Here is a 69,451-nt window from a genome sequence, read left to right as displayed (position 1 = left end):
CCACCTATTCTGTTCTTCACTACTCTGCTGGGCTCAGATGTTTAAATGCAAGCACTCCTCTCTGTCATATTTAGGCTCCAACCAAGGTTCCAAGGTTTATCTTCCGCAATTTCTACTGAGTCACTCATGTGCAAAGTGAACCAAAGAAGGAATGAATGGAAAGATGGGAATGTGTGCAAATGAGCAGAGAGAGAGAGAAAAAGAGATAATGTGGGGAGGGTCGGTGATTTGAAGTTTAACGTTGCAGCTCAATATGGATCAATGTTCCCCCTTTTCCAACCACCCTCATCACACCACAATGTCATTTGCAATCTTATAAACGTCACTGCCCATTGCCAATCGATCAATACCTCATTTATTGGACTGAATATCCTTAGTGGGCTACTGGGCTCCGTGCTCCTCAAATCCATATTCTTCATGCATGTCTTTGCTCTGGTTTATTATCTCGCACTTTAGAAGACCTGAAAAGACGAAGCAACAGAATTGGCCTGCAGGCGAATGGACGGTGATGTGCGCAGTTGTGGCAGGAGGGATGGAGAATCGGGTCTGGGCAATACCAGCTTGCATATTTGGAAGAATACAATTCTGAAAAACAATTCACAATTCAAAATTTACATACTGTAATGAATTCAATAACTTATTTTTTGCTACCTGAAGATTGACAAAAATCAAGATATGAATTACTAACAGAGTATTTGACTGTTCTACTGTACTTGGTGCTTTGGTATAACAGGGAAACAATCAGCACAATTCGGGAAATTTTCTCCCGATCCTTGACGATTTTTTTTTTTTTATGTCTTTATCTTTAGCTTGTGTTGTCATGTGCAAAATATTTGAGCTGAAAAGGGTTACTATCAATCGAGCCCTCATGGAGGGACATGGTTCTTTGGACGGGAATGACGCAGAGTCTGACGAGGGAGCTCCGCCGCCGAAGCTCGGCTAACGGCCTCCGCCGGAGCTCGGCTTGCGGCCAGTCGCCGGAGCTTGCTCATCAGAGTCCGCGCTATTCCCGTCTGAAGGACCATCCGTGGCTGCTGGGGGCCTTTGTTTACGCATTTATGCCCAACCCGTAGGCCTCCGAGGAGTCCGACTCCGCATCATTCCCGTCCGAATAACTATCTGAATATTCCATATTATTTACAGCTACAGGTTCAAATATGTATGGATATATTCCTCCGTCTTCCCGATTAACCGATACTTCTATTTCTTCATCAGATGAGGATAAATCTGAGAAATCAGCCCTGACATTAACTGTGTAGGAACGTAACCAAGCTTTGGGTTGAGCACATGACATGTCACATATGCTCACGTTTCTCCCAAAATGGCAGTGACCGGGAACATTCAAAATTGCCGATATAAACAACCTTAAATGATATCTGATGAAAATCTTTATTTTAAAGTTACAGTACCAATGACATCACCTATCTGATACATTGTTATTTTCAATGAGTCCCCTTCCCCTACTGTGGGATGTGTCCACACAAACAAGTATTTTTCCTTATTTTCTTACCAGAACTTGGTTCTCAGCTTTTGTGGACAAACGTGATGATTTTGGCTTGCCCACTTCAAATGATCTAATAAGTCTACTAACTGAACATTTTTTTCCATTCCCGGTGCAATAACAATATTAAAGACCCCCAAAACGTACATCCCTACTTTGTTTTGACAATACATTCAATGGGTTTGATGATAAGAGCTGAAAATCTAGGCAAAGACTGAGAATAATACAGTCTTGAATTGTTGAGCTATGTGTATGCAGGTGATGTAATGCAATTTTGGTGAATTTGATGACTTCACATGCAGACAGACAGAAACGTGGGCTGCAGTTCTTTGAGAACATACTTTATAGATCTCGGACTTCCACCATGTCAAGGACTATCAACGGGCCACTGCCACACCACATTTTGAGAGAATGAGAGAAATCGCTTCATTTGGACAGAATTGAAGCTAGATGTGATGACAACCAACCCAACACAGATGCCCTGGTTTTACATGCACTTTACTACGCTGATCCACGAAATGAAGACCCAGTCTAAACCACCTCCTCACAGGCGCAGTGCTGGATTTGCAGCAATCAAGAAAGACACCAAATGTGGTTCCTCGTTGGACAATGCATGCAATATGTCTGAATTCCTCTGGTAGATTACTTTTACATGTGACTACATGACTGCGTGACGTCTACAAAGTGATGAGAAATAGGTGTAATGTGTTTGGAATGACTAAGCACTGATATTTTGAGAGAAAGAGCAAGAGAGAGAGAGAGAGAGAGAGAGAGAGAGAGAGAGAGAGAGAGAGAGAGAGAGAGAGAGAGAGGGAGAGGTAGAGAAGGAGAGAAAAGGGGGGAGCAGGCAGATTTTATAGAGCTGAGTCACTGCAAGGCTGTTACTTCTGCAGCCCCCTCCCCCACGTAAACTCATGGAGCTTGGCTCCATCTATTAATTCTCTTTTCTTTTTAAGCCGCTCTGTTTTTTTGTTTGTTTTTTTATATTATTTTTTGTGCTCTTATGTTTTCCACCATCGTTCACTACCCTTGTTAAGGATTTATTAATACGCATGGATTTTTTTCAGTTACATTACACGCATGTTATAGAACCACAATGAACTGCTACACAATTTTAGATTAGATCAGATTTTGAAGTGATTGTGATTTTTATAGTATATAGGCAAGTCCGATTTTAAAATCGCACAGCTTCAGTGTAGTACCTCCATGTACCAGAATATATGGGGCAGCACTGAGCTGTAAAAGATGCAAATGTAGGGTATTTAAGAGCAGGAAGAAGAGGCAGAGAAGGTCCTCAACTAAGCTCCACTAAAAGTCATCGTTCCCATAAAATTGAGAAAATTTCGTGACTGTGAATATTGTTGTGTGCTATATTAGAATGTTTATATAAATTCAAATAAGTAGCGGTTGTTGGGTTTTTATAATTACTATAATATGGATGCTAACAGTCACTGATGGTGTAGCATCCACACCCATGGGCAATTTAGAGTCTTCAATCAACTTACCATGCATGTTTTGGGGATGTGGGAGGAAACTGGAGTGCCCGGAGAAAACCCACACAGGCACGGGCAGAACATGCAAATCCCACACAGGTCAGGCTGGTATTTGAACCCCACTCCTCAGAACTGTGAGGCAGAGGCGCTAACTAATCGTCACCGTGCCACCACATCTACCTACTAAACCTAACCCTAGTGAACAAAGTTATATGTTTTGGGTGAATAATTTGGTTATAAAATGCACATTTGATTCTGTTTTGTTTTATGATCAATTTATTGGTCAACCTCAACTGATAGTTCATTTGTTCTGCTCTTCATACTCAACATGTATGTCATACTTGGGCGTCACCAACTCCCGGAGAGAAATTCCTTGTTTTTTATTAGATACTTGGCCAATAAAGCTGATGCTTGTTTTATAAGTAAACAACATGAAGCAAGCACTCTTTGCACCTCATTTGGCCAACTGGGCCAGCGAGTATAAGAGCAAGGATTACCTTAAAAAATGTTTTAATAAGATTAAGTGTGTTTAAGTGTGGGATTAAAAAAGATTCAAAGTGGTTCTCAGAGTGTATGTACACCATGTCATGTTCCTGCCGCTCCAGCCCGGGCTGTGCGGGTGACAGTGCGGTTGAGCTGATTGGGTGGCGCACACCTGCGCCTCATGTGGGCTGATTATCCGGCATATTTATATGACCCCGATAACGACTGGTCCGGGCCAGTTCATGAGCTTCATGTCCTGTTCGAGTACTCCCGTATCCCAGATTGACAACCCGTGTGTACCGACCTTCGCCTGTTCTCCGACCAACCCCGTAAGCCTGACTCCTTTGATACTTCTGCCTGCTTTGATCGTTCTCCCGTGTACCGACTCCTGCCTGCCCGCTCACCTGCTCTCTTCGCCCGACGTCCCAACTACCGCTGCTGCACCTGACTGCCTGCCCGATCCCCGACCACGAAATAATAAATGTTTCTCCCCGAACTACCTTGCATCATCCGAGTCCTGCATTTGGGTCCTACTCCCGTTCCGATGGGACGCGACACACCACAGTATTAAAATGCATCGTAACTTTAGCATTACTTAGCTGGTAACAGGTAGTCAATATTACCAATATATTATCACTACTCCTGAGTTATAGCTTATTTATTTATTAGCGTTATAGCTTATTTATTTATCTTTTTTTGTAACCTTCCTGACATTGACCAATGAATGAGCGGTGGTCCTTTGTGTCAGTCATAGTGTATTAGCTCTGCATTCTTGGAATTTTGGCTGTACAAGTAGGATAGAATAGTAGCTGGTTGTACAAGGTTTTATGGAAGGAAAAAAACAGTTGAGAGAAAGCAATGGAAAAAGGACATTTGTAAGTTTGGGCTAGACTGGTGTTAGAAGCATTTCAGAATTGTGGTATTAGACCAGTACTTCTCAAAGTCTGGACCACTAGTTGTCTCACTTATCTACTGTAAATGCATCTGTGCATCCATCCATCCATCCATCCATCCATCCATCCATCCATCCATCCATCCATCCATCCATCCTCCATCCATCCATCCATCCATTTTCTCAGCTGCTTGTTACAGTGAATAAAATACCTCAACCAATTACAAAAAATGAGGTGTGATACAAATCAATACTTTGTAAAGGTTTCCAAGTGCCTTTTGCAAGCCGTGCGTAGCATTAAACACCAAACACACAGTGGCGAGCTCAATGAAGGTGACAAAACTAAACTAGGACATCCTCGATCCAGCTGCAGTGGATCTGATGTTAATGAATGACTATTCAGAAAAAAAAAATCAGTTGACCAATAACATTTCTCATAAAGGTACATACACAATCTTTTCTGTTTTTCACCCACAGCAAGGCTACCTTAGAAGTGAAATGTGCACATGGTAGTGCTATTAGGAAGGCGAGGCAGTACACCGTTGTCTATCCCTCCGTGCTGGAGCTGGTGAAGAATGTTAGACTGGACAATGTTAGCAGGGCATTTGGTTTAGTCTGAAGCATTATTATTATCAACAAACGCTCAGCCCTACTACTTGACTGTGTCTTAATGTTGGTCCGTGTTGCATGTCGAGGTAATTGCTTTTATAGCTGGTACTTGGTGTAAAAAGTTCAAGAACCAACATATTAGACTATAAGAGTGGCAGAAAGGCCATACTTATGGCTTGAAACCATTTTTTTTTTTACTTTTTTGCTCAGTCACGCTTTCACAGTTCAGTGCCATTCTATTCTCCTACAGCCTCCCACCTTCCCTGTGAAGTCTAATTCCGAATGAAATACAGCGACTCAGCAAAGAGAGGGAGAGGGAGAACAGAGTCTGCTGCAGGCTCGATAATGCTGCCGCTAAGCTTCTCCTCCGCTTGCTTGCGTTTTGCCCGTTGACCGGTGTGGAAGCATCGCCAAAGTCTAGCTTTCCATCCTCTCACTTCCCCCTGACACCTTTCTCACACATATACGCCCCCCTGCTTCCCTCTGGTGCAAATACCTTTGGAACTTCAAAGGCCTCCCATAATAATTTAGACAGTCTCCTCAATCTCTACAAAATGGGAAGATGCAGCCAAAAGTTCTGTTGGCTGTAAAGTCAAGGGAATTGTGAAGAAACTTTTAACATTATGAACAGAAATGTTTGAGTGATTAATGTAATGTAATTGCCTCAGTTCTGCTGTAATGTGTAATGGTGAGTTTGCAGGTCTGGCTCACAGACAGCAAATCTGGGTTCAAATACTTTCTTTGTCAAACCTTGATCATTTGTACTTTTACTGTTCATGAGTTTCTCACCCACCCTCTTGAAGTTTTTTCTTTTTTGATGAGATTACAATTCTTTACGACTCTTTCAATATTTCTTTTGTCTAATGTTCATGTTTTATTTCATTTACTCGTTTGGCGTATATTATTTACTATACCAGGTATTTCGTTCTTCCTGAGGAAATTCCAAATGGTTACTTGTTACTTATGCTTTTTACACTGAATCTTTTTTGTGTTTTCAAAATTGCTCGTTGTCACACATAGGGGGCTCTGTGGTTTTAATGTGTGTTGCACATGCAGTATAACTAATATAAAAGCTATTCTGCACAGCCAAATGAAACAAATCATAGATATTGAGTACTATCTTCATTTTTTGTTGTTGTTGTTTGTTGTTTTTGTTAATCAATGTACTTGCACAAATGTGGCCAACAAACACACCTCTATAGTGTCACGGACGAGACTCGGGGGTGGACCCAAATGCACGACTCAGATGAGAGGTATATAGAAGTAAATATGTGCCACCAGGATTTGAATTAAAAATGCCACTGAAAATTTTCTGTTGTAAAATCACATTGTTATTTCAAGGTGATCACATTTTCAATAGCTGTATTTCAGTCGAACTTTTCAATGTTAACTAATTTGCCAGATAAAAAAAAATTCAACCTTTAAAATTCAAACGGGATATTTTCAGTCTCCTGAGATTCAACTGGCGAAAATTCGCTGTCTGAAATTCTCTAAATCTAATATATAAGTCTAAATTCAGTGTTAAGAAGGCAGAGTTACTTCAGGTCAGAGCCCAACACCCACCCGATACTTTCTTAGTCACGTGACACCACATACTAAGAAAGTGTAACTTTACGTCAGTCATAGTGTATTAGCTCTGCATTCTTGGAATTTTATTATATATATATTATACATGACAGTTTCCTGTAAAATAAAAGATTGACTTTAGCTGTTACAAAACTGCCATTTTAATCATAAAGCCTATAAAGTAAGGAATTTTGTGTTTGGTAAATTATTTCTTTGTTGTCACTTCTTCTTGGTACTACAGCTTATGTTGTTGGAATTCCTGTTTATGATCCTTTTAAGTTGTGCCGCATTTATAAGGATCATGTATTAATTTAGGAAAATGTCGCAAATGAAAGTTTTGAAGAATTATTTGAGTACAGTTTGCCAAAGCTTCTCTGGGTACACCAAATATCTTATTCTGCTGTTGCTATTGATTCTTGTATGGATTCTAGTAGACTGGACAATAGAAATTTGATGAAACCAGACTTTTATTTAACAATCAGGTGACTCAATCACGTGCGACCGAACCACCCCGAGTCGCAATTACCTGCTCTTCATGCTGGTCAACAGCCTGGTCGCATGCTGCTGTGGGACGGCATCCAATTGTTCAACCAGGACTTGTCACAAGTCAGCTAACTGCTGTTTGTTGGGGTTGAATTCATGACAATCCAATTCTCCCCACTCCCAAATTCTATAACGGTGATCTTCAAAGTGCGATGCAAGTACCACAAATGGTTATGCGGGGTCTCTCTCTTGGTATGTGAAAGAACCACTGTCTATATACAGTTCAGTTGTACTTACCTTTTTTGGTAACTTTGCATTTAATCAAACTTTAAAACCCCACTGACATCCCTATATACATTGTAAAATAGATATTTTAATGAAAAATACATATATTATTCACTTCACTGTCTATACGAAAAAATAAATATGAGCGGAGAGCGTGTCATCCATGAGAAAATTGCGAAAGTCTCATTCGACACCCAAGTGGTAGCCATATTGCCTGCAACGTCATCAGCAGATGATACACTGGGACATTCACCACTGAAAACACAGTGGCACCTGCTATGGGACATGAAAGCTCTTTTCGAAGAAGAGAACATCTCATGATCGATTGAAGTGACTGGGGTAATATTACCCTATTGTTTTGAGCCATATTTAGATGATATGTGAATCACTTGTAACTAACAACAGACTCCCCAACAATATGGCCGGGATGTCTCATCGTGGTGCCACCGTGCGCAGTGGATGATGCGCTGCCGAAGCCGTGCTCGGCGGATACAGTGCCAACGGGCACATCGACACATTTAGATCCCCTGACTTACGTACGCGGATTTTTTGTCGCATTCTGGGAGGATTATGTCACCCCCCCCAATTATTGTTTTTTTTTTTTAGTGGCTCTATTCTATATCTACCTGTCATTTGGAACCCACAAAGCTCTCGTCCTTTGTACCTGTGCAATCCATTTTCAATGATGAACCAGGTGTTTTGGAAAAGTATGAATAGTAAATCCATCCTCCCGATCGTTCGAACAATATCCAGCAATACAACGAGCCAGCATTTTGGCTAACACAAAGGAACGAAGGAAAGGTAGCTCACCTTTCAGCAGGTAAAACTAGTTTAAACACACGAGACCACCTGAGTGTGCTCCTGCTGACAACGTCACTTTCTGCTCCTGCTCCAAAACTTACTCGAGAGGATTTTCATGGCGGGAGTTACAAAAAGCCATATACGTCAAAATCATGTTGTGTGGGGGAAAAGCGGATAGGTCCATTCCGGCTGACTTTTTTTAAAATTAAAAACGTACTAAAAATCGTGCTTTTCGTTTCAGTGAGGCTTTAAGCACGGTGCTATTGTTCAAATTGTGCATCTTGAAGTCTATCCGAGCTGTCAACGGGCAGGAGGCAGGGTACTGCTCACCAGCCAATCGTAGGGCACAAGGAAACAGACAACAGTCGCACTCACAATCACACGTTGGGGCAATTTAGAGTCTTCAATTAATGCATGTTTTTGGGATGTGGGAAGAAACCAGAGTGCCTGGAGAAAACCCACGCAGGCGCAGGGAGAACATGTAAACTCCACACAGGCGGGACCAGGATTTGAACCCCGGTCCTCAGAACTGTGAGGTCAATGGTTGACAGCTACGCCACCGTGCCGCGGTTGCAGAATCTCATTTCGATATTGCTGCTTAGAGATTGCCTCCAATGATGACAAAGCTCATTTTTCCAGTTAGGGAGATATGATTTTCAGCATGGCATCTTCTGTGACTATGCAGAATCTGGACTCATCACTGAGTCATTACATTTGCAGGAGCTTGAATGCAATTGAAATTATTTAATACTTGGATTAGAGGCCATAAATTATATTAGCTCTTGGTTTCTCATTATTGCTCATTCTAATTTTTGTCATTCTATGTGCTTTATCCTTTACTTTTGTCATTTTGAACTACTTTAAGTTTAAAATTAACCTGAACAAAACCAAATTGGAGTTTTTATTTCACTGACGATGTTATAGTCCATTCTATCAAACATAAGGCCCGAGGGCCAAAACTGTCCTACTAGGGTGTACAATAGTCAGCTTTCCTGCTTATTACAGAAATGCATGTTCCTTACAATTATGGCACCTTTAAAAAGTCTTTACAGGGGTGTAACATATTTTTGCCAAGATGTATTGTGACAACAAATAAAAAAATCTACCAAACACAAATCTTTGTTCTTTATGTGTTATGTTTATCTGGGATTCAATCACCAAAAAAGCATGAAGCTCAGGTCGCACAACTATCGGTACATCTTTAGTTCTCTGTTCGAAGCTACATTTCTCAACAAATTGATTGTTTGTCCTTGTCAGCACGAGACCCCTATTGATTCTGATTGATTGTGGATGCTCTTCTGGGTTAACATAATAAAATAGATTTATACTCTACAGTCTTGACTTCTCTCTCGTGGGCCATATTTGTTGAATGAATGAAATGAGAAGGTACTGGTGGCAGATTCACTGAAGCTAACTTAGACATGGCTCGCTGACCAAAAGGCTCATTTTCTCTTAAGTGATGGAAGTAGACACTGTCATCTCATCACATCAGGATCTTACTTACGTTTGAGGGCTTAGATTACAATTTTGGCAACCACACTTCGTAATTCATCAAACGTCTTGGGCTTAACTCATTTTTGTGTAAGAAGATATCACTATCTTGATTTTGGACAGTGAAACCTCCTCGTCATTCCAGTCAGAAGAAGAATTCAAACAGGACTTTCTGGTATTGTCATGAGGAACATGTTTGGGCGAGGTCCGCATTAATGCGCCATTCCTTAACAAGTAAGAAGTGCCTGCAAATGTGACAGGTTAAAGAATTTTGGCCGCATGTGTTCACATCAATAAAAATGATTCTTATTTTATTACTCTGCAAAGAAATTGTAACATACTGACAAGTACTGAAAAAGTACCACCACACATCGATAACTTATGGTAACTTACTGAAATACAACAGACATACAAAACACAATAATATACATTTAGAATATATTACCAAAAGTCACTGTTTAATTAGGGTACCCATGTAATCCATAACGTGGTACTTTAATGATAAACTAAATGACAGAAGTATTGTGACATTGCAGTGACATACTGTAATCCATTATGAAAGATGGTGTTACATTTAGGTGGCAATGCCATAATCCAAAATATTGTACTATAACAATAAATAAATTCACAAGAATTTGATAATAATAATTTATAAAGATAATAAATTATCGTTCAGGGACAATGTTCAATCTATCAAGCACACATAAGGCATTTTGCTCTCTGCTTTTACTTGACATGTTTAAAAATAACAGAAAATCATGCTTGATTGTGCTACGAAAAGTTGCTGGATAGTTTAAATAATATCTTCTTTTACTTTTGACTTGTCCAGTTAGGGGTCGCCACGGTGTGTCAGCTCTTTCCATCTAAGCCATGGGTGTCAAACATACGGCCCGCGGGCCGGATCCGGCCCACCTGGTGGTTTGGTATGGCCCGGGGAAGAAAGCTGCATTGTATAAAAAAAATATGAATTTTCTTTAAAATTTGTAGCTCTTGTATTATCCGCTTGGGGGCGCAGTGTTTTAGTACGTGCAGACAACATGAAAGCAACACTGCGGCGGAAGTAGGACCACCTTGACCTGGTAAAATTGAACGTCTGTACAGCGTTTATTGGCGACAATTGTATTATCTACTTTTCCGTTTGCCTCGCACCCTCATCAGCAAAATGTCTTTGTCAAAAAGGAGAAAAGTAGACACAGAGTGTCGGACTTTTCAAGAAAAATGGACATGTTCTTATATGTTCACGGAGGTGAATGGGAAACCCGTGTGCCTGGTGTGCCAGCAGCAAGTTTCGGTGCTTAAAGAATACAATATTCGGCGCCATTACGAAACTCAGCATGTTGAAAAATACAACAGTTTGCATGGAGAATTGAGAAAACAGAAGGTAAATGAAATGATGGCGCGTCTGAAGAAACAGCAATCTGTTTTCACCCGGAGCCGAGAAGCCAGTGATGGTGCGGTGAAAGCCAGCTACCTAATTGCGAGCCAAATAGCAATGATGGAGAGTTCATCAAAAACTGCTTGCTGACGGCTGCTGAAATTGTGTGTCCTGAGAAGCGACATGTTTTCGCCAATATAAGCTTGACAAGAAATACCGTGGCAGACAGGATTTTGGAACTCTCTGCAGATTTGGACCACCAACTAAAACGCAAAGTGGGGTCATTTGTGGCATTTTCTGTTGCGATTGATGAGAGTACTGATATCACGGACGTCGCTCAACTGGCCATATTCATTCGTGGAGTTGACAAGACTTTGAATGTCACAGAGGAGTTTCTCGAGCTGGTGCCGATGATCGACACCACAACAGCTGAGGACATTTGCAGCTCCGTCGTCGGAGCGCTGGACAGAGCCGGAGCGGACTGGTCACGCGCCGTAAGCCTGGCTACTGATGGTGCGCCGTCAATGATCGGTAAAAAGGCAGTTGTTGTGACAAAGTTCAGAGATAAAGTACAAGCCGCAAATGGGGGAGGTAATTTTTGGACATTTCATTGCATTTTGCATCAGGAGGCATTATGCAGCAAATCGCTAAGAATGGATCACGTCATGGAGGTGGTTGTCCGAACTGTTAATTTCATCCGAGCCGGAGGTCTCAATCATCGTCAATTTGACAGCTTTCTCAGTGACTGTAACATTATCCATGGTGTGCCTTATCACACGAACGTACGATGGTTAAGCAGAGGTGCTGTGCTAAAGCGCTTCTTTGATTTACGTGATGAAATCGGAAAATTAATGGAGAAAAAAGGTAAACCTGTTAAGGAATTACAATGCCATCTGTGGCTGCAGGACCTTGCGTTTATGGTTGACATCACTGAGCACTTGAATATTCTTAACAAAATGTTGCAGGGACGCAAAAAAATCGTAACACAGTATTATGACAGCATACGTGCATTCAAGTTAAAGCTCGGGTTATGGGAGACGCAGGTGGCAAGCGGTGACCCTGCTCATTTTCCCTGTTTAAAAGATATGTGCGCAGCAAGCGTTAATTCTGACGTGAAACGGTACAAAGAGAAGATTTCAGGGCTGTTGATGGAGTTTGAGAAAAGATTTCAGGTTTTTAGCGAACTCCAAACAGATTTTGCAGTTTTTCGCTCACCATTCACAGTCAAAGCTTCTGATTTGCCCGTTGCCATGCAACTTGAAATCATTGATTTGCAGTGTGATGTAGAACTGAAGGACAGATTTGCCTCTGTAAGCTCGGATACATTTTACAAGTACCTCCTACCAGGCTATCCCGCATTGACAGCACTAGCTGCTAAAACATTGTCCATGTTTGGGACAACCTACCTTTGTGAGCAAGTTTTCTCACTAATGAACATTAATAAAACAAAGCTGCGCTCAAAGCTCACACATAAGCATTTGAATGAGATTCTGAAATTGGCTGCTTCTCAGGACATGATGCCTCATATTGATGCACTTGTGCAGGATAAACGATGTCAAGTTTCAAGGGCAAATTCCAAGCAAGACGAATAATTGCTGTGAAAGTTATTCATTTGTTCAAATTGCTTTCCAGATGTTGAAAAACAGTGTTTTTAACTTCCACAAGGCTGGTACTAAATGTTTTTGGAACATTGTTACTATTTCTGTGATCGGTTTTATGTACAACACACTTAAATATATGTTTAACTGTGTAAAAGTGTTGTTAAAATTGCACATACTTTATTTATGTTCTTGTGTTATTCTCTTGTTCATAATATATTGTTCATAATGTAAAAGGAAAATTCTGTTAATAAACATTTTGATAATTTACTCATTCTTTGCACTAATTATTAGTATTAGTGACTAATACAAAGGAAAAAAGTGGGCTTATTGTTAGTTCTATGTAATTTTGCAATGAGTTTACTGGTTCGGCCCGCTTGATCTCAAATTAAGTTGTATTCGGCCCGCAACCAAAGGGAGTTTGACACCCCTGAACTAAGCCTATCTCGTGCATCCTCCTCTTTAACACCCACTGTCCTCATGTGTCTTCCTTCACAACATCCATCACCCTTCTCTTTGGTCTTCCTCTCGCTCTTTTGCCTGGCAGCTCCATCCTCAGCACCCTTCTACCAATATACTCACTCTCTCGCCTCTGGACATGTCCAAACCACCAAAGTCTGCTCTGTCTAACCTTGTCTCCAAAACATCCAACGTTGACTGTCCCTCTAATGAGCTCATTTCTAATGCTATCCAACCTGCTCACTCTGAGCGAGAACCTCAACATCTTCATTTCTGCTACCTCCAGTTCTACTTCCTGTTGTTTCTTCCCTTCCACCATCTCTAATCTGTACACCATGGCCAGCCTCACCTTTCACATAGAACACCAGACCGCTTGTACCCGTTTCTTTACTTCCTTATCACACTCACCATTACTCTGTATTGTTGACCCCAAATATTTCAAGTCATCTACCCTCACTATCTCTGCTACCTGGAGCTTCACTCTTCCTCCTCCACCCCTCTCATTCAAGCACATACAGTGAAGAAAATAAGTATTTGAACACCCTGCTATATTGCAAGTTCTCCAATTTAGAAATCACAGAGGGGTCTGAAATTTTCATCATAGGTGCATGTACAGTGTGAGAGAGATTATCTAAAAAGAAAAATCCAAAAATCACAATGTATGATTTTTTTTAATGATTTATTTGTGTGATACAGCTTCAAATAACTATTTGAACACCCGTCTGTCAGCTAGAATTCTGACCCTCAAAGACCTGTTAGTCAGCCTTTAAAATTCCACTTCCACTCCATGTATTATCCTGAATCAGATGCACCCGTGTGAGGTCATCAGCTGCATAAAGACACCTCCCCACCCCATACAATCCGTAAGATTAATACTTGAAACATGGCCAAAACCAAAGAGCTGTCCAAAGACACCAGAGACAAAATTGTACAACTCCACATGGCTGGAAAGGGCTACGGAGAAATTGCCAAGCAACTTAGTGAAAAAAGGTCCATTGTTGGAGCAATCATTAGAAAATGGAAGAAGCTAAACATGATGGTCAATCTCAATCAAAGTGGAGCCCGCTGCAAGATATCACCTCGTGGGATCTCAATGATCCTTAGAAAGGTGAGGAATCAGACCAGGACTACACGACAGGACTTGCTCAATGACCTGAAAAGACCTGAGACTACCGTTTCCAAGATGACTGTTAATACACTAAGACATTTGGTTTGAAATCATGCATGGCACGGAAGGTTCCCCTGCTTAGACCAGTACATGTCAACGCCCGTCTTAAGTTTGCCAATGACCATTTGAATGATACAGAGGAGTCATGGGACAAAGTTTTGTAGTCAGATGAGACCAAAATGGAACTTATTGGTCCTAATTCCACTAACCATGTTTGGAGGAAGACGAATGATGAGTTCCATCCCAAGAACACCATCCCTACCGTGAAGCATGGGGGTGGTAGCATCATGCTTTGTTGGTGTTTTTCTGCATGTGGGACAGGACAACTGCATTGTATTAAGGAGAGGATGACCGGGGCCATGTATTGTGAGATTTTGGGGAAGTACCTTTTTCCCTCTGTCAGAGCATTGAAGATGGGTCGTGGCTGGGTCTTTCAACATGACAATGACCCGAAGCACACAGCCGGGTAAACCAAGGAGTGGGTCCGTAAGAAGGATAACAAGGTTCTGGGGTGGCCTAGCCAGTCTCCAGACCTAACCCCAATAGAAAATCTTTGGAGGGAGCTAAAACTCCGTGTTACTCAGCGACAGCCCAGAAACCTGTTTGATTTAGAGAAGAGCTGTGTGGGGGAGTGGGCCAAAATCCCTCCTGCAGTGTGTGCAAACCTGGTGAACAACTACAGGAAACGGCTGACCTCTGTAATTGCACACGAAGGCTACGATACCAAATATTAACATTGGTTTTCTCAGGTGTTCAAATACTTATTTGCAGCTGTATAACACAAATAAATCATGAAAAAAATCATACATTGTGATTTCTGGATATTTTTTTTTTTTTTTTTTTGTAGGTTATCTCTCTCATAGTGAACATGCACCTACAATGAAAATTTCAGACCCCTCCATGATTTCTATGTGGGAGAACTCGCAAGATAGTAGGGTGTCCAAATACTTATTTTCATCATTGTATATTCTGTTTTATTTTAGCTAATCTTAATTCCTCTCTTTTCCAGTGCGTACCTCCATCTTTCTTATTGTTCCTGCGCCTGCTCCCTGCTTTCACTTCAGACCACAATATCATCTGCGAACATCATGGTTCAAGGAGATTCCAGTGTAACCTCATCTGTCACCCTATCCATTACACCGGCCAACAGGAAGGGACTCGGCGCTGATACCTGATGGAGTCCCACCTCCACCTTAAATTCTTCTGACACACCTATGGCACATCTCACTGCTGATCTTCTGCACTCATACATGTCGCCACACCAGACATACACATGCAGTACCACAGTTCCTCTCTTGGTACTCTGTCATAGGCTTTCTCTAGGTCTACAAAGACACAATGTAGCTCCTTCTGACCTTCTCTCTACCTTTCCACGAGCATCCTCAAGGCAAATTTTGCATCTGTTGTACTCTTTCTAGGGATGAAACCATACTGTTTCTCGCAGATACTTGCTTCTGTCCTGAGTCTACCCACCACTACTCTTTCACAAAACTTAATTGTGTGGTTCATCATCTCCTCTGTAGTTTCCGCAGTTCTGAATATCACCTTTGTTCTTAAAAATGGGGACTAAGATTTTCCACCTTTCTTCTGGCATCATCTCTCCCGCTACTATTCTATTGAATAAGTTGGTCAAAACTCCACAGCCACCTCTCCATATTGCTTCCTTACCTCTACTATTATGTCATCAGGACCAACTGTCTTTCCATTTTTCATTATGTTCAGTGTCTTTCTAGCTTCTCGCTTACTGATCAATGCCACTTCCCAGTCATTCACACTTGCCTCTTCTACTCTTCTCTCATTTTCTTCAATCATCAACTTCTCAAATTATTCTTAGCACACTACTGGCACCAGTGAACACATTTCCATCTCTATCCTTAATCACCCTTGCCTGCTGCACATCCTTCCCATGTCTATTCCTCTTTCTTGCCAACCTGTAGAGTACCTTTTCTCCTTCTTTCATATCTAACCTGGTGTACATGTCGTCATGTGCCTCTTGTTTAGCCTTCGCCACCTCTACCTTTGCCCTACGATGCATCTCAATGTATTCCTTTCGCCTCTCCTCGGTCCTCTCCGTCTTCCACTTCTTGTTCGCTAATCTCTTTCCTTGGATGACTTCCTGTATTTTGGGGTTCCACCACCAAGTCTCCTCCTCTTCTTTTCTACCAGAAGACACCCCAAGTACTCTCCTGCCTGCCTCTCTGAATACCTTGGCTCTCGTATTCCAGTCTTCTGGGTGGGCTTCCTGTCCATCTTGAGCCTGTCTCACCTTTTTCCAAAAAGGCACACAACATTCTTACTTTTTCAACTTCCACCACCTAATTCTTTGCTCTACCTTTGTCTTCTTAATCTTCTACCCGCTTCCAGAGTCATCCTGCATACCACCATCCTATGCTGCCAAGCTATACTCTCCGCCAGCACTTCCTTACAATCAGTAACCTCCTTCAGATTACATCATCTGCAGAAAATATAATCCACCTGCGTGCTTCTATCTCCGCTCTTGTAGGTCACTCTCTGTTCCTGTCGCTTCTGGAAATAAGTGTTCACCACTGCCAATGTCATCCTTTTTGCGACGTCCACCACCATCTGCCCCTCAAAGTTCCTTTGCTGAATGCCGTACTTACCCATCACTTCTTCATTGCTCCTGTTTCCTTCACCAACATGTCCATTGAAATCTGCTCCAATCACAACTCTCTCTCTGTCTGGGACACCCAGGACTACTTTGTCTAGATCCTTCCAGAATTTCCCTTTCAACTCGAGGTCACATTCTACCTGTGGGGCATAGCCCCGAATCACATAATACATAACACCCTCAATTTCAAATTTCATATTCATCACTTGATCTGATACTCTCTTCTCCTCCAAGACATTCTTGGCCAGCTCTTTTAAAATAACCCCGACTCCATGATAAAATCATTTAAACCCTGCACCTAAACTTCTAGCCTTACCCCCTTTCCACTTGCTCTCTTGGATGCACAATATATCAACCTTTTTCCTAATCATCATGTCAACTAACTCCTGTTTCCTGTCATACTCCCAACATTTGCATTGTCCCAACATTCAAAGTCCCTACACACAGTTTGTGCCTTCGCCTTCTCTTCCGACTTAGCCACTTTCCTCCTCTTTTTTGTCTTCGACCTACATTATCTGAATTTCCACCTACGCCTTGCAGATTAACAGTTCCGGAGGAGTGAGTAGGAAGCCCGGGCCATGAGCTAACCATTATGGAATTCGTGTGATGAACGCTTATATATGTTTGGTACAGTTTTACGCCAGATGCCCTTCGTGACGCAACCCTGTACATTTATCGAGGCTCTAAACTGGCCTCTAAACAGCTTGCACAATATTTTGCTGCCCAAAGGGCTGCAGATAGTAAAAAAAAAAAAAAAAAAAAAGTAGTTTAAAGTTATAGTTGTCACGTCCCATCAGAAACAGGGGTAGGACCCAAATGCAGGAACTCGGAAGACGCAAGGTAGTTCAAGAAAAGACACGTTTATTGTATGCAGAGGTCGGGGATCGAGCAGGCAGTCCGGTGCAGCAGCGGTAGTTGTGACGTCGGGCGAAGAGAACAGATGAGCGGACAGGCAGGAGTCGGTACACGGGGAAACAATCAACGCAGGCAGAAGTATCAAGGAGTCAGGCTTACAAGGTTGGTCAGAGAACGGACGGAGGTCGGTACATACAGGTTCAATCAGGAATACGAGAGTGCTGGAACGGGACATAAAGCTCAACGAACTGGCGGAGGACCAGTCGTCACAGGGTCCTATATATACAGGGGATGATCAGCCCGCATGAGGCGCAGGTGTGTGCCTCCCAATTAGCGCAGCCGCGCGGGCACCCGCACAGCTCATGCTGAAGCGGCAGGATCATGACAATAGTAAGCTAAAGTTATAGTTTAATAAACATGTGACTCCAAATTTCCTTTAAACCGAGTGAAAAAAATCTGTCCACGACATTGGTGTCAAACGCAATGCCCAGGGGCCAGATCTGGCCCACAGCCTGATTTTATGTAGCCCACGAAGGCAAATCATGTGAATGAACTTTCATGATTTTTGTTCAAATCTGTACCAAAACTTCAAATTGTCATATTATAAATGGTAACGTTGAGATATTGCAAGCATTTTTGTGTTACTAAACCACGATAGTTGACAAACCCATTACCCTTGATTTCAGATTCTAAAACTAGTTAATAAATTTCATGTGAAAATATGATGAGGCGGTCAAAGATTTTTATGGTTTCACAGTCATAACAGCCCTCTGAGAAAACCGTAAGTACAATGTGGCCCTCGGCAAAAATGAATTTGACACCCCTGGTCCACGGTCTTGGAGTAGTGAGAATGAGCGATTGTTGATCCCGAAGATCCATTCTCCACACACTCACCCATGCCTACCCTCTCAATACGCTCAGACACCCACACACAAAGGCAAAACCCCCACCGTCACATTTCTTCTCCTCTCGGTCCCCTCGGCAAATTCATTTTTCATGCTGTGTTATCATAACCATTAATTTAGAAGACAGGCTGACTTCAGAGCAATCGCAGACACATTTGCTACGGTGCCAAGCGACGACAGCCGCCAGAGAAGAAGAGGAGAGCGCAGGACACCACCTCGCTGCTGAGTCCACGTTCAAAGTTCAAGATGCAGATGAAGTGAACAAAAATTACTCGCTGTTTGCTGAAGGTTTTTGTGTTGTCACTTTACAGAATGGGGACAACCTTTCCTTCAATCCCTGATGTGGACTGAGATGAGGGAGCTCAGTGATGGAGCGTCTGATACCATAACAAACCTTAACCACAAAAGGGGAATCCAAGTTATCTGAACTTTTTGGATGTCTTTCTTCCTCTGTGTTTTCCTTATGGATTAAATATTAAACGTTTTCAACAAGACGGCCTGGTGAGCTCACAGTCAAGAGGTTCTGAGCTTGAATGTGGCTGGCTGCCCCATTCCGAAAACAGTCAGGTTAGGTTCATGACAGATTTTAAATCATACATAGATATGATTGTGAGTGTAAATGGCTGATCGGTTGGTCTATTGCGTACTCTACACAACACACACACACACACATACAAACACGTACACAAGGCCGTGGGTAAACTTGAGTATATCCCAATTGATTATGCGAACCACCAAGTACACCCTGGATTAATTATATACAGCATTGCTGTAATGCTAAATTTAATGGTAGCCAGGGACTTTGGCACCGTAATGTGTACTGCAGCATCTGCTTGATAGTTAAGGTTTTATTTCAGTAGTGAACCTTTGCAATTAATCACATACACTATTTGTTGTCCATCCTGTTTTATAACTGGCATTGGGAGTGAAACTTGAATGGGACAAAAAGGATCATTATATAGTAAGAGAAACTATTCTAGTTATGCTATTACTGTATGTTGTGTTCCTGAGATGATCTGAGACCAACTACAAACTCAAATTATAATAAAGTTGAAACATTGTATAAAACATGAAAATAAAAGAAAAATACAATGATTGCAAATTCGTTTCAGCCTATATTTAATATAAGACACCACAAAAACAATATATTTAATGTCCACACTGATGCTCTTTATTATTTTTTGTAAATGTTCTTTCATTTTGAATTTTAATGTCTGCAACACATTCCAAAGAAGCTAGAACCGGATCATGTTTACCACTGTGTTACATCACCTTTCTTTTAACAACATTCAATAAACGTTTGGGAACTGAGGACATTAATTGTTGAAGCTTTGGATGTGGAATTCTTTGTCATTGTTGCTTAACGTGCAAGTTTTATTGCTCAACAGTCTGGGGTCTCCATTGTTGTATTTTCACAATGCACCACATTTTCAATCAGATACAAGTATGGGCTGATAGCAGTTTGCAGCATTGCAGCATTTTTTTGCTCCAAAACCTGTACACAACTTGCAGAATTCGAGTTGCCCTCACAGGTGTACAAGTTACCCATGCAATGGAGACCAAGATACCACAATATCATCACCGATGCTGGCTCTTGAATTTTTTACTGAAATCAATCCAGATGGTCCTTTTCCTCTTTGACCTGGGACACAATGTCCACAAGCACTAAAACAGTTTGAAATGTCTACTTGCCAGAGCTCATCTTTCTACTTTAGCTCAGTCCATCGCACATGAGCTCAGACCCAAAGAAACTGCCGACCTTCCAGGGTATTATTGACATCTGGCTTTTGCTTTGCATGGTTGAGTTTTAACTTGTATTAATTTGTAGATGTTATAATGAACTGTATTAATCATGTGTTGCCTAACTGTTTTTCAAAGGTGAGTGATGCAATCAACCCAAGAAATAACTCATAAAACTTCAAAACAGGTGGAAATGAATAATGTACCTCTGGGGGCCGCTCTCTGAAAAGAGACTGATTTCAATTAAACAAACTTACACATATTTATCTGATCTAACTATTTTCAATTGTTATTGACTTTAATGAAATGCAGTCTTTGAATATAGATCCTATGCTATGCTAGTGAGCCAACCAAGGATGTGATTTAGCATGGGTAATCAGATTGTCTTCTTTCACTGAGGTCACAGCCTAGTAACAAAACAGGTGAGGGTCGAGATTTGTTAAAAAAAAAAAAAAAAAACATGAGAAAATAAGCCTAAAATAACTTTTCGGTTGTGGTTATGAATTCTTTCGGGAAACATAATTTCTAAGTCCAAAACTATAAAATATGTGCAAATCTTCACAGGTTCATCAGGGTAACTTATTCAATCGCTACTAGTTAATAAAAGTATATTGTGTATTGCAGGTGTACCTAATGAAGTGTCACATCAGTCTATACTGAGAAAACATCTTAAACTACACTAAATACTCAGAAGAGGCTACATGTCCATAATTTAAAAAAAAAATCATTTATGATATATATATATATATTAAAGAAAACACCGCCCCCACTTTTTTCCTATGCAACGTTGCTGCTGCTGACGTCAGAGACTCCGCCATCTTTTGACGAGATCTTCACCGCTTCCCTCCATTGAAGAAGTGAGCAAGACTCGGCGCATTGCCTTTGCAGCATCACCGTCACAACGTCAACACACACTCCTGCGTATACAGAGAGCCAGAAAGGGGTGGGTGGGGGGGCTGCCGGTCCCGAAACAGCCAACGCGTTTCCTCCAGTGCTGACTGCAGGGCCGACGACAACAAGCTCGGGTAAGTCTGCTCCCCTTTTCTCTTTCCCTTTCGCAACTTGCACACTGGGTATCAGTTGATGAATTCTCACTTGTGAATGGATAGCAGCGATTGACTGAAGTATTTGTGGATGATTCGGCTTATTTGATCGCCAGTGCGTGTGAGGAAGGAACAGTGCGTGACCTCTTGAGCGCAAACGCGCAGTGACTTGGATGGATACGGTGCGCAATAATGCGTCGATGCGTTGTGGGCGTTTTCGCCCTGTCAGCACCTCGGATAGTGACACACGGTTGAAAATGGAGGAAAGGCCACGCCGCGAGGCTGTCAAATCGGAGGAAATATAACAAGCGTCCCTACATTGGTATTGAGCTAAACATCATTCTGGTGTGACTGTGAATCCGCAGCAGGAAGATTGATGCTGATGTCGTCTTGAGGTGGTGTGCAATCATCTCACGAAAACGTTTTTTATTTAAAAAAAAAAAAAGAGAGAGAGAGAGAGAAACAGTGCGTACAAGGTGATTGCGGCGGATGTGCAATCGTGAAGTGCGCCATGGTGAAGGTGATAGGAGGAGGGTAGCCCGTATGAACAGAAAGGGGGAGGAAGGGGTGTGAATGCGCGCCGTGACACGCTTGCCGCCATCAACGTCACGCCACGCGTGCTCCGTCAGTCGCAAGTGGGGGCGCGGTTGGCAATTAACGCTCTGCCGTTTTTTAGGTGCGTGCGGCAATAAGAAAAAGAGTCGCTGCAATGCACCTCACTTTTCGGAGTTGTGGGTCACGACTGGGACGCTGTGGCATTTTAAGTGGGGGTGATCAGGGAGCGCCCCTGAAGGACAGACAAATAGGGAGACAGGGAGACAGGCAGACAGACCAATAGATAGATAGATAGATAGATAGATAGATAGATAGATAGATAGATAGATAGATAGATAGATAGATAGATAGATAGATAGATAGATAGATAGATAGATAGATAGATAGATAGATAGATAGATAGATAGATAGATAGATAGATAGATAGATAGATAGATAGATAGATAGATAGATAGATAGATAGATAGATAGATAGATAGATAGATAGATAGATAGATAGATAGATAGATAGATAGATAGATAGATCAGTCAAAAATATATGGATCATATTTTAATTTGACACATTTTAATCATGTGCCATCAATGTACATGTTCAGTTGAAGTACATTCAAATGACAGTGTATCTTTATATAGACATTTTTGTTTTTTCTAATGCGGTACACGGCAGCACAGCTGTTGAGCGTTGGCCTTACATTTCTGAGGGCCAGGGTTCAAATGTCGGCCCTGCCTGTGTGGAGTTTGCATGTTCTTTCCGTGCCTGTGTGGGTTTTCTCTGTGCACTCCAGTTTCCTCCCACATCCCAAAGACATAAATGAATTGGAGACTCTAAATTGCCCCAATGTGGGATTGTGAGTGCAACTGTTGTTTGTCTCTATGCTCTGCAATTGGCTGGCAACCACTTCAGCGTGGACCCTGCTCCAGCACTCCCAGGACCCCATGAGGACAAGCAGATCAGAAAATGGATGGATGGATGGATGGATAGTTTCTAATGCAAGTCGTCATAGTGAAAAAAGAACTACATTGGAGCATCCGTAAAAGTAAAGCTAAACTACCTTTTTAAAAACAGTAGTGTTGTCTAGCATTTGGGTAAGCAAATGAGAAAACGACAGTTGTTGTGACCAAAGGGCTGATTGAGTGTTTACTGTAGTGATGAATGTGGTGTGTGGCTGCGGTGTAAAAACAGTGCAATGCCAGGTTAGAGCTCACGCTGTGAAGGGGACGTCGTAAGGATGCTGTGCTTGTCATGACTGTTATACCAACCGTATCACATACTGAACTGCAAGGAGTGCAAGAGACAGAGGAGCAATGATGGGATGTTGGGTGGGAGGTGTGATGGGAGGAGTGTGGGTTTATTGAGTACATTGAGAAGGGGCGGCTTTCAGGATGAATGGTGACTCACTGATATGATCCCCGCGGGTTGGTTTCTCAGAAACACCCTGGTACTGTTACATGTTTACTGTACTGCTGCTGAAATGAAGCTTGTATGAACAATATAATAGATGCTGCTCAATATGAGCTAACTGCGGAGCTGCATTGGCTTTTTGGTGCAGGCTAGTGAATATTTTATGACATGCCATATAATTGTGTATCCTATTCTGGATGGAAGGCTGATGGGTGGGTGTATTGCTTGAGGATGCATCGTGACAATAAAAATGCACCGTAAAAACAAAGGAATTAATCAATTTTAAAAAATTGCCCCGTTACTATACACACCTCAAATACAATTAAGTTGGGATATCATGTAAAACATAATTATAATCAGAATCTATCCACCCATCCATTATTCAAGCCACTTATCCTCACAAGGGTCATGGGAAAGCTGGAGCCTATCCCACCTAGCTTCAGGCAAAAGGCAGACTACACCCTGAAGTGGTCGCCAGTCAGTCGCAGGGCAGATATCGACATCATCACTGAGCGGGAACCAATCCCACACTGCCCGGACTAAAGGCAGACGTGTGTACCACGACACCATCAATCAGAATCTAATGATTTGGAAATCATTTCCAACCAGTCTTGAATTCAATGCAAAGACAAGCTATTTTAAAGTTTCAAATGATGAAGATAATTGTTTTGTTGAGTGCAAAAAAAAAAAAAAATCTCAATTTAATTTTACACCTCCACCAAAAGGTTCCAAAAAAGATAGGACAGCAGCAACAAGAGGGCCAACCCATTTTTGAAACGTTCCACAGGTGAAAAGGCTAATTGAAAACAAGAGAGTGTCATGATTGGGTATAAAACAAGCATCTCCAAAGGGTTCAGTTGTTCACAAGCAATGAGGCCACCCGTGAGTGGAGTGTGTTAGTGCCCATCACATGAGTAACATGAACATATGTGAGGCTGCCATAAATGCCAAAAGGTACTGGTTTTAAAGGAACATGTGCTGCCATCCAAGATGTCCCTGCTTATTTCTGTAAGTAAAAGTCAAGCCATGTACGGCTTGTGTTACAACAGTGTAGCTTTGTCGTAAAAGATTGAGAGTACCAGACATCATTAGGTACACGGGCACAATCTAATGAGATCCAGTACAAGGGAAGCAGAGGGGTGGTTCATTATATCACTGGAATTTATTTTCAGTTTTACTATTTTGTGTCACCAGCGGATTTACCATCTAACCCCAGAATGTGGTTCGGTCAGTCCATTATAAGCGTATAATCTCCACAAATCAGGAAGATACATCCCTCCATTGGTTAGTTATATACTACTTGGTCACTGGAAAGCTAAGTTTTAGGAAAAAAGCGGTGGGGGAGGAGGAGGGTATATGGACTGGCTGCCAGCCAATCACAGGTTGCATATTAACAAAGAACCTTCCACAATTGCATTTAGAGACGTCAATTAACCCAAATGCATGTTTTTTGAAAGTGTTACACATGGACATACAAGTCCCTCACAGGAGGACCATAGGTGGGAGTCAAACACTGCACATCAGAAGGATGATGCAGATGTGATGAGCACTAGTGTACTGTGATATCTACAGAAAAAACACAAATTGCTTTTAGACCTTGGCAGAGGTCTGTGTTTCATCGGCTGCCATTCCAGACAAGCGCGGTAAAAGTCTTTTCGATACAGCTATTGTATTACATTAGACGTGCAGTGTAGCTGAATTATGAATAATAAATGTTACCTGTCATTGATTTCATTGTATTCCACAATCATTTTTCTTTTGACATAATGGATGCACAATATATGAGTGAGCATCTTTTTTTAATCTTGCCGCATGGAAAGCAACATATGGATGTCTGGCAATACCGACGCCAGAGGTGAAAAGCAAACGAGAGCATTTTTAAAGTGCCCGTGTGCAAAGAACTTGACCGCTGGCCACTTTTGCAAAGTGCTGCGGCTGAGCTTGTGAACCACAAACTGCAGTCATTCAGGTTTTGGAAGCAGGAAAACCATGATCACGGTAATGAATTAAGCACGGTATGGGCACTTTGTTTCACATTATCGACCAGATTTTTTTTGGAAAGATGCCTATTTTACTGTCAAACAAACATTAACCCTCTTATTTACACCGATTGACAATTTACAGTCTTCAGTGAACCTTCGGTGTTTTTAGAATGTGGGAGGAGACGGGGCACCCTGAGAAAACCCTCACAATCACGAGGACAACATTCGAGACCATACAGGAAGTCCAGAGCCATAATTTGAAATCTAAACCTCAAAAATGTGAGCCAGATGACTATTAGGACAAAAACTCCAGATATCATTAAAAAAAAAAAAGTCCAAACAAAAACAGACAATAAAAAACTTCCTGACTTTTCTCAAAACATGGAAAAGGGAGAAATACATTGATCTCAGGGCAAAGAGAAATATTTTGTTCAAGATTTAGCTAACTGCATTTAGCTGCAGAATGATGCCAAAAACCATGTACGAAAAAATGTACATAATAATCCATCCATTTTCTTCACCACTTATCCTCACGAGGGTCGCGGGGAATGCCGGAGCCTATCCCAGCTTTCAACGACCAGGAAGCGGGGTACACCCTGAACTAGTTGCCAGCTAATCACAGGGCACATTGAGACAAAGAGCAGCACTCACAATCACACCTAGGGGCAATTTATAGTGTCCAATTAATGTTGCATGTTTTTGGAATGTGGGAGGAAACCGCAGTGCTCGGAGAAAACCCATGCAAACATGGGGAGAACATGCAAATTCCACACTGGCGGGTCTGGGATTGAACCCGGGACCTCAGAACTGTGAGGCCAATGCTCGACAGCTGCATCACCGTGCCACGAGAATAATAATAATGCTTCTCCTTTTCCATTCGGCTTGTCCTGTTAGATTTTGCCACAGCGTGTCATCTCAGACAAACGCATATTTGTTTGACACAGTTTTACACCGGATGCCCTTCCTGACGCAACCTCTCTGCATGTTAGCTGGGGAGAGAAGCTTACAGCACCAGGTATTACCGGGTAGTCTCCCATCCAAGAACTAACCAGGGCCAAATCCGCTTAGCTTCCGAGATGTGACGAGATTGGGTGTTCTCACGGTAGCACGGCCGTAAACCAATAATAATAATAATTTTTAAAAAAAAACTCAGCTGAAGCCCACCTGTGTGGGGTTTAAATTTTCTCCCTGTGTAAAGCATTTCTTAGATTAATTGAAGACCCGAATTGTTGCTGGGCATGAATGTGAACATTTGTGCTGCATGTTAGTACAGTATGTACCATTTGATTGAGTGGACCAAATCAGGGTTTCTCCTGCTCTGGGATCAAGTCAGCTGGGATCAGCGGCAAATCACCGCCACCCTAATAATAATTTCCTATCGTTAACCAGGTAAGGCAATTGAGAACAGTTTCTCGTTAAAAATGCTGACCTGGAGACTATTTAGGGTTCAGTGTCATACCCAAGGAGACTTCAACACCGGATAGTCGGAATCGGGATTCGAACTGCTGGTCATAGAGAAAAAAAATGAATAAATGAATTATGACACAACCCTTGTGAGAAAAGGCGGCTCAGATAAATTCCATGGAATCAATATTCAACATTAGGATGGATTTATTCTACCACATCTGACAATTGTCTCTTTTAAAGTCATTTAGGATAAATGCATACAGCACGAAGAATACAGTACCATTAACACAACATTTGTTGTATGTATATGCAGTATGTATGCGATGATGAGCAATGTTTCTTTTAAACTGTTGATTTAGGAGGTGTTTTATTGCAATAAACTGTAATTAATGTCAGTGTAACGTGTGGTTTCTCTAATAATGGTTTCCAACTTTACCTAAGAATTTCCAGTGTTAGTCAGTTGTACATAATGTACTAACTCAAGTGGCATGTATAGATTTATTAAATTCTTGGGAAACCCTTTTTCTTGATTAAAGACGCTTAGGTGAGCACAAACACTGAGAAATTTTGTTGACTCCGGATGGAAGACAGTCAGAGCTTTTTGGGTTTTTTTTCACGTCCAGTCAGCCCTCTGAGGACAGCCTCTCGCTCTCTCGCAGACACGCTCGGCATGTAAACAAAAACAGAGAAACAAAATGGCTGCTCCCGAGGCACCAACGCTGCAGAGGTCCAAAGACAGAAAGGAGACGCAATGGAACTTTCCGAGCCTCGCCAGTCAGTCAGCGTTCTACTTGTCAGCAGTTCTTAGAAAGGAGCAAGCGAACAAACATTAAATAAGAGGATGTAGTCATCTAGGATGTAGGTTTTTTTTATTAATCCAGTTTTCCTTGGCAGATTAGATAGTTGTTTTCTAGAATTCTAAAATGTCTTATTGTTTGTATCGTTATCTCGTTTTACGGAAGACTGCAAACATCTCATAAACTCATGAATAAAGAGTTTTTCAGGTTGAAGTACTTATTATTGTATTAGTACTAAATCACACACTTAGAAACACATTAAAAATATTCGAGGTATCATGATTCCTTAGACTCCCCCTCCCACCTTTTCATCCAATGGACTATTCCATCTTCTTGCTCCACATGTGCAGACCAGATTAAGGAAAACAAGTAGTTACCCCAGTGAAGTGGAGAACAAAACAACCATTTGAAAATGCATTCATTCATTCATTTTTTTAGCCACTTATCAACACAAGGGTCGCGGGAGTGCTGGAGCCTATCCCAGCTGTCATCGGGCAGGAGGCAGGATACACCCTGAACTGGTTGCCAGCCAATTGCAGGCTTCATTGAGACAAACAGCCGCACTCACAATCACAGCTAGGGGCAATTTAGAGTGTCCAATTAATGTTGCGTGTTTTTGGGATGTGAGAGGAAAGCGACGTGCCCGGAGAAAACCTACGCAGGCACAGGGAGAACGTGCAAACTCCACACAGGTGGGGCCAGGAAAGAACATGGGTCCTCAGAACTGTGGGGCCAACAGTACAAAAACAGCAAAAAAAAAAAAAAAAAAGAAAAGAAAAAGCGAGGGGGCGTCTCTAATGTGCAGAGGGACATCATTCCACAATGAGGGACCGGCAACAGAAAAGGCCCAGTCCCTTCTGATTTTTTGCCAAGACCTCAGCACCCCAAGAAGCAGCTGATCCGCTGACCTGAGGTACTGTTGAGATGGGGTAAATCTAAATGACAACAGCAAGAACCAGATGCTCTTGCCAGTTGCACAAACACCGCTGTGACTGTTCGGGTCAGATGAGCAGATTGCAGTGCAGGTGAGGGGAAAGTGACACGAGTGACACTTTTCACTTGTGGGTGTCAAAGCGATCAAAAGTGTAAACTATATGAAATGTCGATTCATATTCTACTTCACTCCTTGTAGTTCATGATTTATGTGATTCATGAATTGGTTTGACCCCAAATGACTAAACTAAATACTATTGTTCACCCCTTAGAGGAAGATCGAGTGTGATGTAATCTATCTTACTTTCTGTTCTCTCTTCAGCTGTGCGTATGATCATTATTCATTTGAAAAATGAAAGTATTTTGTGCAGGGAATATTAGGCAGACACTTATCACGGTCTACATCCGGTATACGGAAGGTAGATGTCAGGCATGCAGTAGTGCGGGAATGAGGCATGAGAGGCAATGCTCTGGCGAAGGACTAGTCGTCCCCCACGTCCTATATGTACTGGGTCTAATCAGTGCTCATGAGGCGCAGGTGTGCACTTTCTGATTAGCTGGCCAGGAGCATGACAGTACTTCCAACGACCAGCTCACGACGGCCCAAGAGCGTCAGGATGGGCCGCGTGGAAGTCCTTGATGAGGGGTCCTTGATGAGGGAGGGGTCCATAATGAAATGGGAGGGTACCAGGAGCGCTCCTCTGGGACATATCCCTCCCAGTCTACCAAGTACTGGACCCCCCTTCCTTTGTGACGGGAAGACAGCAGCCGGCACACAGTATACGTCCACCATGCTGGTAGGCGGGGGGGTCTTGGCCGGAAGAACCAGTGGAGATGGGCGAGTCAGGCGCAGTCCGCTGAAGTGGAATGTTGAGTGAACCCTCATCAACCTGGGTAATTTAAGTGACACGGCGACAGGGTTAACGTTTTTGCTGACCGGGAATGGACCAACGAACCTGGGAGCAAGTTTGCGAGATTCCATCCGCAGCGGGAGATCTTTGGTGGAGAGCCACACTCGCTGTCCCACCTTGAGCTCTGGCCCACCTCTCCTCTTGCGGTCTGCTGCGGACTTGTAGGCACTGCCCATGCGCAGCAGCGTCCTGCGTGCTGCTTCCCAGGTCCATCTACAGCATCGTATAACAGCCAGGGCTGATGGCACCGCGGAGGCCTAGGCCAATGAAGGAAACAGAGAGGGAGGATAGCAGTGCACGACGTGAAATGGAGCCATTCCTGTCGAGGTGGAGGGCAGAGAGTTATGAGCGTACTCCACCCATTTGAGGTGCTGGCTCCAAGTGCTCTGGTCCCTGGATGCCAAGCAGCAAAGCCCAGTCTCCAGGTCTTGATTGACCCTCTTTGTCTGACCTTTGGACTCCAGGTGATGGCCCAATATCAGACTCGCCGAGGCGCCGATGAGGGCACAGAATTCTTTCCAGAACCGGGCGATGAATTGTGGACCTCTGCCCGAAACAATGTCCCGTGGGAACCCGTGGCAGCGAACGACCTCGTCTAGCAACAACTGGGAAGTCTGCTTAGCCGATGGGATCTTCAGGGCCGGCACGAAGTGGACCATTTTCGAGAACCGGTCCACTATGGATAGAACCACTGTGCTCCCTTCAGAGGGCGGTAACCCGGTGACAAAGTCCAGTGCAATATGCGACCTCGGGCAGGAGCGAATGGACAGAGGCCACAGCTCTCCAACAGGCCGCAGACGGGACGTCTTATTGGCTGCACACACCGAGCAGGCGTTGACGAACTCTGTCACATCCTCACTTAGGTTGGACCACCAGAACCGTTGTTCGATTACAGAGCGCCTCTTCGCCATGCCCGGGTGGCATACCGTCTTGTTGGTGTGAGCCCAGTTAATGAGGTCTCCCCGCAGTGATGGCACGACAAAGAGGCAATCGGACGGACAAGCAGTGGGGCCCAGCGTCTCCCTCAGGGCCCCCTTCACCCAAGTCTCGACCGCCCAGGTGAAACCGGACACGAAGCACGCCTCTGGTAGGATCGAGGCGGCCGCAGATTCCACGCGATATCCCTCGTGTATCCGCGAGAGAGCGTCCGGCTGGTGCTCCAGTCCTGTTAACGAAAATAATTTCCCTCTAGAAGGTGAACTGCCTGGGAGAAGCTCAATGGCGCAGTCATACGGCCGATGCGGCGGCAGGGATTTCGCCTTAGTTTCCGAGAACACCTCCTTCAAGTCATGATAGCAGGAGGGCACCACGGTTAGCTCCGAGACGGAGTTCTTCTAGCCATACCGGCACGACTTGGATCCTCCCGTCCTCCCGGGCAGCGAAGCACCGCTTGCGGCAATCTTCGCCTCACGCCTTTATCTGGCCCGTGGCCCAACCAATGTGCGGATTGTGATCTTTGAGCCACGGGCTCCCCAAGATAATGTCACTGCTACGTGCATTGAAAATGTGAAAGCTAATGCGCTCAGTGTAAGCGTCCGGAAAGCCCATTCGCAAAGTCTGTGCATGGTACGTTAACCGGCAGAGGAACTTCCCATTAGCGGCATAGGCATTACGGAGCCGCTGTGTAGGGAAGGTCGCTGCACCCAACGTTTCGACAACGTGGGGATTAATCAGATTTGCACCTGAACCGGAGTCGACGAACGCAGTCACAGTACATGAGGGGGAGTCTGTTCCCAAGGTGAGGTGAAGAAGCGACCGCCCTGACTCTGCCACGGTATACCGCACACTCACCGGAGTGGAGATCCTGAGGTCGGGGCGCTTCAGTCGAACCGGGCATTGGGCGATTATGTGTCATAGAAAACCACAGTAGAAACAGCGCCCCTCTTGTTAGCGGCGCAGACGCTCCTTCACTGGCCTGTCAAGACCCTCCACCTGCATGGGTTCTGCCATGGAGGGAAGAGTGGGCAGTCGGGAAGCGCCCAGACTGGCCACCTCCTTCTCTCCCTCGGTCATCGCATCCATTTGCCCCTGCATTACCAGTCGCTGGTCGACCTTGAGGGCCAACACGATGAGGGCGTCTAGCGAAGGAGGGAGGTCCATGGTGATGAGGAGGCCCCGGATCTGCGGAGAGAGTCCCTGGAAGAAGGCATCGCGGAGGGCTTCCTCGTTCCATCGGCTCTCGGTGGCCTGGATCCGAAACTCGATTGCGTATTCCGAGACGCGACGACCCCCTTGGCGAAGCGTCATGAACGAAGCCGCCACCTTGCATTCAGGCGGTGCATACTGGAACGCTTGGGTAAGAGCACAGACGAATGCCGTCCAGGAACGACACGTCTCCGAGTTACGACTCCATTCTGCCGTGCCCTATGCCTCCGCCCTTCCCATTGTGTGGGAAATGACGAAGGCAATCCGGGAGCGGTCCGTGGGGAAGGCGGACTCCTGCAGTTCAAAATGGAGGTTGCACTGGGCGAGGAAGGGGTTGACGTTCCCTGAGTCGCCTGAGAATCGTTCCGGTCGAGAGAGGGGGTTTATGCTGGCAAGGGGGAACTCCGGGGCGGGCAGAACCGGAACAACAGGCGGAGTGGCCACCATTGGTGTGGGAGCCGCGCTAGCTTGGGAGGCTAATTAGTAACCTGGAGAGCAGCCTCCTGCTCGACCAGGGGTCTGCCCTGAACTTGCAGCGAACGGCAGATGGCTTCCGAGTTGGCTGGGTCCATGTTGTGGCCAGATCGTTCTGTCAGGAACGAGACTTGGGGGCGGACCCAAAAGCTCGACTCCAGAGGCAAGCAGGGAGTACAGAGGAAGCCTTTGTTCGGTCCAAGGTTAGTAATCAGTGAGTCAGGCCAATCAAGCAGAAGTAGCAGTAGCGGCAGGCTTACGAGGTTGGTCGGGGACCAGGCGTGGGTCGGTACACGGAAGGTTGACATCAGGCATACGGTAGTGCGGGAACGAGGCATGTGAGGCAACGATCTGGCGAAGGACAAGTCGTCCCCCAAGTCCCATATGTACTGGGTCTAATCAGTGGCCTTGGTGTGCGCCTTCTGATTAGCTGGCCACGCCCAGCCCGGGCTGGAATCCAGGAGTATGACAGAATGTGAGGGTGGTGGCCCCAATTTTGTCAAAAATAATATCTCCACCATACATGCATATTTTTTGGTATTATATGCATAAGGCTTTAAAATATATATACATTACACAGAAAACGACTGACATTAACATCCACCAACTTACCAAATGCGGGTGAATTTCAGGAGTGGCAGGTTACCACCACTCCCACTGTCCACTTCCTTGGGTTTCATTTCGACTGAGAAAAATGTATCACTCCTCCCACAGACGAATGTCTCGTGAGATGGAAAATGTTCTATTATCACCAGCTCAAGGCCAAATGTCTGAATCTAGATTACAATCATGCGTTTATCAAAGTCATCCATATCTGCTGTAAACATGCCAAAACATAATCTCCATGTATACGATTCTTTGTCTGTAAAAGAGTGCTACGTTCTTCACTGGAAATATTAGCTCAAGTCTAGATGCTCTCTCCATTACAAAAAATGCTGAAGTAGAGGTAATTTAGCGTTCTATCATTGTGTCAAGCACTGAGCAACAATTGCAGTCAGTTGTTGGACTTCATGCTGCTATCCAACTGATGCTTTTACATAGACAGCAGACTATCTAGAGAGGATTTTATTATGTGAGTGGCGAGCTATGTATTCATTACCTTGACTATCAGTGGGTCCTTACCACACTTAATCCACCTCCTAACACCACCACTATCACGTCACAATGATCTAAAAAAATGAATGCTGAACTCATTTAAAATACGAGATGAGCTGTGCTACGCACATTACCTGTGCCGTTCACTCGAAAGCATAATAAAAATGACGGCTTTAGCATTAAAAAAAAATCTACTGTATTATTCCAAAATTTATAATGTTGTGTATACTTTTTTATTTATTTAAAGGAGACTTGCATTTTATAATGGTCTTCATCCTGTTGATGGTACTACCATTTTATGCTAACAGTGCTTCTGCTGGCACCGTCAAGAAGCACTCACGATTGCTTCAAAACACAATTATTCAAGTCAACTCCACACAAATGTCCAAGTTTGATCAATTAATAAATCCAGATATCTGTTTTCTTAGCCTCTTATCTTCACGAGGGTCGCGTTAGTGCTGGAGCCTGTCTGCTGCCACCTGTCAACGGGCAGGAGGTGGGGTACACCCTGAACTAGTTGCCAGCCAATCGCAGGGCACATCGAGAGAAACAGCGTCACTCACATTCACAGCTAGGGGCAATTTAGAGTGTCCAATGAATGTTGCATCTTTTTTGGATGTGGGAGGAAACCGGAGTTCCTGAAGAAAACCCACACAGGCACGGGGAGAACATGCAAAGTCCACACAGGTGGGGGCGGGATTGAAGCCCAGTCATCAGGACTGTGAGGCCAACACTTTCCAAAGTGATACACCGTGCCGCCACAATTAATACATAAATAATAATAAATAGAAATTGAATCTTTAAAGCAACTTAACCTTATGTTTCTTCACCATACATTTTTTTTGACAGAATTTATAGTTTGGTAACTTACTGTTCTTCCTTTGCTTTGAGGCATAAAAAAAGGTAGTCAAGGTGTAATATGATATTTTTGAGTAGGAGTTGTAGCATAATTGCTTTCAATGTCTTATGTTTTATGACCTCTCAAATATTTAACAGGCACTGAAGTGACTTGGCCACTTGAAGGCTGGGATTTAGGTCGACAATACATCAAGTTGACTTGTGATATAGATCGTCTAAAACTACCGCTTGTTGATTTTTTTTTTTTTTTTTTTTTTGCTTGAGTTGGAATAATCGGCTTTTATCGTCGTCCTCAGATGCTCCAGAAGGGTAATGGAAGCCATCAGTATTGATTAAGAATCAATTTTGGCTTTAGCATTGCTAAAGCATCAGGAATTCTGCCAAGGCAATGCTTCAAAGCTTTTTTTTAACTTGCAGATGACAGTATGTGGAGGCTTTTACGTGTCTGCGGTCTGATTTTCAGGGCATCCTAAAACAAGAGTCTTTGTACGGCATTCAAAAGAGGCGGCAAACATATCGAGAAGTGATTTATGTTTGTATGCTAAACTTGGCCAACCCCCCCAACATATTTTCATTGTTTGGCTCCTCAGCATCCCTCCAAAGCACATTTCACTTGTCATCCCTTTACAGCCCTCTAGAAGCCTGAGTGTTAACTGAAATAGTACGCAGTGATAAATATGGATCAGGAGCAGAGATCTCTTTGCCAATAATGGGACTGAGATCATCAGAAACATCCTTGAGTTCACCTTCCATGCGGCTTTTACTGGCAGCCACATTCCCTATAAGATGAAACCGTGTTTTCACACAAATGGACTGTAATTAAACGCACAGCAGCACAAACGGCGGATTTCCATCATTTTATATTGGTCAACTTGTCTAAAAGCAAGCAAGTCGGCGATACCCTGCCATCCAGGAAAGGATTGTGTTTGTGTTTTTGTCCCAAATTATTGAATGACATTGCATTTCTAAAACCATAACTGAAATATGTCTGAATTCATCAGTTGCAATGTGTTACTTTTCATACAAACTGTACCAAACATACCGAACTAAACATAAAACAAAAAAGAATTACACATTGGGTAATTAAAATATTAAATTATGTTGCTTTAAGAATGGTTGCGGCTAATCTTAATACTAGCACAAATGGAAAATGGCATTGATATGTAATGGTTGGCGTCGCTGTTTCAGTTTTACAAAACTTTAAGCATTGGATATTTGATCACAAATGATGGACCAACACGAGACAGATAATAGATAACAGATAATGTAACAATACTCACAGTCATACGAGTAGATACTTTATCCTCTACAAAAGTTACAAATATTACAGCAACTTATTGAATTTTTGGAGAAGAAGTCTCTTCCTCTATTTTGAGTGAATGACTGTATAATACAGGACTTCCTCCTGGTGGTCAAGACAGATAGACCAGAAAGAGCAAGCACACTAATTTGCAGAATGAAATCCATTCTTCCGTTATCCGAGCCACTTATTCTAACAAGGGTTGCAGGAGTGCTGCAGCCTATCCCAGCCATCTTCAGGCAGGAGGCAGGGTACACCCTGAATTGGTTGCCAGCCAATTGCAGGGTACATCGAAACAGAGCCATTCGCTCTCATATTCACGCCTATGGGCAATTTAGTTTTCAATCAACTCTACCATGCATGTTTTTGGGAAGTGGGAGGAAAGCGGAGTGCCCGGAGAAAACCCACACAACCACTGGGAGAACATGCAAACTCCACACAGGCGGGAACAGGATTTGAACCCCACACCTCAGAACTGTGAGGCAGATGCTCAAACCAGTTAACCTGCAGTATTTAATCTTGATGCAAAAACGGTTTAATACTTTACATTCTATCCAACTCTGTTTTGTATTTTCACGGTGGTGCATCTGGGAAGTGTTGGCCTCACAGTTCTAAGGACCCGGGTTGAAATCCCAGTCCCACCTGTGTGGGGTTTGCATCTTCTCCCTGTGCCTTGGTGGGCTTTCTCCGGGCACTCCGGTTTCCGTCCACAGTCCAAAAACATGGAACATTAATTGGACACTCTAAATTGCTCATAGGTGTGAATGTGAGTGCAGATGTTCTCTATGTGCCCTGAGATTGGCTGGCAACCAGTTCAGGGTCTGCCCTGCATCCTGCCCGATGACAGCTGGGATTGGCTCAGGCATTGCCGCGACCCCGTGAGGATAAGCAACAAAGAAAATGGAACGATGGATATTAGGATTTCTAAGGAGATAAAATGTCTACTGAGTAGAAATGCTTTTTTTTTTTGCAGACAACAAAGAAGCATACTTTAATTATTTCATTTTTAATCTTGGTTGGGTTGTACTATTTGCAGTATATTTTTCATGAATTCCCCAACTGATTTTTTTTGGAAGGGTGGGGGTTCTGACTCTTCATTTAAAAGACAACAAGCTTTCCGTACTTGTCAGTCACAAATGTTGCCCACAAGAGCCACAGACAAACAGATGACGCATTTTCCTTGACTGCATGTAGACTTGTAACGCTGAGCAATTTGTCAATCACTAGCCTTCTCCAGTCCACTCTCATGTCTCCCAAGTTAAGCTTGTGTTCATTTCAAGACATTTTTTTTTTTACTCGGAGCACAATATTTTAACAGCAAATAACAGCTGCCCCTCCCATTGGCTCCCATCTTGTACTCAAACTCAGCTGGGATAGGCGATGGGAGTTTTCTCTGTCTCACCCTTCACATCCCAGTCATTATACATGTGTGAGAGCTGAATCAGGGATGGATGTGGTTCAGGGGTTCTGGGCGGTCTCTGTGGAGCGACCCACCGTAATGCGGCTCCGGCATGTAATGCTAGCTCCTCTGTGGGGAGACAGCTCCAGCTGAAGTTACACTAAAGTGTATTGTATCATGTTACATCATGGTTATTATGCAGGCTTGTTATGATTCTTGCAACTATAGAATAGTGCTAATATTATATATTGTCATTAAGTGATGTAACAAATGCTTTCACCATGAAGCAATTAAGTGAAGGTTGTTATTGATTATCTAAGGCACCCCACCAAAATGGCCATTAAATATGAATGTGTGTCATGCAACAGTGCAGCAAAAGTACGATGCACCCGTTTTCATTCATACATAACACACACTAAGTCATTTGTTTTTTTTTTTTTAACTTTTAAAACAACAGTATTTGTAAAATCAACTTTTTAGAATTAATTTAGTAGATCAATGATTGGCTCATAGTCTGCTCTCGGGTTCCATCCTTTGTGTTCCAATCATCGTTATTTATATTAGTTTTATGGTCTAAATCTAATGCGTTATGTAGCTGATGTTTTTGTTCCCATGGTGACCAAGCTGGTCCCTATGTTGTAAAACACGATAAACATATGTCCCCATAATGACTCATGCGTTATTTTGTTCTACACTTCTCCACCCTTTTTTTTATTGGTTGTATGGAGTATTGCTGAAATCATTGTTTCAAATCAATATGTAAGGATGGTGGGCGACACGGTGGCTCAGCTGGTAAAGCGTTGGCCTCACAGTTCTGAGGTCCCGGGTTTGATCCCGCCCCGCCTGTGTAGAGTTTGCATGTTCTTCCCGTGCCTGCGTGGGTTTCCTCCGGGCACTTTCAGTTTCCTCCCGCATCCCAAAAACATGCAACATTAATTGGACACTCTAAATTGCCCCTAGGTGTGATTGTGAGTGTGACCGTTGTCTGTCTTCGTGTGCCCTGTGATTGGCTGGCAACCAGGTCAGGGTGTACCCTACCTCCTGCCCGTTGACAGCTGGGATAGGCTCCAGCACTCCCCGCAACCCTCGTGAGGATAAGCGGCAAAGAAAATGGATGGATGGATGTTAGGATGGTGTCAGTCTTCAGCCTTAACCCAATAATTTGCCTTCAAGTGTGAGGTCTTCGCCCACATGCCATACATCACTTTTACTGGCCCTTCTCTAGTGCCATAAATTAAATCTCACCGCTAATCGGCAAACCACAGCCCTACATGCTTGTTGAGGTAACAAGGCTCTAATAATGTGTGGGCACACACACATACACACACACATACACACACGCACACGCACACGCACACTTACTTTTTGTGTTTAGAGCCCAGTTGTGTATTTTAATCAAAGGGAACATGGTTTTTTCCCTTTAAGGTCGTTATTGTCTCGCTGTTGATTTAGGGTCACCTTGGTTACCATTCACTGCCCTGCATGTGCGTAATATGTGCCGTGTGAAGGTGGGAAAACAGTGCGTCACCTTTTGTGTGCGCACAGAGTTGCACACGCGCACTTGGATGCGGTTTGGTACGCCACATAGTTCAATCCTCTGATGTGTGGAATGTATGAATGATTGCCTGAGGTGCTTATCCTCACAAGGGTCACAGGAGGGCTGGAGCCTATCCCAGCTATCTTCGGGCTAGAGGCGGGGTACACCCTGAACTGGCTGCCAGCCAATCCCAGGGCACACGGAGACAGACAACAGTAACACTCATAATCAATTTTGGCATACTTTCACAAAAACAGATTTTAAGTATACCAGCGAAGCTAAAGTCAATTTAGGATTGTTTTAGATTTTGCCGAAGCAGCATGGGGGAAAGGTGGTTAGCATGTCTGTCACAATTGTGTATGTGTGGGCTTTTCCCAGGTCCCACATTCCAAAATCACGCCTCCTAAGTTAAGTGAAGACTTTAAATTGTCCATAGGTGTGAACATCAGCATAAATGGTTGGTTGTTTATGCATAGCCTGCAATTGGCTGGTGATCTTGGCCATGTTGCACCCTACCAATGACAATGCCGATTCTATGAGGACAAGTACTGTAAAAAAAAAAAAAAAAAAAAAATGAAAGAATGGATTTTGCAGACTTATTTTAGATAATGATGTGGCCTCACTGCATATTGTTTACCCAATGCAAACAGTAACAACAGGTCACCACGAGTCAATGAAACATGAATGTTGACTTTGATATTCTCATTACTCTGGGGTGTAAACTGATTATGTCTATGTAAATACATTATGCAAATATGATGGATCAGTTTATCATCAGAGCAAACATAAAGGCTCCATATAGGCTTACCGTATGTATTTTACTGCATCTTTTTGTCCGTAGTGGTTTTGTGATTGATTAAATATTATAAAATGTCCTCTAGCTAAATGACCCTGCATCTTATCAGATGGAAATTTCCGTTAATGTTGTATGGGGTTATTATTTGAACAAAAAGGGCTGCTTTTACCCAAACGTCACCTCCAGTTTTATCCATGTACGTCAGTCGCTCTGTGGCTTATTGCTCTGTAGTTTTTTGGCCTCTTGGAGCTGCACTGATGCAGGACCAACACAAAGTGGCCCACCATTGTGAAATGGAAAGAAAATGTTACATAGTTTAATGCAGGTTTGGCTTCTAAACAATATTCCAAGCGTTCATCACCTCACGGAGCAATTCTACAAAAAAAATGAAAAAAAATGGGGCGACACATGCATTGAATTTTAGATTTGTATTTATATTGACTGCAAAATTTAAAACTGTGCACCACCACACCCATTTAGAAACTGTTTCTTCAATAAACTGCAGCCAATAATTTAATACATGTACACATGAGTACTGCTGTACTACAATTACTTGAGTAATAGTAAGAACAAGAAAAACAACTGTAATGTAAGTAACTTCTGTTTTTTTATTTTTTAAATCAGAGCGTTAATGTCAACTACAATAAAATATCAAATAAGAATTTGTTACTTCCGATATTGCCCAACAATGTCATTTAAAGTACTAATCCAGAGGAAATGTATTTTATTTGTCTATCATATAAATGTAGCCAAAATTTCATTAAAATATTTTAAAAATACTCAACATAATAGAAATGAAATAAATTAGCATCAAAGTCAGTCCCTAGATTTTGCACAAAAAGTCACTCAGATTCGGCACGTTCCAGTACTCTCCGGAATGTGACGTCAAGTCACGACAACATTTAGCCAGAGAATGAAAAAACTAGCAATGATAATGAGGAAGTGTGTCGGATACTGCTGTTCTGCGTCAAACGCTTACATGAATGGCTGAAAACATGAACGGATTGGCAGGTTATGGACGAGGTTTGTGATAGCAAAGCTGGGGCATTGGACAATCAAAATGGACAGTAATATGTTCCAAGCATTTCACGGAGGACTGCTTTGAAAACCCAGTACAGCGTTCACTTGGTTTCGGTAGCAAGTAAGTACATACGTGTTCCATTGTTTGGTATTAACAAGTATCTACCTTGTTTTAAATGTAAATACAATACCGATACAGATATATATAACAGCTCATATCCGTATCTATGTGATGTTTAGGAGGTGACGAAATTTGGACACTGTATAAAGTTAGTGTACTGTTGATGCTGAGGTCTTCCTGAAATTTGACTACAGCAATGTGTGCTCTCAAGTGTTAGGTGCATTATTTAAAATATGGGCTAAATCTTTAAACGTAGAACAATACCGAAGGTTTCGATTTTTGTTTTACGCCGACTCAGTAGCAAGTACAACAACAACAACAAACGATTCACTATTTTGCAGCATCAAAAGTTTAAACATGTTTGAATTATATTATTTCGTCAACAAGGTGTACGTACCTTTCTTGAGGCACCTACCAGTCTGTGTTTTGGGTGCAAAGTTCCACGTCAACTTCGTCAGGTCTCGCCGAATCCTGTCCTTGTCTTGCATTTGACTATCAGAGCATCACACCGGTTCAAACATATATGGTTGAATTACACCTGCATGGGATGTTTTTCGAACATGGGAACAATAAGAAAATTCCTCCCCTTCATTTCCTATCTCTTCCACAGAGCATTCTGTCAATTATTGTTTGGTCACTTTTTCTTCTTCTTCTCCTTTTGTCACCTCTCCTTGGTGTTATGGGTTGGGTCCCTTATCTACAGTATGTTCTAGTTATTTAGCTGCGGCAGTCTATTTGTCGTCGCTCACTTTGTTCCATGTCCTCGGAGTTCAATAAACACTTATTGCTTTGGAAATTTCTGTGACCTCGTATGCACGGACAAAAAGCCAGTAGCATTTACACATTCCATAAAAACTTTATCTCTGCTGTCTCTCTTCTCTAGATCCCACACGCGTGTATGATTGTCTGTGTAGGAAGCCATTTCTGTACTGGGGTTGTCTTTGTGTGAGGGTTAGGGTTAGGGTTACAAGGAAGCAGCTTCATCAGAGCCTCGGTTTGAAACAGACATGGGTGGCATTCGGATTACAAAGAAAATGTGCACTTTGGCGCTAATTTATTTAATTTCTGTTGTGTTGAGAATTTTAAAAATATTTTTATGTTAAATTTTAGCTACATTTGCATGATAGACAAATAAAATACATTTCCTCTGGATTAGTACTTTACCCATTCGTGGGCAGCGTCCCATTTTTGGGACATCATGATTTTCACGCATTATGTCATTCAGTATATCAAAATATTTAAGTATTTTAAGATGATTCTGATTCTGGTTTTTGGGACAATCTACTAAGAAAAGTATCCTCTCGCGAGCAGTGTCCCCTTTTTGGGACGAGATTATAAATTAGGGTTATCATATAACTTAACCATAAATGAAAAAAAAAATATTTCCTTGATTGGGGCCTGTTAGGAGACTTATCTCAATAAGGCAAAAAATTGCCAGCCTGCCCATGAATGGGTTAAAATGCAATAATAATTCATGAAAACTGTAGAAACAAACAAGTTAAGGCAAATTCAGCCACAGCAATAGACATAGCTGTCCTTTGTCTTATTGTGCACGCTTAACATGGATTGATGTCTGACTGTGAGTTGCAAGCCTTTGTGTTCCCTCCATAGTTTCTGCCAATTCACTTGAAAAACGATCTTGATGGGGTCAAAGATGGTGAGTGGTTCTGTTGGATTCGTGGATCAGAGCCATGTGACAGCACCAGAGGCACAAGTCTCTTCCAGGAACCAAACAAATAAACACTATTGTACAAATAAAAGTGGTCAATGGAACGTAGCCCTTCTTACCAAAAATACTCAAGGAAAAGTCAAAAGAAGGCTCCAGTGAACAGATACCAGCACACCACGTGAACAGGATCAGCAATGTTGGGATTGGATGAATGCATGGATGAAAGTCAAAAGAATGTTGCATCAAACTAAAGTGACTTGGTATATCCATCCATTCATTTTTTGAGCTGCTTATCTTCACGAGGGTCACGGGAGTGCTGGAGCGAATCCAAGCTGTCATTGGGCAGGAGGCCCTGAACTGGCTGTCAGCCAATCACAGGGTGCATGTAGACAGACGAGAGTCGCACTCACAATCACACCTACTGGCAATTTAGAGTCTCCAATGGATGCATAATTTTGGGATGTGGGAGGAAACCGGAGTCCCCGGAGAAAACCCACACAGGCACGAGGAAAACATGCAAACTCCACACAGGTGGGGCCAGGATTTGAACCCCGGTTCACAGAATTGTGAGGCAGACACTCTAACGAATTGCCTCACTGTGCCGCTTGACAAGGGACATTGTATCAACAAAAAAAAAAAATGACTTAATTGTAGTAGACGATAAGATTTCCCAAGTACGTGGAGGAAAATATGTTATCATCTGATGAAACCAAGGCTCACCTTTATGGCCATACACCAAACACACACAACACTGCACATCATTTAGAATTGTCCCAACCTACTGTACTCAATTATTATGAATCCAGTTTATTTCTTTACAAATGTAATATCCATGGCTTTTTCTAAAACAGAACAAAACAATGTGTGGTGGTTTTTGGGGATAGCATTTGAATTTATTCCAATGGGGAATATTGATTTAATATACAAGTCAGAGGTGCGAGCTTGCTCACAGAAGTGAAGAAACTCATAAATGAAGAAAAACCCACAAGGAATACTCTGTCTTATGTAATGACTGCAATGCCTCTTCTGCGTGTTTTTGTTTAAAAAAAAAGAGGAAGAGAAGTTGGAGAGCCAGGAAAGAAATGCTGAGGCAGGCCACGGTTCAAAATGTGATGGTTGTAATAGAGCCATAAAATAAAAGGTCAGTGTAGCCTGTTAAAACTTAATTGCTCCAATTCGGTTACATAAAGCAGGAGGGAGGCGATAATCCGTCGCCCCTCGGCATGTGGCTTCCAAGTCTGCTGTAAATCGTCCTTGATTTAGACGCCAAGCACTGCGGTGTGCTGTCCACTTTTGAGGTTTATGTAAGCCAACATGGCCGCTGCTGGCGAGCGATGCAGCAGTGCGAGAGGAAAGCGCAGAGGGAGGGAAGGAAATTAGGGCAGGGCCGTGAGCTGAAATCACGCTATACATCCTTTTACCTACAATGTCCAAAGCATCCGCGGGTTTCTGAATTGATCTGTGGTTTTTCACGGGGAGTTGGAGAAGTCAGCATGAAATGTGACCGAAATGTGGGGGGAGGGGTGTGGTGGGGGGGTTGCATCAGTCACACTGCTCTGTTGCAATACCCATGAATTTATGTGTGGTTATGAGATGTAAACATCTCTGGAGTCACAATAGGATGGAAAGCGTCTGGGTCCTTTTGCGATAATTTGATCGGTAGCGTCGAAGGCGTACCCCGCTGAATTTCCTTTTGAAATGAATCAATTAATTTTACTCATATAAGGATTTGAATGAGGGCCAGTTGCTATCATTTAAATGGTAATAATTGTTTTTGAGGGGAAAAAAATGCTCTAAAGGAATATTTTAATCTCAACATCTCTCTACTGTTATGTGTCCCAATCGAGGGTTCATGATTTTGAATGTCTCGAAAAACTAATGGAAACACATCTTAGTGTCATCGCCATTTTGCATTCATGCAATAGCTGACAGTGTCATGCTCCTGTCTTCCAGCCCGGGCTGGGCGTGGCGAGCCAATCAGTAGACACACACCTGCACCTCATGAACTCTAACGACACCCACTACATATAGGACCCGGGGGACGACTAGTCCTCTGCCAGATCGTTGCCTTTGATGCCTTGTTCCCGCACTCCCGTTTGCCTGACGTCTACCTTCCGTGTACCGACCCACGCCTGTCCCCTGGCCTCGTAAGCCTGCCGCTATTGTTACTTCTGCTTGTTTGGACTGTCTGCCTGATCCCCAACCTTGGAACGAATAAAGGTTTCCTCTGTACTGCCTGCTTGCCTCTGGAGTCGTGCATTTGGGTCCGCCCTCGTGTCTCGTTTGTGACAGACAGAAAAATGAATGCTGTTCTTTCTTACAAAGTGTTTGATTGTACGTTTTTTCCGTTATTACGACTGCATAAAGAGAAGAGGGGAATGAGTTTAATTCATTAGGATCATTTATGCCCTTGTGTCCGCAATGTTTTAAAGGCAACACCTACTGTACAATTCGGCAATTTTTACAAAGCTGTTTATGTCTTTTGCCTTTACTGTATACAAAAAAAATGCATTTCCCTGGGCCAGCACATTTTACTGTCAATATGGATTCATACGTTTCACTGTCAATGCAATAAAAAATTCTAAATCAATCTTTGAATGTTGCACGGGAGACATTTATGCATATAAAACAAATTTCTGAATTATTATTATTATTTTACAAGTGTCTTCACCATTATTGATGAAATACAAAAATGACAGCAGATAATCATAATTTATGACGGCATTCCCTTACTATGCTGACAACGTAACTGAATTTCTACCTCATTGCCCGTAATTACAGTGAATGTGAATGACGAGCATTTTTGTCTCTAAATATTAAAAGAATCCAATGAAAAATATTGAGGCAAGACAACTACATAGTGTGAGATCATATCAGTTTGTCAAAGTACCCACCAAAAAAAATACATCATAAACAGTACAATACTGTCTCCTGTCAGTAGACTACCTGCAAATATATTTTTGGGTCCTACTTTTGTCTGTATTTTTTTTTTTTTTTTTGTCTTTCCAAGTGATGCTTTTTGTGGTGGGCTGGTGGTTAGCATATTTATCAGAGAGTTCTGAGGTTTGGGTTTGAATCTCAGTGACTGGCACAGCAACAAAGGAGGATTGAAAAGTGTGGAGTTAAATGCAGACCTACAGCAGACCTAAAAATTAAGAACATATTCGTATTCATTTTACAAGATAATCTCTGAATACATTTCACAGAGCCAAGCCACCATGAACTGCAATACACGACCAAAATATCACTGGAAATAGTGTACATCAAACTTAATGAAACCGACACACGTGTTAAATGTATCACAGTGGAATGGTGATGACAGCCAGCTTTGGCCTCAGGATGTTTATCTCCAGAACACAAAAGCAACTGCAAATCCATTGAACGTAGAATGTGTACATTTTTGCCCATTAAATGTCAATTTAAAGATGACATAAATCACAGTCTCGACTCCATTTTTTTTAACCTTTACATGGATCCAGACATTCATTTTCTATACTGGCTTCCCTTATAAAGAGTCACAGGTGAACTAGCGCCTATTCCTGGGTGCTGGGTGAGTCGTGGGGGTACACCCTGGACTGGCCCCCAGTCAATTAAAGGACACCAAGACGGTAGCAAAACAACCACTCACATACATGAGGTCAATTAAGAGTTTTCAGTTAGCACTACATTTTTGTAGACAGACCGGTCAGTGAAAATTTCCAGGACTGGTGTCACTAAAGAGATACATTAAACCCAAACGGCAAGTTTGTGGGCCAGACAATCAACCAGCACGTTGATGAAGACATCCAGCAGCAATTGGGTCATTCAGTATGAATGTTTGAGGCTGCTTCACAATGACAACACGTCTGCTCGGAATGTCCTGAGCATCTGACAGTTCCTGGCCAAGAAGGACGTTGCTGTGCTGGACCAATCTAGTTCCTCACATGACCTGTTCCTGCGTGACTTTTATCCTCTTCCCAAGGTTAAGGGAGTCATCAAGGTTGCCTGCTTTGAAAACGTAGATAACAACAAAATGGCTGTGTTGATGGAGTTGCAGAAGATCCTGTAAAAATCCTTCCAGGAATACATGTAGACGCAGACTGGGAAACTGTGCTAGACTCCAGCACATTACCTTAAAGGATAAAACTTGTACTTTGAATTTGATATATGTTTTGTGACACTAGTCATGTAGCGTTTCTGACACATCTCATATAATAAAGCATTATGTTCAGATGACCACATTTTATTTGTGTATAGGTGCTGGATATAAATCAGAATCCGTGCTGATTTGTTATTTGCCAGTATCGCAATATGTACTTTCCCTGTCTTATATATTGAGATGTCAGTGTCAGTGTTACTGTTTTTTGTTTCTTTTTTAAAGTATGATAAAATTAGCACCAAATTTCCATTGTTCCATCCATTTTCTGAGCCACTTATTCTCACGAGAGTCGTGGGAGTGCCGGAGCCAATTCCAGCTGCCATCGGGCAGGAAGCAGCGTACAACCTGAACTGGTTGCCAGCCAATCACAGGGCACATGGAAACATACAAATGTCGCACTCACAATCACACCTAGGGGCAATTTAGAGTGGCCAATTAATGCTGTGTGTGTTTTGGGATGTGGGCAGCACAGGTAGAACATGCAAACTCCACATGGACAGTGCCAGGATTTGAACCCCAGTCCTCAGAACGGTGAGGCCAACATTTTACAGCTGCACCACCATGCTGGCCTTACATACACACACACACACAACACACACACACACACACGCACACACACACACACACACACAAACACACACACACACGTGCACATGCACAAGCGCATGCACAAACACAAACACAAACACACACACAAGCTCAGGACATAAGTATTTGGTTTAAAGCCTAGAATGAGTACCACAGATGCATTATTTGCCTTGAGGATGTTAATGGAAAAGTACAGATAATGTCATAAGGAGCTACAATGTATCTTTGTGGATCTAAAGGGTTTGACAGAGTACCAAGAGAAGAATTGTGGTATTGCGTAAGTCTGGTCTGGCCAAAGTATCTTAGAATAGTAAAAGACATGTATGAGGGCAGCAAAACAGTGATGGAGTGTGACCTAGGTGTGATGGAAGAATTTCGGTTGGAGGTGGGACTGCATCAGGGATCAGCTCTGAGCCCCTTCCTGTTTGCTGTGGTAATGGATAGGCTGACAGATGAGGTTAGACAGGAACCCCCTTGGAGCATGATGTTCGCAGATGACATTGTGATCCGTAGTGAAAGCAGGGAGCAGGCTGAGGAACAATTAGAAGGATAGAGGCACGCAGTGGAAAGGAGAGGAATGAAGGATGATGATATGTGCATATGTCCATGATATTATTATAGCTGTCATTCCTTCCTGCTACACTTTGAGGCTAAATAACATTCCATTCATTTCTATCTCAATGTTGTGTGGGTGCAACCTTTATCTCGCTTCATGGTTCAAATGGTCAACCTTGTCTATCTGAATCACTGACTCGCTGTCGTCCCACTGCTTCGCTTTACGAAGAACGTCCATAATTTCAGAGGCTTTTCCATGTAAATGTCTGTCATTAGCCAATTAGCAATAGTAAGTACATGTCTCTGGTGTGAGTGCTCTGCTTCAGTACATCTGAGCCAGACACACTCTGGTAACCAAGCTCTTGATGATGATCTAACCTTTTATTTACTGATATTGGATAAGTGCAGAGAGCTTAGCCTACCATAACTGCAGCTACAAGGCAACTGTCGTGATTTGACTAAGTCCTGGGACAAATCAGGACAGCGGAATTGAGCAGTTTTCAAACATTTCACATCAAGTATCATCCCCAAAAAATACTTAGATCTCCAAGAACTATTATTATGACATGCATTAAAATACAGTAGCACAGTAGGCCCAAGTGTTCATCACAAACGAGGCAGATGTTTCTTGATATTTGAAAAGTTTGTATTTGAAATAAGTGAAAAATATTCTAACATTATCCAGTTTGAACATTAAAATTGGTTTGAAACATTTGAAAATAAAATCATTTTAACAAAGCAAATGTATTGCATGGAACAGCTACAGCTACATAGAAATTGTAACGAAACACGTTTCACAATAGTTGAAAAAGATTAAATGCAAATGTATTGTACATAACCATTGAATACAACTATACTTACCAAATGCATTGTACTGGATTAAAACAGTGGAGTCAGGCTGCTCACGATGCACTATTTTTGTCTTTCTTCCAGCTCTTCCCGGATTCTCTTTTCGGAGCTTTTCTTCCCTGTTGGAGACCTTCTCCATCCCCTACACCCAACAGCCATGGCAGATGACGCAGACATGCGCAATGAGCTGTCAGACATGCAGCAACGTGCTGATCAACTTGCCGATGAGGTGAGACCAACAATGATGTCCTAGGATACCTTCATTTTTTACTGTTTTGCAAGTTAGCAGGCCTCACGTGGTAAAATTTTCTCCTTTGTGTTACGAGCCGCAACATTAAGTACTTTGAGTTACAAGCTCTGACATGGAATGATTTAAACGCGGAAGACAAGGCACCACCGCATTATCAGATTTGAAAAAATAGTATATTCTAATGCATGGTTTCGAAAATATGGACCTTTTTTTCTTAGCCTGAAACATTGAAAGATTTTGTTTTTGCTAGTAATTTTAATGAAGACGGTAGCACCAGTGCAAGACAAGCAAGGGTCCCACCACTGTCAAGAACCTCAAAAGTAGGTCATCCAGAGTTGCCTTGGCAATGACATATCATATTGCCCTCATCACAAGCCAGTGTACCAACAAAATGGAATGTGTAAATATTCCATCATGTTCTTCTCTCACTGCTCGAATTGCACGACTGGGCAGCATGCCGGTCGCCTTTCAAGCTACACCTTTAAAATTGTTTTCCTATTCACGGGTTATATATTTATGTGTGCGCTCGACCTTGTGAGTGGCTCAATGTGGGTGTTTGTTTCATCAGAACTCGAAAAAAGGCCTCAGCGAAGGCCTGGAGCAGGCCAGCACTCCCCCACTTTCACTAATGACTCACACTGACAAACACGGGCAGAATATTGAACATTCTCGAGAATTGGCCGCACGCAAAATGGTGACTTCGTGACCGTGGCCGGTTACAGCACGGGTTGCTATCGCACCCACCAAGGAAACAATTGCATTCAGATTTAGAAAAGAAAAAAAAAAAACGTTTATCACTGTAGTGATCAACAGGGAGATGACGCTATGTCATTGTAAGACGGAGGAGATGTCACCAAGTGTCCCTGCCGGGAGGCTGAGCTGGCTCTCACTTCCTAGGAACTAGAGGACGTCACACAAGAATGACATCCAGTTCAAATAGAACCCCACCATCGGATACATCTCCAATCAGAGTAAACGCGAGGGCCGAAACACAAATTATGGCTTGAAAATAAGGATAATTACGTTCATTGTCACTATCAGTGAGGTAATAATTTATTTCATCAGATTGCTGCAGATGTAGTGTCCAGTGAATTGCGTCATCCTCAGAGATTAATTTATATTTTGCCACTTTTACATCGATAATTTGGAGCCACAATACCAATACGGTACCTCTAACTATAACAAAACCTACCATTAAAAATATACAGTAGTTAAATAATACTCTCTTTGTTTTGTCAACTGATTTAGGACAACTTTGCATCACTGAATCTGAAAAGGACATTTCTTTTTCTTGTTCAGGTCAGGTTTTTATGTCCAGCTGTTATTGTAAAAAAAAAAAAAATCTGATTCTCCTACTAACTCAATTATATTTTTGTGACACTATCAGTTCATTTTTGTAAATACTTTATTTCTCACCTGAGATAATATTGTTTTCTCATGTGCCCCCAGGTTGATATAAAGCATAAAAAGAACAAATAAAACATGGTCATAGTTGGAAAAGTTGAACTGATTGAACAAAATGTAATATTTGTAGTCCCCAAATCAAAATTGTCTGAAATCCGCAAAAAAAAAAAAAAAAAAATTGTTGTTGTTGACCAGTTGCTTTGTTGCCCTTTGAATGTTAGGGTCAAACAACACTGATTACTACATTATAAAAATTTACTTATTTCGGCATATCTCAAACATGCGATGCAGTTGTCCAAATTATGATCTTCTATATTTGTGCATCAAATTTGTAAGTTCATGATTACATTGATTTTGTGTGGCACAGGTAGTAAAATATTATTTACCAACTCTTCGATGATGACATCATGTCTTAATGTGTCTTACATTATAAAATTGAAATGCAATTTTTTTTCTCCTCCCACAGTCTCTGGAGAGCACCCGTCGTATGTTGCAGTTGGTGGAAGAGGTAAACCGAGCTTTGATTTACATTTTTTTTTTTATTTTGTGATCTTAGTGGTTTATTATTTTCCCCGACCGAAGTGCCTATGCTTGAGCTAACGTACCGCAGCTCAGGCCAGCAAATACTTAAATTGTCTGTTAACTGTCAACTCGTTATGAAAAAATAAGCATATGCACATTCAGTCCTTTGCTCGTTCAGCTTTCATGGCCACTAAATGACAAATTCGTAGGAAAAGGACGATGAGCTACCTGAAGCAGATGGAAGTGACTAAAGAGTGGGGGATAGATGAGAGATGGGCAGCTTGGGAAGGTCAGACAAGTTGCCGGTACACAACTCAAGGTCGTATTGGCCGGCTCCGGTATCAAAATTTCACCAGCCTATGACAGATGAACCCTCTATATCAAAATACAGTGACCCATTTTCTATGCCATCGACTACATACAATTATTACAAAGAGAAACTGCAGGTGTATTTGGAATTTTAACCCCCCAGCTATAATGGGACGTTCCTTTACAACAGAAAAAAAAAAAAAAAAAATCCCAAGCCATTGTCATGCAATTCAACACATTTAAAAGTACACAATTACGACGTCAACCTCTGTGGTGAAAGGCTGATAATGGAAGATTTATTTTGAATATACAGTATAGCAATGCCACGTTAGAGTGGTTGTTTTCCAGAGCTGGATGTTAACATTTACTAACATTCGGGGGTGTTAAGTCAGCACGCCAGCAGTCTATCTTTGCAATATTTAAATGTGTACATCTCTGCATCTGATTTAAAAAAAGAGCAAGATCGATTAAGCCATTTCTTTGCCTACTTGGGATCATGATTACTTCTTGCTTGGGAGTTTCCCAAGAGGCACATTTTTACTACTTTGGGATTTCTCCTGGCTATAAACATGCTGAATTACAGAATAATTTATACGCCAGTGTTCCCTTATTTGCTGTTTTCTCGCCTCTCAAATATCAATGCGGCTTTCGTCCCAAACTGCTGAGGAGGCAGCTGGGGTGGGTGTGGTGGTTGTGTTCATGCATGCTTGATTACTTGTGTGTGTATACACCGACACAGTATAATCGTATTTATGCATATCGGGCCGAGGCAGGTGCTATGTAACGGTATGGTGCTGAAGCATTTCTGAAGAGCAGGCAGAAAGCAGGATTGCGGACTATCGGGTCTCAGTATCATTTTTATACCATTATCAAAACATGAAGCCAGCCCAAGCTATCAGTACCTTGGAGTTGTAGTTGATGGAGACTTGTGCAGTTTGAATGCATCAGCATCAAGGAGGAGTCCAGATCAACAAAGATGAAGGAAACTTTTCAATTTGGAAAATGCTGGAAAGGTGGGTTAATACTGTAAAGCTTACAGGGAAATCTCCCATTCCTGCGGTTTAGACAAAATGAGCGTATGGCGTTGGGAATTCACATGAATAAGTGTGTCATTTATTTCCAAAGAAATCCATTTATAGGCATCTCAACATTTCCCCAGGCAATCGGTGTTTACCCTCCAGGGGGCCGTTTTTCTGTTTCCTTCTGAAATGACCTTCCCCCCTTAAAATCAATACCACCCAAATGATGTAGGGGGAAAAAAATACTGTAGTCTCATTTGTTTCTCAACGATAACACGCCGACCTAAACATGTAAGATACAATGACAATGATGATGAGTGGTTTCTTATCATGGCTTTTTTATATTTCTTTACTAGCTTACCCTGTAGCTAAGTACATCAAATATAGAGGAATTGAGCAAAAATAAATTCTGCAAAAATACTGATTTCTTATTACTCATATGTATATCATGTCACATACAAAGCCAGTGAGATTCGCAGGTACCCCATCCTCTATTGTTGCAAGTGTGGTTTTTTTAATCAAAAATGATCTTTTACTTGAAAATGGCACAACAGCTGGGTGAGAGATCTCGTGAAAATAATTAAAATTGTATATTTATATGGGCGGCGTGGTGTCGCAGCTGGAAAACCGTTGGCCTCACAGTTCTGAGGTCCCAGGTTCAATCCCGGACCCGCCTGTGTGGAGTTTCATATTCTTCCTGTGCCTGCGTGGATTTTCTACGGGCACTCCGGTTTCCTCCCGCATCCCAAAAACATGCAACATTAATTGGACACTCTAAATTACCCCTAGGTGTGATTATGAGTGGGGCTGTTTGTTTCCATGTGCCCTGCGATTGGCTGGCAACCAGTTCAAGTTGTGCCAGGAGGAAACCTACACAGGCATAGGGAGAAGATGCAAACTCCACACAGGTGGATCCAGGATTCAACCTGGGAAGTCAGAACTATGAGGCCAACGCTTTACCAGGTGATCCACCGTGCCGCCGATAACAAAATATGAAATACAAAAAAAAAGTTGCATTATGCATAGATAAATATACAAAAACACATGATGTATGTGTACAGCAAGTGCAAAACTTTAAAATATGTTGACATGACAAATGTGCACAATTTGAAAAGTAGCACTTCATATGAGAAACCACTTAAGTGAATGTTTGAGTAAAAAGTCAAAAATTTTGAAACTGTTCAAAAGGTGATTTTCTTTTTAATGTTCAAAACCGAGTGTAACTGTTTCAAAATCTCTGAAAAAAATAATAGATTTTACCACAAAGTTGCGCTTTGTCTTCATATTTGGGAAAATATGTCACATTTGGCTTTAGAACTGGGAAGTGATTATAGCTATTTTTCAAATGTAACTAAAATTATAACAATGGAAATTCCCAAAGTAACTGTAATGTAAGTTTACATTTTTCCCAGTGAAGTAATAAATTACATTAAATTTTATTATCTACTCTCATTACATATAATTAGTTACTGCCTGTAATAGATATATTGACAGTTGTTTGTATATGATTGGTTACCAAGGTAACACAAGCTGTCAGTGATTTCTCCCCAGTCATTCCGACGCCGCTCCCTAGTCGCTCGTGTAAATCATGTCACAATTGTTCATTTTGAGACTTAATAAGGTTGGTGAGGGGTTTCAGTACTTCGTAAGAGTTTCCTGGAGAGAAATAGCCGTAGAACAAAATTGGCAATTTCCTACCCCACACTAAGAAGTAGCAAAGAAAAATGGTGAGAAGCAGTGGGGAAAAAATGAAATGTAGGTATGGCTTATGCCAGCAAATTTCCTTCCGTTCCCACTAACTCACCAAGGCGATATAGCCTCATTACTGACCTCTACTTTTTTTTTTCTCCCTCCCTCACGGTACCTTGTTACCTGGCCGGCCTCGGGGAGTAGAGCAAAGATGCCGGCATTAGGACATTGGTCATGTTGGATGAACAAGGAGGTAAGTGTACAAGCGGACTGATGACGGTGTCATTTTAAGCCATTTATGAACAAAAATGGGAAAAAAAATCTGTAACTATAATCACATACTCCTAGCACCTCGATTGTTATTCATGTATTTTAATGTATTGTTTAAGTGTGGCCAAAAAAATTTACTGTTTTATATGTACAGTAGTTGCTTGATTTATGTGAATGTATTTCCAAACTAATTCAATTTCTTCACATTTTACATTATTTTTGCAAGGGGTTTTGTTTTTGCTGGTTTGTTTGGCATTTATTTGCTCTTGGGCAGTGGTGTCAAACTTTTGTCACGGGCCACATTCATGGTACTTTACATATATACAGGAAAACGTTTCACTGCCTCATCATATTCATATGATCATAGTCTGTTCAGCTATCATTTGTTACTGCTGAAAGAGGTTTGGATTAAGAACAAAATTGCATTAAACCAACATTATTTATAGCATGCTGATTTAAAATGTTGGTTCAGATTTGAGGAAGAATCACGGGAGTTGACACAAATTGTGTGCATTCGTGGGCCACACAAAATTATGTGGCGGACAGGATGTGGCTGCGGGGACCTTGAGTTTGACACCTGTGCTCTAAGGAATTCTAATTTTCTAATTTATTTCTGTTTAGCAATTTTCTTTTAATATTTTCTTTGCTATGTGCCAAGAGCTTTTGTTTATTTCCATTAGCCAACACCGACAGCAGCTGGACATCTTCAAAGTGCCAAAACACTAAAACGTGATTACTCAAAAGCCAACCACCACAGTGACAAAAACCTGTCTTAACATCAGCATATATTATCGCTTTTCATCTTAAATTAATTTATTTGGTGGCAGAATCACTTTAAACATGATCTCAGTTTGCTTGTTTTCCTATCTAACACAATCACAGAATTCTCAAAGTGAATGAGTCCTAATGTGTTTTGGTTATTATTTCATTTTATTTTATTTTGGTTCTTCTTTATTGAGTAAAAGCAGATAAAAGACTGCAAACAGCTCTGAGATCAGTTTAAAGCCCTGACATTCCAGGACTGTAAAAGGACAGTTGAAGAGAAACGATCGATTTAGCTGGTAATGACAAAAAATATTACACCACTTTCTCAATCAACCCCATTCACTGCTTTGTAAAATCCCTGGTTGTATGCAGCTTGTGATTTAAAATATATTAAAACAATTTAAAAGTATCTTTGAAAGACCCTTGTATGGGCACAGGGTCTGACCTTTCCTGAAAGGCTCATAAAACATTTAACATGTCCCGTGAAAGACTATGATGTCCACCAATGGGGGTGTACCCACACCTATTGGTCCTTCATTTGTATCGGCGTGCATGTGACGCACATACTGCATATGTCTGCATAGCAACCAGCGATTTTACAAATCTGAATATAGTTAATTGATGAATCTGCTCCATAATTCATATGCTGTCTTCAAGGCTGGCAAGCCTCTGCTATGAACCGTCACCAACCCACCACCCACCGCATCCGCATGAGCAAGGCCCAGAAATTCATACACCAGAGCCAAGTAACGTCCATACATGCATTATGAAAGTGTCCCTAAACAACACCAGAGAGGTTTTCACCAAAGGGGCATCTTCAGTTCTTCCATCATAACAGAAACATTCATTATTCAATGTACAGTATTAGACCCTAGCTACATGGAAACATTACATGGACTAAACTATCAGGTTAGCTGTCTTTACTTAGTAAATAAATAATGGGAAAAAAATGACTGGGTTGCCTTCTGTAGTTGCAGTTTGAGAAAGATGCAACTCTAAGGATAAAACTTTCTGAGATGCTTACAAATTTGCTATCGTTTCATGTCAAAATCAAGACACCTCCCGAACTCAGTGTTGACAACACATATAAGAATTATGAACATTTAACATTTACAATTGTCGGCCTGAAGCGTTTTCCAAGCAGATGGGGGTATTTGATTAGGATAACATCTTAGAGACATCTGATAATCTGGCCTGTGCTGATTTTGGTCTGAAGGTAGGGGATGCTTGAATTCAGCCCGACTGTAGTATCGGGATTTGTGTACCACGCGTTACTCCTCTTTCCAAAGTTGGAAGCATAGTATTCTCCAAAAATCAAATGGACAGTTGAAGAGTTTTAAGATTTAAATTGAAAGAAATGATTCCAACCCCTAATCGATTCATTCATCAAGAGATGTATCCCAATACTTGTCCATAAAGTGTAAAAAAAATATATATATCTAAAAGTTAAAGCTTAAAAGACCAACGTGCAAGTTTTTACTAAAAGATTCTTTACATTTTCAAAAAAAGATACATTGTCGATTCCACCAAGGAGGTCCACAATTTGTATGGAAAGAGGCTTACATCAAAAGTACTAACATATTTCTATGAAACCTTACTGATGTGGCAACAGACAGGAAAATAAAACTCAGAAGAAATCCAGATCGAACGTACTCGTATTGTGGTAAAAACCACAAAGTCACCCCAATGGCGAACATGCCATCTTTTTCTGCATTCAGTGTTTTATTTGCATCCACCTAAAGGACTGGATAGGAACATCACCAAAATCATATTGTTGGACAGAGTAGGAAAAATATGAATCTGCACCTTGCTCGAGTTCTAGTTACGGATCATTTTGGTTTGGGGTTTCTCATAGGTTTATGGCCCCCTACTACTCCATAACTTTGGTTTTGTATAATCCTATCTGCACCTATGTCAACACTGAGTATTCCTTTAAAAAAAGATGCCTTGATGGAAAATTGTGATCTCAGATAGTTTGTTAAGTGGACCTCCAACCAAAACTACTCTGATAATAGAGATTCAGGTGAGATTCACTTTCTGGTGCAAATTGCTTCATTGGTAATAATGCTATTGTCATTAAAGAGTGGATCATTTAACTCAAACCAAGAAAGCAAATCCATCGACCCGAAAATTCAGTCCACCAACTGAATTTTCGCGACCAAGCGACAACATTCGGAATAGATGTAGGTGAGATCTCCCTTATGATATGCACACACGCACACGCGCACATTTACCCAGCTGACTCAGTTGCTGCTCATCATATTTGTGTCAATCAGCCAATGACATTCATTCCACTACTGTCATCCCTTTGTCCTTGACCAGAGCAACTCGATCGTGTCGAAGATGGCATGAACCATATCAACCAAGACATGAAGGAAGCCGAGAAAAATTTAAAAGATTTAGGGAAATGCTGTGGGCTTTTCATATGTCCATGTAACAAGTAGGTACTGACAACGTGCCTCAAAGGTTGTCACATATGTGGTGGCGTCCAGTTTTTCCTCTTTTTATTTTTTTATTTTTTTACCTTTTCATTTCTTTATTTTTTGTTCTTACTTTCTTTCATCACAGTGAGTGTCTGAAGTTGTTGTCTTCTCTCTTTTGTCCTCTATCTCTCTCTTCTTATCTCTCTCTCGCTCTCTCTCTTTCTCCATCTCTCCTCGTGCTTCGTTCCGTGGGGGATAAATGACTTGCGTTTAATCAGAACAACTGGAGCGCATCGAGGAGGGAATGGACCAAATCAATAAGGACATGAAGGATGCAGAAAAGAATTTGAACGATCTAGGAAAATTCTGTGGTCTTTGCTCCTGTCCATGTAACAAGTAGGTGCTGCTTGCCTGCCTGCCTGCCTGCCATTACAATAATTTGAATTTTTCCATCAGAAACAATAAAAGCGCTGGCATGATTACAACCGTCAGCTCATAGTCTGCTCTGCTCCGGCTGCAAAAAGGCATCAACGCCTTCCACGTCCATCACCACAGGAAGCCATGATGACGTTTCAGAGACCTTCCCAGACACACTCATATAAGGCAGTAGCACACAGTTGCAGGCCAATTCGTTTGGTACACCTGAACTATCAAATGCAATCATAAAAGTGCTGCGATCATCGGGGTTGCAAATGATGCAAATACGGCAGAGAAAGTTTCTGCACCACTCTTGGAGCTGCTTCTAATATTTTGCCAATTGTGTCACATACAGTAAGGTAATCAAAGAATTACAACCCTTCTCTGTATGATGAACGGGAGGATCCAACAAGCACAATGATTTGACAGAATCAAAACTGAAGAGAACAGAAGCAGGACCCGATTACAAAGGGCAAGAAACTATATTTGTAAAATTCCACATGCATCACCATTTGGCAGTACAAAAATGACATTTTTAAACAACATGGAAACATTTATCTGGGATAAAATTTCAACAAGAGGCCTAATAAAAACGGCTGTGTTGGCTTTCATTACATTGCTGAATCATAAGCAGTTATTTTTTAAATTGAGTACATTGTTTTATTACCAGGATGAGTGGTAAAAACCACTCACTTATTGGGGTTACGGGGAAGCTGAAGCACATAGGCGTATTACCTGCTGAAATGATCAACAGTCAATTGAGGGGTGAATTGATGACATTACATATCGGAAGTCTTGTTTGGAAAGCACTTTGTGTGCATTTCCAGTACTACAATACGAAACAAATAGCTGACACATATAGCAGGTCTTGATCCAATTTACTCCTTCAGTGGAGGCCTGGATTTACACATAAAATACATCATTCCTGAATCTGTCACCATGCTTGTCTCTAAAGCTGCCTTTGACATTTAGGAGGCAGATTGTTTGCGAAAATGGTCAAAAAGCAATGAGACCAACTTAACTTCATCTCCTAATAATTGCACTTATTTTCAGAAATTTCTAGTATGTATTTAATTTCTTTGAAGGTTTATGCCTTTCCTCTTCCTGTCAGCCATTTTGGAAATGAGATCATTGTTGGATACCTGTCAGAAGCAGAAAGCTGTGATTGAATTGCCTGTTTTGGAAGGGAAACCACCACTAAATATTTTTGAAAAGGTAGTGTATGTGAAATTTGTACAAGGGGGGGGGGGGTTCTGTAATAGCTAAAATACAGTCAAAAAGTGGGTGTCCAGGATCAAGAGCCTGCCTTGAGTGACCTCTGTGACAAGCAAAGGAGCAGCAGACCTTTTTCAGAAGTTAATCCTGGAAATAATGGAAGGAAAGGTCGAGGCACTGATCAGAAAAGGTTGAGTCACCATTGATAACGTCACCAACATGCGTCATCATTGATTACTTAACCCAAGCCCTGTTAAAATTGTCTCAACCTTTTGAGAATGTTTTAGTGGTGGTTTGCTGTCCACAGCAAGAAATTTAGTCAAAGCTCTTTGATTCTGACAGACATCCAACAATGAACTCATTTTCATTGACTGGAAGAAAAAAGGTTTATGTAAAACATGTCAATCAAAATAAATTATTAGTAGCTTACGTTAAAATTGGGCCCATCAGTTGTTGACTGCCCGTCGTAAAATTCCAGCCTGCAAGACTCCAGTCCTCCACATAAGAGCCCAGCCAAGGTCTATCATCAAGTGCCTTTACTAAATACCGTTTCTCTCAACTTCTGCTGAAGAATCCTCTACATGCAAGTCTAGCCATTCCTAAGAGTTGTACACTTTACACACCTTTCAGGAAAATTATTGTTTTCAAGCACTGATGCAGAGTGACAAAAACAGGAGACTAGTATAATATATAGTTGAACCATAATTGGTACTTCGATCATTTGAATGCGTTGAAATCAGTAATGTTGGTGGCAAAATGTCCAGGACCGCGTTTGACTGTTTCAAGCCCGTCATCTGCATGATCTTTACCACCGCCACACTACTCTAGTATTCACTAGATGCTCACCTTTTGCAGGCAATAAAACCTTTCCCTCTTAACACCCCCGTCCCACCCACTACGACTACTACAATAACTTGGAATGACTTGTGAGCATGACCCTTGGAATGCTCATGCATGCATGGCAATGCAACTCCTAATAACATTGCTGCACGTGACGATGCTAAAACCATGATGCCGACACTGATATTGATGTATATGATGGTAATGAGAGTGATGTACTTGTATGTACATTTATGGTTATATATAGAGTATAAAAGGTGATGCAAAGCCTGGAGAGGTAATTGGTTTGTAATGAGACAGAGACACTATATAAATAAAAATCTTAACTCATAGTAATTCGGGCCCGGGCAATTAATTAGCCCTTTTCAGAGTGGGAATAAACAGCCGTTAGAGAAAGATAATGACATTCAAATAAACAAACAAAAATTGGCAAAAAAAAATGACTATAAATATTGGTCAATGTTTTTAGATTTTTCTCTTTGTTGTAAAATTAAAAGCAAGTATTAAGGACAAAGTATTGAATAACAGTCAAATGTTCTGTCTGTATTTCATAGCTGTATTGTTGCAAGGGTTAAGGAACCCAAAAAAATGTTTTATTTTTTTTAAATTAATCAGCCCGTTCATCTGGTATCGGAATTTTAGCCTGCCAAATAACAGAATTGGCATCAACCTAAAAAAAATCCATACCGGTCGGGCCCTAAAAATAACTATTAACTTTGCAGTTATAACTCCTTCCATTCTTCTGGAAAGATTTTCCATGAATTCGGAGATTGTCTGTGGGAAATGACTCTTCATGTAACCAGAATAACTTTCATGAGGTTCAAGATTTATATCAAGAGGGCTTATCGCCAATATACTTTATTGTTTAGCCCTGGCCTTTTTACTTTGGCTGAAGTTGAGGCTTCAAAAGTTCATTTATGCCAAACTCGACCAAGCAAGCCTTTATGGGCCTTGCGTTGTCGACTGGGGCAGAGTCATCCTGGACCCAAATAAGGAAAAAAAAAAAACTATTCCCAGAATGGCCCAAAAAGTTAAAGTAAGCTTCTGAATTTAAATTCTGATGGGAACTAAAGGGTCTTGTACAACTCCTGGCTGATTAATTCATTAGGAGGAAGCTCTCAGTATTCCATAAATTCAAATAATTTTCCAAAGGAGGAGGGTGCTGGGGGGTGATAATGAGAATATTGATGCATCTTGAAGCACTGGTATGAATTTTGCTCCTAACTGTCCGTTTTTTCGTGCACTGGGTGTTCGGTGCTATTGTTTGTTTTACACCATTTCCGACAGCCGTCTTGGAGAGTGATAGTTACTGGCGATTAAATTTAAAGATGGAGGCTGCTTTCCAATACAAGAAAACTCAGCAGGTTCACCTTATATCCTGATTCCTAATAAATCAGCTTTTATAATACAATTGACTGCCTTCTTTTATTTTTATAATACCCTCCGATTCTGAATATCTCCATGCCATTGATGATAGATTTTGACCATTTGCTCCCAAGCTGATTAGTGGCGTTTGTTGAAGTGCATCTTGGAATCAAATGAGAAGATGAAGAAAAGTAGACAGATGGGAAACAATGAGTACTAAAACAAAGTGTGTGTCAGCAGGGACTGGCAGCTAAGTGAAGCTTTGCCTCAGTCCAGTTCTATTAATAAAAGTCAAGTAGGAGGTTGAGCATTGGCCATCTCGCTTACTGATTCAGTGCTTTCGCATATCACGCCACAATAACACAGGCACTGTAGCTAAAATAATTAAGAAGCATCTTGCTAAATACTTTACGTTGTGAAACAGGTTTGGTTGTGTGAGCTATTATTGGGAGTCTTCAGCAGTACTGGTGGATGACCATTTAGCAAAATTGTACAGACATTGAACCAAATTAATTATCGTTTGACAACTTTTTTTTTAAACAGGGTTCCACTAGTTGTTGATTTTATTTCCATGTTATTTATTTTGATAAATGTCTAAATTTCCTCTACATTGCTAGATATCTAATAATCATCTCGGAAATGTTTTAACACTTGGATTTTAATCCATCCGTCCATTTTCTGAGCCGCTTATCCTTATGAAGGGTCGCGGGAGTGCTGGAGTCAATCTCAGCTGTCATCAGTCAGGAGGCAGAGTACACCCTGAACTAGTCGCCAGCCAATTGCTGGCCACATGGAGACAAACAACCAGTTGCACTCATAATCAAACCTAGGGGGCAATTTAGAGTGTCCACTTAATGCATGTTTTGGGGATGTGGGAGGAAACCTGGAGAAACTCCACACAGGCGGGCCAGGATTTGAACCCTAGTCCTCAGAACAATGAGCCCAAAGCACATACCAGTTGTTCAAACAAACAATGCAGTCCAGCCTGAGGCCCTAGCTAACACTCAACAGCAAAATTATAATGTGAAGACGAAGTTGAGCTAAAGTACTCAGATGCTAATTTGTTACTAGCCTGCGTGTTAACTAGGCTAACCTGTGTAAACTCACTATTCACTTTCAATAGGGACAAGACTGAGTAAATCGTGTGCCAATTCTAAGTTCTTAATTATTAATTCATGATCTTGATAATCCCATCTCAAACGACTTGTTCACTTTTTAAGAAGAAGTTGCTATAGTGGTGGTGCATACAGATTGTAGCTATGAAAACTTTGAGGAATGCTTATTACAAACAACTGGAAAATACTTCCTCTGCCAAAGGTAATTGTTTAACACAAAATAAATCAGATGAAATGTGTTTTTAAAAGCTTTCGAACAAACAAGCTTGATACAAACTAAGCCAAATATGGCGGAGATGTATGTAGTGACGACGATAAAACTGTGTGCGTCTTTCTTTAGCTATTTCCGTTAAAATAGATTATGAATGACGAAATACAGTGAGGTGACGCTGACAAAGGTGCTCTAATTGCATATCTTGTTTGCACAGCTCTATTTGTCAGTCATCTTCATGTTCAGACAGACCAACGGTAAGCAGTGATATCGTTATCACACGCCTCAGTGCTAATGAGAGACATCAAGCTTTTTTTTTTTACAAAGGTGATAGCAGCAAAACCAGTGCTGGCTGATACAAAGAGGTAGTGTGTTGAGGTGTGAAGTCCAAGAATAGTACATGGAACATCATGTGTTACTCTATTGACTTCCTTCAGTTTCTGTTATTTTTTATTTATTTATTGTTCTTTTTCCAATTTGTCCTCCACATTAATTGTTGTCCCTCCTCTAATGATGTGACAGTCCTGTCCACTCTATGTTGTTTGTTTCCCAGGAGCTTGTCTCCTCTCTGTTTTCTGTCACATTGGGACAACCATCTGTGGGACCTGGGGAGGGATTGTTTTTATTGTAGTTTATCATAGTTACGAAAGGTTGTTGCTGTTAAAATGCATGCCATATAATACAGAACTGCAGATGGCACTTAGAGGTCTTAATTGCATGTTATACACCTGCAAGATACAGTATCACTCATATTGCTATTGTATAAATAGAAGCCTGCACCTTACAAACCTTACCAGTCCATGCCTGCTATGCTTTGCTTGACTTAGTATAGTCCCCACTAGTATTCACACATGTATGTGCTGGATGCATGACAATGAGTAATTTGATACCGAATGATATACAAATCCACCCTCGAAGCCACGGCTCTCTATGTTGATTGGTTTGACTAATGGGAAGCCAGCCTGGTTGAGGGAATTGATGGCGCACACCATCAGACAGCTGAGTAACTGTTCTTCCTCAACGCCTTTGCCGGCCAGGATGAAGAGTGGAGCCAGCAAGGCCTGGGGGAACAACCAGGATGGGGTGGTGGCTAGTCAGCCAGCCCGTGTTGTAGACGAACGTGAACAGATGGCGATCAGTGGAGGCTTCATTCGCAGGTAAGAGGGGTTGCTCAAAGTAAGCCACTCATTTCAGAATACTGACTGCAAGAACATTTCCAACACACGCAGAAAAACATTTGTTTCACATAAGCATGCTACCACGAAGGTGCTACTATTCAGAAGGCTTGAACTTTTTTTGTGATGACACCACTGAAGAGTACTAGGGTACCAACATTTCATGAATGGGTAGATGGTTATCATAACCATCCCTCCATTTTCTGAGCTGCTTATCCTCACAAGGGTTGCGGGAGCACTGAAGCCTATCCCAGCTATCAACGGGCAGGTGGTGGGGTACACCCTGAACTGGTTGCCAGCCATTCCCAGGGCACAGAGAGATAGACAGTTGCACTCACATTCACAACTACGGACAATTTAAAGTCTCCAATTCATGCATGTTTTTGAGATGCAGGAGGAAACCGGATGCCTGGCAAAAACCCACGCAGGCACGGGCAGAACATGCAAACTCCACAGAGGATGGGCTGGGATTTCAACCCCGGTCCTCAGAACTGTGAGGCCAATGCTCTAACCAGTTGCACCACCATGCCGCCCAATCATAACCAAAATAATAATAATAATCATAAAAATAATAATATGGGGAAGTCTGATGGAAGTTTGGCTGCCATTCTGGGCCTACAGCCCCTCTGACCCCCACCAAAGATCCAACCTCAGGCTAACCACATTCATTTTAATCAGCAAATCCTCATGATTATTGATATGATCACAATATAAATAATGGAAATATAAACCAAAAACCAGATACTCACTCTCTTCTTCTTCTTCTTTTCCTTTCGACTTCTCCCGTTAGGGGTCACCACAGCGTGTCATCGTTTTCCATCTAAGCCTATCTCGTGCATCTTCCTCTCTAACACCCACTGTCCTCAACTCTTCCCTCACAACATCCATCAACCTTTTCTTTGGTCTTCTTCTCACTCTTTTACCTGGCAGCTCCATCCTCAGCATCCTTCTACCAATATACTCACTCTCTCGCCTCTGAACATGTCCAAACCATCGAACTCTGTCTTGTCTCCAAAACATCCAACTTTGGCTGTCCCTGTCACGAGCTCATTTCTAATCCTATCCAGCCTGTTCACTCCAAGCGAGAACCTCAGCATCTTCATTTGTGCTACCTCCAGTTCTGCTTCCTGTTGTTTCTTCAGTGCCACCGTCTCTAATCTGTACATCACGGCCAGCCTCACCACTGTTTTATAAACTTCGCCCTTCATCCTAGTGGAGACTCTTCTGTCACATAACACACAAGACACCTTCCGCCAACTGTTCCACGCCGGTTTGACCCATTTCTTCACTTCCTTACCACACTCACCATTGCTCTGGATTGTTGACCCCAAGTATTGGAAGTCGTCCACCCTCGCTATCTCTTCTCCCTGGAGCTTCACTCTTCCTCCTCCGTCCCTCAAATTCACGCACATATATTCTGCTTTATTTCCTGCTTTCCAATATGTGCCTCCATCTTTCTAATTGTTCCTTGTGAATATAGTAACACGGTTCCTCTCTTGGTACTCTGTCATAGGCTTTCTCTACATCTACTAAGACACAATGTAGCTCCTTCTGACCTTCTCTGTACTTTTCCACGAGCATCCTCAAGAAATAATGCATCTGTGGTACTCTTTCTTGGCACGAAACCATACTGTTGCTCGCAGATACTTACTTCTGTCCTGAGTCTAGCCTCCACTACTCTTTCCCATACCTTCATTGAGTGGCTCAACATCTGTATTCCTCTATAGTTTCCACAGCACTGAACATCGGCTTTGTTCTTAAAAATGGGGACTAGCACACTTTTCCTCAATTCTTCTGGCATCTTCTATCAGCTAGTATTGTATTTAACAAGTTGGTCAAAATCTACACAGCCACCTCTCCAAATTGCTTCCATACCTCCACTGTTATGTCATCAGCACCAACAGTCTTTCCATTTTTCATTCTGTTCAGTGTCTTTCAAACTCCCCCCTTACTAATCATTGCCACTTCCTGGTCCTTCATGCTTGCCTCTTCTACTCTTCCTTCTCTCCCATTTTTTTCCATTCATTAACTTCTCAAAGTACTCTTTCCATCTACTGAGCACACTGTTGGCACCAGTCAACATATTTCCATCGCTAATCTTAATCACCTTTACTTGCTGCATATCCTTCCCATCTCTAACCCTCTGTCTGGAAAACCTGTAGAGATCCTTTTCTCTTTCTTTTGTATCCAACCTGGTGAACATGTCGTCATATACCTCTTTTTTAGCCTTCGCCACCTCTACTTTTGGCCTATGTCGCATCTCAATGTACTCCTTTCGCCTCTCCTCAGTCCTCTCAGTGTCCCACTTCTTCACTAATGTCTATCCTTGGATGACCTCCTGTATTTTGAGGTTCCACCACCAAGTCTCCTTCTCCCCTTGCCTACCAGAAGGCACCCCAAGTACTCTTCTGCCTGCCTCTTTGAGTATCTTGGCAGTAGTATTCCAGTCTTCAGGGAGCTCTTCCTATCGATCTGGAGCCTGTCTCACCTCTTTCCAAAAGGCCACACAACATTCTTCCTTTCTCAAATTCCACCACCTGATTCTCTGCTCTACCTTTGTCTTCTTAATCTTCCTACCCGCTGCCAGAGTCATCCTACACACCAACATCCTATGCTGTCGAGCTATACTCTCCCCTACCACTATCTTACAATCAGTAACCTCCTTCAGATTACATCGTCTGCACAAAATATAATCCACCTGCAAGCGTCTTCCTCCACTCTTGTAGGTCATTCTATGTTCCTGTCTTTTCTGGAAATAAGTGTTCGCCACTGCCAATTTCATCCTTTTTGCGAAGTCTACCACCATCTGACCCTCAAAGTTCCTTTGCTGAATGCCGTACTTACTCATCATTTCTTCATCGCCCCTGCTTCCTTCGCCAACATGTCTATTGAAATCTCCACCAATCACAACTCTCTGTCTGGGATGCTCAGGACTACTTCGTCTAGTTCCTTCCAGAATTTATCTTTCAACTCGAGGACACATCCTAGCTCTGGGACGTAGCCACTAATCACATCATACATAATACTCTCAATTTCAAATTTCATCCTCATCATGCGATCTGATACTGTTTTCACCTCCAAGACATTCTTAGCCAGCTCTTCCTTTGAAATAATCCCTACTCCATTTCTCTTCCCATCTACTCCATGGTAAAATAATTTAAACCCTGCTCCTAAACGTCTAGCCTTACTCACTTTCCACTTGCTCTCTTGGATGCACAATATATCAACCTCAACTAACGCCTGACCTTTTACTGTCATAGTCCCAACATTCAAAGTCCCAACACACAGCTTCTTCTTCTGCCGACTTTCCTCCTCTTTTTTGCCTTTGACCTACATTATCTGAATTTCTACCTACACCTTGCAGATTAACAGTTCCGGGGGCGGGCGTAGGAAGCCCGGGCCCCGAACCAACTGTTATGGAATTCGTGTGATGAAAGCTCATATATGTTTGGCACAGTTTTACGCCGGATGCCCTTCCGGCCACAACCCTCTGCATTTATTCGGGGTTGGGACCAGCCTACAGGACGCACAGGAATTGTGCCCCCCTTTGGGCTGCAGATAGTCAAAACAATGAATCAAGTAAACAAAGTCAGCACATAAGATACACAATTCACATACTACCTAATCTACGTCAAAGTTAAAGTCAGATAAAAGCAATCAAATAAACACAGTCAGCACATAAGGTACCCAAATCACATACTAACTGCGTGAAAATAGAAAGGATATGGCGATTTAAAGGATATGTGGTTGGAAGGGATTCAAACCACAATGCCCCTCACTCTAGTAGTTGAATGTTGAGTCCACGTTCAATGTTTGGCCCTCGGTTTATACTCTATGTAGGTAATGTTGTTAGCGGCTAACTTGGGCTGAGCAGCTTCAAAGCGAACAATACGGCACCAATTTGGGGACTAAGCTGTACTAAGATAAGCCTTGTTAATTTCCTATAAGTCCTCATGGTCCTCGTCGTACAAGTTATGAAGTTACTCATGTTCTATGTTTCTTCAACAGCACGGTTTGATCACGAATGTGTCTTGTTGTGAGCCAGCTAAGCTAAGGTGGTCTGGGCCTATAAACAAGTTTAAGTTGCTGTTTCTACTTGCCCAACTTCCTACTAAAAACCAGGTACTAGATAAGGTGGGGCACGTTTAAAGTAGACAGACAGGGTGTTCTCCAGTGACAAGTAACAAGACCCTGTCAATGCAGACGGGGTGCTTGGTCCTTGGTGTTTGGTTAGGATTGTGGTGATGGTACAAGGTGAGAGATCAAGTGGAGTCGGGGTTTTGAGGGGCTTGTGGGTGGACAGAAGTGTTTTCAACTGGATATGTACTCCCCCTCAGAAGATGATCATGTAGGACTGACGCAATGGGATTTCTGGCTCTTGCTCTTGATTGAAAACTTTCGCTCTGCAACCAAATTGTCAATTGCTGCAGTGGTCTTGAATGGGGTTGGTTGATAAAGTTCTGTAAGGACAGGATTGATTGGAAAAACTCTACATTGCAACCAGAGGAAACAATTGTACATTGGAACAGAGGGAGGTCAAAAAAGCACAGGACAGCATATGAGATGCAAACATTATACACATACTTGTTTTTTGTCGTCAGGGTAACAGACGATGCCCGGGAAAATGAGATGGACGAGAACCTGGAGCAAGTGGGTGGTATCATTGGAAACCTGCGCCACATGGCTCTGGACATGGGCAATGAGATCGACACCCAGAACCGCCAGATCGACAGGATCATGGAGAAGGTAAAGAAAATACCTTACCAGCAAACTTGGTGTTGATGACAAACTTTTGTAACTGTTTCCAATGAGCTCAGGAGAGAAAACAAAACATAATTCTTTACTTAGGATACTCTTTTATAAACATCAACAAGTCGCTATTTATTGAATGTGACATGATCAAACCTGCTACACAGATTGGTGTACTTTCTGTGTATGTGGCAATCTCAAGCATATCTGATCACATTTTGGTTTAAACCAAATCTTTTAAGAATGTTTTTTGTCGTCATGGGTGGCATTGTCAGACATAGTTTAATAGATGTGTATCATTTATTTATATATATATATATATATATGTAAACGATATGTAAACTCAAACAAAACAGCGGATATTGACATCTTTGGTAGCTCTTGAAGACATATTTTGTAAAACAAGAGATTTCTGACGTTTAACGTTATATTGCGGCTTTGTCCTGCTGCTCTCCTGCTAAAGGGCTATCCCGTTTACCAAAGTTGGGATGAAATCCTCTGACCTGTTTTGCCTAATGCAAAAATTGGTTGCGCATAACCATATTTGGGCATACACTGGCTTTGATCATCCATCCATCCATTTTCTTTGCCGCTTATCCTCACAAGGGTCGTGGGGCATGCTGGAGCCTATCCCAGCTGTCAACGGGCAGGAGGCGGGGTACACCCTGAATTGGTTGCCAGCCAATCACAGGGCACATCGAGACAAACAGCCACACTCACAATCACACCAAGGGGCAATGTAGAGTGTCCAGTTAATGTTACATGTTTTTGGGATTCTGGAGTAAACATGAGTGCCCGGAGAAAAACCACACGGGCACGGGGAGAAAATGGAAACTCCACACAGGCGGGTCCGGGATCGAACCCGGAACCTCAGAACTGTGAGATCAACACTTTCCAGCTGATCCACCGTGCTACCCCTGACTTTGATCAGAAGAGTGAAAAAAACACTTAAATTAGGTCCAACTATTGGTTTGTGTGTACCACTATTGACGGGTATATTCCAGAGAGCGAGAGCTGTTCTCCAATCTTACTTTGAGTTTAACATCACACTTTTTTTTAAGTCTTAAGTCTCACAAAATGAAACAAGACTCATGTTTCAGGATGTTAGGCCATGTCTGCACCCCAAGGAAAAATTTGTTACGCATTGACCAAACCAACACAAACCTTCTCTGTGCTCTTTCCACTCATCCAGGCTGATTCCAACAAGACCAGGATTGATGAGGCCAACCAGAGGGCCACAAAGATGCTGGGCAGTGGCTAAACACCCCCAGTCTTCGGCGAGCATGACCTGCCCTGGTGTACGGCGCCAGCACGTCATCAGATGCCGACATGCTTTCATCCTGATAATGACCTTCTAGGTTTGCACACATGCACATATCACCTCCCCTCCCCATTGTAAATGTTGTTCTGTACGTTGTTTGTCGAGCTTTTTCAAGATGATTGTTCTCGTAAAATGATGATTTCTTATACTCCGTACATCTTTTTTTTCCAAAGGTTGTATATAGTGCTGAGTTAATGGCGCTCTGGCTCATCTGTGAAGTTTTTATTCTCTAGATCGATACATATATCATATATTATTCTATATCATATTTTATGTGTATATATATATATATATATATATATATATATATATATATATATATATATATATACATATATATATATATACGCACACACAAAAGTACACTGCTATGGAAAGGAAGGCACGTATACAATAAGAATGCAATACAAGCTGGCTGTTGTGATTCTTTCTTCTTTTACAGTATCTCGGTATTGTCGTCGTGAAACGGTTTCATGTAAGCTACT

The 69,451-nt window shown here is 42.0% G+C and overlaps 1 protein-coding gene across 1 annotated transcript; it reads left to right on the top strand.

Moving 5' to 3' along the window:
• Positions 1-21,207: 21,207 nt before the first annotated feature.
• On the top strand, positions 21,208-69,221 carry snap25a (synaptosome associated protein 25a). Its single transcript, XM_061813051.1, has 8 exons — positions 21,208-21,358; positions 47,992-48,136; positions 50,028-50,069; positions 53,305-53,353; positions 56,837-56,954; positions 62,759-62,878; positions 67,498-67,642; positions 68,838-69,221. Exons 2-8 carry the CDS (start codon positions 48,065-48,067, stop codon positions 68,904-68,906), a joined length of 615 nt encoding a protein of 204 aa, XP_061669035.1. The 5' UTR covers positions 21,208-21,358; positions 47,992-48,064; the 3' UTR covers positions 68,907-69,221.
• The last annotated feature ends 230 nt before the right edge of the window (positions 69,222-69,451 follow it).

Source organism: Syngnathoides biaculeatus, chromosome 23, assembly GCF_019802595.1.
Source record: "Syngnathoides biaculeatus isolate LvHL_M chromosome 23, ASM1980259v1, whole genome shotgun sequence".
NCBI lineage: Eukaryota > Metazoa > Chordata > Actinopteri > Syngnathiformes > Syngnathidae > Syngnathoides > Syngnathoides biaculeatus.
The sequence above is the reverse complement of the archived record's forward strand: the minus strand, read 5'-3'. Positions and strand labels throughout refer to the sequence as shown.

Excerpts from the sequence above, each read along its gene's own strand:
- snap25a (XM_061813051.1), top strand. The coding sequence starts at position 48,065 with ATGGCAGATGACGCAGACATGCGCAATGAGCTGTCAGACATGCAGCAA. Across the intron at positions 50,070-53,304 it reads TGTTGCAGTTGGTGGAAGAG|AGCAAAGATGCCGGCATTAG; the intron begins GTAAACCGAGCT and ends CTCGGGGAGTAG. Across the intron at positions 67,643-68,837 it reads TCGACAGGATCATGGAGAAG|GCTGATTCCAACAAGACCAG; the intron begins GTAAAGAAAATA and ends CCACTCATCCAG.